Raw genomic sequence first — 72,089 nt, 5'->3', positions numbered from 1 at the left:
TTAGTGAAATTACAATCATGAGGGAAGTGGTACTAAGCAAACTGATGGAATTCCAGGCTTCCTGGTCCAGTTAGACATCACCCTAGGGTATTAGAAGAGATGGTTCCTGAGCTTGTAGTTGCATCAGTATGAATTGTCTGAAACCTCTTGATTCAGGAAATGTTCCGTTTATTTAACCAATTTATTGTAGATCTTTGAATGAGTGCCATTCACTGTGGATAAAGGGGAGCCTGTAGACTTATTGTATTTGAATTTCCAAAAAAACACTTGATAATGTGCCAAATCAAAGTTTATTGTGGTAAATAAAAGTCATGACGTTAGGGAGAACATATTGGCATGGATGGAAGATTGACAGGCTGGCAGAAAACAAAGTAGGAATATGTGGATCTTTGTCTGATTAGCACGATGTTGCAAGTGGCGTACTACTGGTGTCTGTTGGGGCCTCTGAGTTTTACAATTTACATCAATGGCGTAGCTAAACTGAGTGAATGCATGGCAGCTAAATTTGTAGATGACAAGATAGATAAGAAAGAATGGCATGAAGGGTACATAAGGAAGATGAAGATGGATAGACAGATTGGCTGAGTGAACAATAATCTGGCAGATGGAGTATAATGTGGGAAAAATGTAAAGTTATTCATTTTGGCAGGAAGAATACAAAATCAGAGTATCACTTAAATGACGAATGGTTGGAAAATTCCGATGTGCAAAGTTTTAAGTTTTCAATTGCAAGAGTCACAAAAAAGTGAATATACAGGTACAGCACATAATTAGGAAGGCTAATGGGATGTTATTCTTTATTACAAATGGACTCAGTAAGGACTGAACACTATGCAACAAACAAGGACAGGAACCGTGGTCACTTTGTGAGCCTGCCTATATTATACTGTCACTACCATCATGCTGAGATCAGTTACCTCAGGACAGTTGGGGAAACAGAGCTGGCTTGTATAGCTCAGTATATCCCCAGGGTCTGGCTTTGTCAATTTGGCCCAGACCATCCCAAACTTTCAATCTTCTCAAGGTGTGAATGTTGTGGAGTCTTGTTGAGTAGGCAGGATGGGGCTTCTTGCTTGCCTGTTAATCCTCAGGCCTCCCAAGCTGCTTGTGAGCACAGATACTGATGTTGTCAGCTGTGACTTACAGCACAGCATCTTGTGGATTTAATTCCCACTCCAGAGACCTGACCTCAAAATCCAGGAACAATACTGACTGAAGTACTGGCAGAGTACTGCACACTTGGAAGGTGCTGTGGTTTGGATAAGCCCTTACACTGAGGCTCTGACTATCCTCTCAAATTGATGCAAAAGATCCTAATTTCACCAAAAAATATGAAGGCGCTTTCCATAGTTTCATCCTGAGATCATAAGGTAGAGGGGCTAGAGAACACCATTTGTGCCTGATCATGTTTAACTTGATTTTGGCCTTAACCCCATCTCCTTCCCTGCCTCACTCCCCACATTTCTTGACATACAAGGGATCAATTGTCTTCATCCTGACCCTTTTAGTGGTACACTGTCTCAGTGACAGTCAGTCAGTCTGTGTAGAGTTTGCGTGTTCTCCCTATTTCCTCCAGATGGTCTGGTTTCCTCCCACAGTCCAAAGATGTGCAGGTTAGTTGGATTGGCCATGCTAAATTGCTCCATAGTGCAAAGGGATATGTAGGCTAGGTGGGTTAGGCACAGTTAATGTGGAGTTTCGGGAATAGAGGGGGGCTTGGGTCTGTTTGGGATGCTCTTCAGAGGGTCAGTGGAAACTCAATGGCTGAATGGTCTCTATCTGCACTGTAGGGATTGTATGATTAGAAACCTGGGTAACTGATATTCAATGCTCCAGTGCGCATTGCTGACTTGGGCTAGAAAATCCCAAAGGCCCTGTGAGAGAATAAATTTCACAATAGTGTCCAAACATGATATTGTCATTATCAAATTGCTCTTTGTGAGAGGCTACTGTGTACACACTTGTGTCAGATGGAAATATATTTGCTAAAGGTGGTAGGAAAAAGGGAAAGTGGTAATCTTCGCTCAGTGCCACTCACCGCAGAGCTCCCAGTGCCAGAGACAGACTCCACAATGTGTTACTGAGCATCCACCACTTCTCTGTGTTGATGCTCAGGATTTTGTAGTCAGCAGCCCAGGCTAAGTGTTCGCAGGGGTAGTAGAGCTGATCCACCAGATTTCCCGTTATAGAGAGCAACCGCACAATCATGTCTTCCTCCTTTGGAGGCAAATTAGGAAACCTCAAATCAACATCACACCTTTTACAGCTTATACAAAGTATTTTACACCCTAATAATGTGCCTTCATAATTCAGCCAATGGGTGGTTTTGGTGGGGGTCTTACTGCTGTAGTTCTGATAGAGTTGCGTTCCTTTGGATGTCAGATAGTATCAGCTGTCACACTTCAGCGAGAGTCAGAAGGGCTCAAATCCCAAGACATTTGAGGACAGACATAACCATTGCTATACTTAGGGAATACTGCAGTTTTCAGGAACACCCTCACTGATGGATAAGAATGATCCCATGGGATTATTTTGAAGGGTAGCAGGTGAGTCTTCCATGATGCCTTGGCCAATATTTGTCCATCAATGAACATGACAAAAAGATTACCTGATGGCCATCTGTGAGATCTCACTGTGTGAACTTTGCCATCACAGTTCCTATAATGGTAACTACACTTCAACAATGTTTCTTTAGATGTAAAGCTCTTTGGGACAACTCAAGAATGTGATCTACCATACAGCAGTCTCCAGATTATGGACTGGACCTGTTCTGAAGTTGGTTCGCAAGTTGAATTGTATACAAATCAGAAATCAACACAGGACAACATAAAGGAGCCATTTGTAAGTACAGAAAATGTTCTCCTGTCAGGTCGTTAAAATTACAACCCTGTATGGGATTGTGATCATAAATGAGTGCGCCTAAGTCGGACGTTTGTAAATCTGGGACCCCCTGTATACCTGTATCTCTTAACAGGGTGTAAATGATCCCAAGGCACAGCGTCGGAGGAGTGTAGGGGAGCTCTCCCTTGATTCTGAGCAAATATTCAATCACTCAATCAACATCACTAACAGTGGAGCAGGCTGGATGCCTGGAGCAGCTGAGAGCCGAGGTGGAGCTGTGGGAGCTGAGGTCTGGCGCGGGCATTCAGCGGCTCGTGAGGCCGATCAGAACACATGTGGAAGCCCCTGCACCGATCCACTGCAATGTAATATTTATCTGTAATCTGTTTATCTGACTGTAATGTTTATCCTTTTAACTATGTCTTATTTCTAACTTATTCTATGAATCACTGTAAGGTAATGTAAATAATTTTCTTTTTTATTCCTTTTTTTGTATCTCAGATTTAAGTACTTTGTACCTGAGATGGCACCATAAGAGGCGACATTGTGAACTTTTCGCTGTCCTCCTATCCTTCTGCACTTGTGTACACTTGACAATAAAACCTAATTCTACTTATCTGGTCATTGTCATGACAAGGACTGTGTGAGCTTGCTGTGTACAAAATGGTTGCTGCATTTCCTACAACAATGTTGGCATTGTAAAAGTCCTACACAGGCAGCAATATTGGATGTTCTGAGGTGGAAAAGACACAATATAAATAAGAACATAAATATATTCTTCCCATGGATGGAAATTAGGGCACTGTAAGATCCCACAAATGGAAATGGCCAGATAAATTCAAAAACTCACAGCATTGGCAGTGCAACATTCCTGTGGTAAATCAATAATATGTCAGGCTGGGATTTAGTTCTTTGTTTCATGTTGCCCTCCGCTCATTCGAAGGCAGGGATAGTTAGCAACTGAGACAAGCAATCATTTAAAAGGAAACTTCATTGGCTTTTGTGTGGGTGAGAACAGAAGGGAAAAACAGCCTCAACAGTGGAAGATAATAAAATGTGAGGCTGGATGAACACAGCAGGCCCAGCAGCATCTCAGGAGCACAAAAGCTGACGTTTCAGGCCTAGACCCTTCATCAGAGAGGGGGATGGGGAGAGGGAACTGGAATAAATAGGGAGAGAGGGGGAGGCGGACTGAAGATGGAGAGAAAAGAAGATAGGTGGAGAGAGTATAGGTGGGGAGGGGATAGGTCATTCCAGGGAAGACGGACAGGTCAAGGAGGTGGGACGAGGTTAGTAGGTAGGAGATGGGGGTGCGGCTTGGGGTGGGAGGAAGGGATGGGTGAGAGGAAGAACAGGTTAGGGAGGCAGAGACAGGTTGGACTGGTTTTGGGATGCAGTGGGTGGAGGGAAGAGCTGGGCTGGTTGTGTGGTGCAGTAGCGGGACGGGATGAGCTGGGCTGGTTTTGGGATGCGGTGGGGGAAGGGGAGATTTTGAAGCTGGTGAAGTCCACATTGATACCATTGGGCTGCAGGGTTCCCAAGCGGAATATGAGTTGCTATTCCTGCAACCTTCGGGTGGCCTCATTGTGGCACTGCAGGAGGCCCATGATGGACATGTCATCTAAAGAATGGGAGGGGGAGTGGAAATGGTTTGCGACTCGGAGGTGCAGTTGTTTATTGCGAACCAAGCGGAGGTGTTCTGCAAAGCGGTCACCAAGCCTCCGCTTGGTTTCCCCAATGTAGAGGAAGCCACACCGGGTACAGTGGATGCAGTATACCACATTGGCAGATGTGCAGGTGAAACTCTGCTTAATGTGGAAAGTCATCTTGGGGCCTGGGACGGGGTGAGGGAGGAAGTGTGGGGGCAGGTGTAGCATTTCCTGCAGTTGCAGGGGAAGGTGCTGGGTGTGGTGGGGTTGGAGGGCAGTGTGGAGCGAACAAGGGAGTCACGGAGAGAGTGGTCTCTCTGGAAAGCAGACAAGGGTGGGGATGGAAAAATGTCTTGGGTGGTAGGGTCGGATTGTAGATGGCGGAAGTGTCGGAGGATGATGCGTTGTATCCGGAGGTTGGTGGGGTGGTGTGTGAGAACGAGGGGGATCCTCTTTGGGCGGTTGTGGCGGGGGCCGGGTGTGAGGGATGTGTTGCGGGAAATGCGGGAGACGCGGTCAAGGGTGTTCTCGACCACTGTGGGGGGAAAGTTGCGGTCCTTGAAGAACTTGGACATCTGGGATGTGTGAGAGTGGAATGCCTTATCGTGGGAGCAGATGTGGCAGAGGCGGATGAATTGGGAATAGGGGATGGAATTTTGGCAGGAGGGTGGGTGGGAGGAGGTGTATTCTAGGTAGCTGTGGGAGTCGGTGGGCTTGAAATGGACATCAGTTACAAGCTGGTTGCCTGAGATGGAGACTGAGAGATCCAGGAAGGTGAGGGATGTGCTGGAGATGGCCCAGGTGAACTGAAGGTTGGGGTGGAAGGTGTTGGTGAAGTGGATGAACTGTTCGAGCTCCTCTGGGAAGCAAGAGGCGGCGCTGATACAGTCATCAATGTAACGGAGGAAGAGGTGGGGTTTGGGGCCTGTGTAGGTGCGGAAGAGGGACTGTTCCACGTAACCTACAAAGAGGCAGGCATAGCTGGGGCTCATGCGGGTGGCCATGGCCACCCCATTAGTCTAGGAAGTGGGAGGAATCAAAAGAGAAGTTGTTGAGGGTGAGGACGAGTTCGGCTAGGTGGATGAGGGTTTCGGAGGAGGGGGACTGGTCGGGCCTGCGGGACAGGAAGAAGCGGAGGGCCTTGAGGCCATCTGCATGTGGAATGCAGATGTTTCGGGACTGGACGTCCATGGTGAAAATGAGGTGTTGGGGGCCAGGGAATTGGAAGTCCTGGAGGAGGTGGAGGGCGCGGGTGGTGTCACGGATGTAGGTAGGGAGTTCCTGGGCCAAAGGGGAGAAAATGGAGTCCAGATAGGTGGAGATGAGCTCGGTGGTGCAGGAACAGGCTGAGACGATGGGTCGACAGGGCACCTCCCAGTCGCAAACCATTTCCACTCCCCCTCCCATTCTTTAGATGACATGTCCATCATGGGCCTCCTGCAGTGCCACAATGAGGCCACCCGAAGGTTGCAGGAACAGCAACTCATATTCCGCTTGGGAACCCTGCAGCCCAATGGTATCAATGTGGACTTCACCAGCTTCAAAATCTCCCCTTCCCCCACCGCATCCCAAAACCAGCCCAGCTCGTCCCCTCCCCCCACTGCACCACACAACCAGCCCAGCTCTTCCCCTCCACCCACTGCATCCCAAAACCAGTTCAACCTGTCTCTGCTTCCCTAACCTATTCTTCCTCTCACCCATCCCTTCCTCCCACCCCAAGCCGCACCTCCATCTCCTACCTACTAACCTTATCCCACCTCCTTGACCTGTCCGTCTTCTCTGGATTGACCTATCCCCTCCCTCCCTCCCCACCTATACTCTCCTCTCCACCTATCTTCTTTTCTCTCCATCTTCGGTCCGCCTCCCCCTCTCTCCCTATTTATTCCAGAACCCTCACCCCATTCCCCTCTCTGATGAAGGGTCTAGGCCCGAAACGTCAGCTTTTGTGCTCCTGCTGTGTTCATCCAGCCTCACATTTTATTATCTTGGATTCTCCAGCATCTGCAGTTCCCATTATCACTCAACAGTGGAAGGATCTCCATTCTGACATATTCATGTTCAGATTGGCAGGTTATCAGCAAGTTGCTTTCAGGTTGCGAAAGGCAAGATGCAAGTCACATGGATGAGCATTTAGAGAGTACTTTTCACAGTCTGAGCCCGTACCAAAATGCTTTACAGCTAAGCAGTTACTCTTCAAGTACATTCACTGTTGAAATTTAGGAAGCTTAGGGGCGAGTTTTTGCAGGCAATATCCCACAACCAGCATTGAGATAAATGAACAGATAATTTACTTTTGTAACTCTGGCTGAAGATTATTGTCCAACATCCCAGGGAGAATTCCTGCATTCTTCTCTTTACCGTAGTACCACGGGGAAAGAGTTTAGTCAGTATGCTTCATTTGAACCAAAAATAAAGGATTTTTGGCTCATTTCATTTCTAGCATTTTTTTTTCACCAAAACAATATCTCACATATTTGAGTGGGATCAGACAGGGATGTGAAGAGAACAAGGACTAAGAGATGCTGATAGGTGTACAATGCAGCAGAATGGCAGGAAGCTCATGGGGATAGACCAGTTGAGTCAAATTGCCTCTTTCTGCACGGTGAATTCTATATGAGCCCATTGATCTGTCAGGGTTCTGGATTTGACTTGTCTTTTAAAGAGGTCATATTCAACTCAAAAAAATGCTAACTCGGTTTGTCACTCTACAAGGGCTGCCATCTGTGATTCTCACTGTCTGAAATTTGCCATCTCTGTTTTTGTTTTGGAACAGCTCAGTTCTAGGTGAAGCTGTGGATTTGCCATCTTCCTGAGCCTGCAGAAGGACAATGCAAAAAATGGAAGATTTGAGTTATAAGGAGAGGCTGGATTGACTGGGGCTTTTTCCACTGGAGTTTAGGAGTTTGAGGGGTGACCCTATAGAGGACTGACCTATCCCCTCCCTACCTCCCCACCCACACTCTCCTCTCCACCTATCTTCTCCTCTATCCATCTTCAGTCCGCCTCCCCATTTATTTCAGACCCTCTCCCCATCCCCCTTTTCTGATGAAGAGTCTAGGCCCGAAACGTCAGCTTTTGTGCTCCTGAGATGCTGCTTGGCCTGCTGTGTTCATCCAGCTCCACACTTTGTTATCTCAGATTCTCCAGCATCTGCAGCTCCCATTATCTCTGCAGGCAAATACCACTAGTTTAGTTTGGAATTATGGTCAGCATAGACTGATTGGAACGAAGGGACTGTTTCTGTGCTGCATGACTATAGCTTCATATCAGAGGCTGTTTATGGTTCACTTTCCAGCACCTTTGCCTGAGAGTCTATTGCTTATAGCTTCTTCCACAATACTGACAAAAGCCACACCCATAAATAGTAGTCCCAACCCCCACAGATAATGGCCACACCCATGGAATTCTGGGGCTCCACCTCCTTCTACAAACCCCACCTACTGTTCAATTCCCATTGGTCTAGTAGTAATGCCTATCTTCTCTTGACTGTGTCCATTGGTTTGCATATCTCACCCCAAACCAACTTCCACTTGGCCCCACCCATTGGTTCACCCCTCCAGCTCCACCCAATCCTGTCATACAGCCCCACCTCCCTCCACCAAGGCCACACCCACCAAAGTGAGCCAATGACCATAGGCTCTGCCCACCGCGTCTCAGTCCCGCCCCTTCGCTGTAGCCACGCCCTGGACGCCCAGGTCCTGGCCTTGGCCACACCCACGGGTCTTGCCCAAATCTCAGAGGCTCCCGTAGTCTTGGATACGCTCCCAACAGCTTGAGCTCACCCCTGTACACAAGACTCCGCCCACATCACACTGGTCACGCCCACCAAGTCTCCTGCCGCGCCCACCATTAGCCCCGCCCCTCAAGGCCCAGGCCCCAGGTCATTATTCTTGTCCGTTGGCCCTCACCGTGCCACCCAGTCCATACCCCCGCGAGTACAAGAACATGGACAGGTCATCGAAGAGCCGCAGCGTCGCCCGGCAGTTGCTGAGCTCTTGTGCGATCAGGAGCAGTCGGCGGCCCAGCTCAGGGCAGCCTCCCTCCTGAGCCAGCAGCAGGCCGCCCAACAGCCGCGAGCTGTAGCACACGGTCCGCACTAGCCGGTCACGGCCCCGGTAAGACTCGAGAGCATTGGCCACCGCGTCCATTCCTTACATGAAAAGGACTTTAAACCGGCGCCGGATCCGGCAACACTGGAAGGGAGCCCTGATTGACATCTATGACAGCCAATGGAAAGGCGCGATGGGGCGGGCTGAGGTCCTTCTGGCTGAAGAAACCAATCGGTTGTTCTGTTGGAATGTCAATCATTTCACTGGGCGGGAGGGTCGCGCTTTAACGGTGTGCGGGCTGATCCTCGTTCAGTGGCGGGTTGCCTAGCAACATGAGGGGTGGGGCTTCATTAAAGGAACTTTATGACCTCCCAAAATAAAACCTCTTAAAGGGGAAGTGAGGATCAAGGATATGTCATTTACAAAAATTGCTGAACAGATTATAGAGAGCAGGGAGGACTTTCAGTTTAAAACAGTAAAGGAGAGCTTTAATCTGTGTCTAACAGTGTGCTGTCCCCGCCGAAAGAATGTTTGATGGGGACACTGCAGAGAAAGCTATATTTCTGTATCTAACCCTATACTGTCCCTGCCCTGAAAGTGTTTGGTAGGGACCGTGTAGAGTGAGTTTTACTCTCACTTTAAAAGAGTAGAAGCAGCTTTTCTCTGTATCTAACCCTGCACCGTTATGGGTCTCTTTGATGGGGACAGCACAGAGGCTGCTTTACTTCCTGGTTGACAGAGTAGAGGTAGCTGTACTCCCAGTTTTAAGTAGAAAGAGCTTTCAGTTTAAAAAAGAGAGAGCTTTACTCCATCTCTAACCTGTGCCCTACCATCTTCGATGGGGGACAGGGTGGAGATAGCCTTACTTTCAGTTTAAAAAAGTGGAGGCAGGTTGTCCACGTCCTGCAAGTGTGTGGGAGGCTCGAGGCAGCTTTACTCTGTATCCAACCCTGTGTTGCACCTAGCAGGGGGCATTTGATGGTGACAATGTGGAGAACCTTGACTTTCACTTTAATAAATAAGTAGAGAGAGCTTTAGTCTGTCTTTTACCCTGATTGTTGTACGTGTCCTGGGATTGTTTAATGCGGACACTGTACAGGAGGCTTTACTTTCAGCTTAAAAGTGCAGAAAAGGGCACAGTGACAGCCAAGTGCGAATAACACTACAGGATTAAATCAGACACAATGTTCTGTCAACACTCAGCAGGTCTGGCAGCATCTATGCAGAGAGAAACAGAGGTAACATTGACTCCAGGGATTAGATTAGATTAGATTCCCTACAGTGTGGAAACAGGCCCTTCGGCCCAACAAGTCCACACCGCCCCTCAAAGCATCCCACCCAGACCCATCCCCCTATAACCCACACACCCCTGAACACCTCAGGGAAATTTAGCATGGCTGATCCACCTAGCCTGCACATCTTTGGACTGTGGGAGGAAATCGGAGCGCCCGGGAGAAACCCACGCAGACATGGGGAGAACATGCAAACTCCACACAGACCAAGGTGGAAATTGAACCCAGGTCCCTGGTGCTGTGAGGCTGCAGTGCTAACCATCTGCTGAGTTTTCTCAGCAATTTCTTTTTTTTCTTCAGTTTTTTAACATTCACAGTTCTTTGTTTTAGATTAGTCCAGCGATTCAGGTAAGGTTTTGTGAATCTGGGTTCAAATCCTGCTATGGCAGATGGTGGAATTTGAATTTAATAAAAAAAATCTAGAATTGAAGTCTGATGATGACCGTGAAACTGTCGTCCATTGTCAGACAACCCCCTCTGGTTCACTAATGTCCTTCTGGGAAGGAAACATGCAGTTCTTATCTGCTGTGGCTTACATATGACTCCAAACTCGCAATATTCTGGGAAATTAGAATGGGTCTAGCCGGTGATGCTGACATCCCATTTATGAAGGAAGGAAACAACCTTTTAAAAACATTTCCTGTTTGCCCAAGCCAAACAGACATGCGCAGGAATTCGTAGAGGCATGGTTCTCCACCCATAATGCATTCAACAAACATATAGAATTGGACCCCATTTACAAACCCATGCAGATCAAAACCGGAAATGACGGTGCTCACTAGAACCGACCAGACAGTATAAATTCCAAGCAGAGTAGAATAACATTGCTTCATCAGAGGCTCCACTGATAATGTCACTTTGCACTGTGACGAAACGTCTGAATGAAAACAAGCCAGCTTAGCGAGCAAGTCAACATGAGCTACGGATCTTTGCTAAAATCCTATCCACCTTCTTACTGTATGGACAGTATTCTTAAGATAGAAATTTTATAGTATAGATGGAATCCATTCAGCCAGTTGGCTCTGTAATGGCACGATCCTAATTGCAGCAGTTGGCCCATAGCACTGCAAGATATAGGCACAGAACTCGGCCAATCAGGCTGTACCACTGCGAGATATAGGAACAGAACTCGGCCAATCAGGCTGTATCACTGTGAGATATAGGAACAGAACTTGGCCAATCAGGCTGTATCACTGTGAGATATAGGAACAGAACTCGGCCAATCAGGCTTTATCACTGTGAGATATAGGAACAGAACTCGGCCAATCAGGCTTTATCACTGTGAGATATAGGAACAGAACTCGGCCAATCAGGCTAAGTGCCTTTTGAATGGGATGTCGGCTCTGCCTTTTCCTGTTTTCCGGGAATAGATTCCAAGACTTCACCACCCTCTGTATCGAAAATCTATCTACTCAATCTATGCATGCCCTTCATAATTTAATTCACGTAATTACAGTTTCTCTCAGTCCGTGTTTCAAAAGAAATAACTGCCTTTTCCCCCCCAATATTTCCTCTTGACTCAGATTCTGTATTGTTCAGAATGTTGCCCCTACCCTGTTGTAGTACCGTCTCATCTTCCTGTAAACCACCAACCAAAACTCTATTCAAACCTCTAGCCCAACGTTCTACTTGGCTGTCAGTTGCTGTTTCACCTTTAAGCCAGAAGGTTGTAGGTTTGAGTCCCTCTCTTTAGTGACTCGAGGCTGAAGATCTGGCCAGCCCTCCCACTGAGGGAGGTGCCGCTGCCTTTTCATAATGGATTAAGTTGAGGCCCTGTCACACTATTTGGGAAGTGGAAATACCAGGATACTGTTTAAAGAAGAGATCCCCATTGGATTAGCTGAAATATACCCCTCAACTCACACCACAGAAAAACAATTCATACATGCATGAGCAACAGCTTAAATGTTTCTTCCATGGGATGTGGTTGTTGTTGGCAAGCACAGCATTTGTTGCCCATCTGTATTTGTCCTCGAGCTGAGTGGGTTGCTCGGTCATGTCAGAGTGTAGTAAAGTAAAACGCAAAAACAGAAATTGCTGGAAAATCTCAACAGATCTATGAAGAGAAATCAGAGTTAATATTTTGGGTCCAGTGATCCTTGCTCAGAACAGGTCGTTAAGAAAGCTGTGGGACTGGAATCATGTGTGGTCCAGACTGGGTATTCATAGAACATAGAACATAGAACAGTACAGCACAGAACAGGCCCTTCAGCCCACAAATGTTATGCCGACCATTGATCCTCATGTATGCACCCTCAAATTTCTGTGACCGTATGCATGTCCAGCAGTCTCTTAAATGACCCCAATGACCTTGCATCCACAACTGCTGCTGGCAATGCATTCCATGCTCTCACAACTCTCTGTGTAAAGAACCCGCCTCTGACATCCCCTCTATACTTTCCTCCAACCAGCTTAAAACTATGACCCCTCGTGCTAGCCATTTCTGCCCTGGGAAATAGTCTCTGGCTATCAACCCTATCTATGCCTCTCATTATCTTGTATACCTCAATTAGGTCCCCTCTCCTCCTCCTTTTCTCCAATGAAAAGAGACCGAGCTCAGTCAACCTCTCTTCATAAGATAAGCCCTCCAGTCCAGGCAGCATCCTGGTAAACCTCCTCTGAACCCTCTCCAAAGCATCCACATCTTTCCTATAATACGGCGACCAGAACTGGACGCAGTATTCCAAGTGCGGTCTAACCAAAGCTCTATAGAGCTGCAACAAGATCTCATGACTCTTAAACTCAATCCCTCTGTTAATGAAAGCCAAAACACCATATGCTTTCTTAACAACCCTGTCCACTTGGGTGGCCATTTTAAGGGATCTATGTATCTGCACACCAAGATCCCTCTGTTCCTCCACACTGCCAAGAATCCTATCCTTAATCCTGTACTCAGCTTTCAAATTTGACTTTCCAAAATGCATCACCTCGCATTTATCCAGGTTGAACTCCATCTGCCACCTCTCAGCCCATCTCTGCATCCTGTCAATGTCCCGCTGCAGCCTACAACAGCCCTCTATACTGTCAACAACACCTCCGACCTTTGTGTCGTCTGCAAACTTGCTGACCCATCCTTCAATCCCCTCATCCAAGTCATTAATAAAAATTACAAACAGTAGAGGCCCAAGGACAGACCCCTGTGGAACCCCACTCACCACTGACTTCCAGGCAGAATATTTTCCTTCTACTACCACTCGCTGTCTTCTGTTGGCCAGCCAATTCTGTATCCAAGCAGCTAAGTTCCCCTGTATCCCATTCCTCCTGACCTTCTGAATGAGCCTACCATGGGGAACCTTATCAAATGCCTTACTAAAGTCCATATACACCACATCCACAGCTCGACCCTCATCAACTTTCTAGTCACATCCTCAAAAAACTCGATAAGGTTTGTGAGGCATGACCTACCCCTCACAAAGCCGTGTTGACTGTATTCGATCAAGCCATGCTCTTCCATATGGCCATAAATCCTAACCCTCAGAATCCTTTCTAACACCTTGCAGACGACAGATGTGAGACTTACTGGTCTGTAATTGCCGGGGATTTCCCTATTTCCTTTCTTGAAGAGAGGAATTACATTTGCCTCTCTCCAGTCCTCAGGTACGACTCCAGTGGAGAGCGAGGATGCAAAGATCTTCGCAAGTGGCGAAGCAATTTCATTTCTCGTTTCCCAAAGCAGCCGAGGACAAATCTGGTCTGGGCCTGGCGACTTGTCAATCTTAATGTTTGACAAAATTTTCAGCACATCAGCTTCCTCTATCTCTATCCATTCCAGCATACACACCTGCTCTTCAAAGGTTTCATTCACTACAAAGTTCGTTTCTTTTGTAAAGACAGAAGTAAAAAACTCATTTAGGGCTTCCCCTACCTCCTCAGACTCCACCCACAAGTTCCCTATGCTATCCCTGATCGGCCCTACTCTTTCTTTGACCATTCTCTTATTCCTCACGTAAGTGTAAAATGCCTTTGTGTTTTCCCAGATTCCTTCTGCCAAGCCTTTCTCGTGCCCCCTCCTGGCTCTCCTCAGACCATTTTTCAGCTCCTTCCTTGCCTGCGTGTAATCCTCTCTAGCTGAACTTGACCCTAGCTTCCTCCACCTTATGTAAGCTACCTTCTTCCTTTTCACAAGAAGCTCCACCGCTCTCATCATCCAAGGTTCCTTTATCTTACCCCTTCTTGCCTGTCTCAGAGGGACATATTTACTCATCACTCACAACAACTGTTCCTTAAACAGTCTCCACATGTCTATAGTGCCCTTACCATGGAACAATTGCTCCCAGTCCATGCTTCCTAACTCATGTCTAATCATGTCATAGTTTCCTCTTCCTCAATTAAATATCCTCCCATTTTGCCTAATCCTCTCCTTCTCCATAGCTATGTAGAACGTGAGGCAGTTATGGTCACTATCACCAAAATGCTCTCCCACCACAAGATCTGATACCTGCCCCGGCTCGTTTCCGAGCACCAAGTCTAGAATGGCCTCTCCCCTCGTCGGCCTGTCAACGTACTGCGTTAGGAAACCCTCCTGAACACACCTTACAAAAACAGCTCCATTCAAATCTTCTGCTCGAAGGAGGTTCCAATCAATATTAGGAAAGTTAAAGTCACCCATTACAACAACCCTACTACGTCCACACTTTTCCAAAATCTGTCGACCTATGCTTTCTGCAATCTCCCTGCTGCTATTGGGGGGCCTGTAGTAAACCCCTAACTAGGTGACTGCTCCCTTGCTGTTCCTAATTTCCACCCATACTGACTCAGTAGGCAGATCTTCCTCGACAATGGACGCTTCTGGAGCTGTGATACCCTCTCTGATTAGTAGTGCTACACCCCCTCCTCTTTTTCCCCCCTCCCTATTCTTTTTAAATGTTCTAGACCCTGGAACATCCAGCAACCATTCCTGCCCATGAGAAACCCATGTCTCTGTTATGGCCACAACATCATAGCACCAGGTACTGATCCATGCTCTAAGTTCATCACTTTTATTCCTGATACTCCTTGCATTAAAGCAAACACACTTTAACCGATCCCTTGGTTCCTTCCCACTAGCTGGTCTACCTCTTGCTACTGCCTCACCTGCATCTACTCTCACCTCCAGTATACAGCTCAGGTTCCCACCCCCTCTGCCATACTAGTTTGAACCCTCTCGAACTACACGAGCAAACCTTCCACCCAGGACATTGGTCCCCTTCCAGTTCAGATGCAACCCATCCTTCTTGTACAGGTCCCACCTTCCCCAGAAGGCATCCCAATTATCTACATATCTGAAGCCCTCCCTCCTACACCAGCTGCGTAGCCACGTGTTCAGCTGCGCCCGGTCCCTGTTCCTCGCCTCACTATCTCGTGGCACTGGTAGTAAACCAGAGAACACTACTCTGTTCGTCCTGCTCTGCAGCTTCCATCCTAACTCCCTGAAATCACTTTTTATATCCTCAATCCTATTTCTGGCTATATCATTTGTGCCAATATGTAACACGATTTCTGGCTGTTCGCCCTCCCCTTTTAGAACCTTATACACCCGATCGGAGACGTCCCGGACCCTGGCACCAGGGAGGCAACATACCTTCTGGGAATCCAGATCCTGACCACAAAATCTCCTGTCAATTCCCCTAACTATCGAGTCCCCTACCACGAGTACTTTTCTATTCTGCCCCCTTCCCTTCCTTATCTAAAAATTAATAGTAAACTAGATAGGTTTTCACAGCAATTCACATTCACCATTACTGTGGCTAGTTTATGATTTCAGAATATATTATTTGAATTCAAATTCCATTAGTTGCTGTGCTGGGATTTGAACTCAGACCCCAAAACATTAGACATGGTAGGAACTGCAGATGCTGGAGAATCTGAGATAAGGTGTAGAGCTGGATGAACATGGCAGCCAAGCAGCAGAGGAGCAGAAAGGCCGACGTTTTGAGCTTAGACCGTTCTTCTGAAGAAGGGTTTAGGCCTGAAACATCAGTTTTCCTGCTCCTCTGATGCTGCTTGGCCTGCCGTGTTCATCCAGCTCTACACCATATTACCCCAAAACATTAGCTTGGGTTTCTGGATTCAAGCCCAATAACAGTAATTATGCCACTATCTACCTTACTTTGTGAAAAATTGAGATGTCCCATGAACATGGAGTCATACAAATGTACAACATGGAAACAGACCCTTCGGCCCAACTTGTCCATGCCAACTAGATAACCCAAATTAATCTAGTCCATTTGCCAGTATTTGGCCCATATCCTAAACCCTTCCTATTCATATACCCATCCAGATTCCTTTTAAATGTTGGCATTGTACCAGCCTCCACCACTTCCTCTGGCAGCTCATTGCATACACACACCACCCTGTGTGAAAAAGTCGCCCCCTAGGTCCCTTTTATACATTTTGCCCTCACCTTAAACCTTTGCCTCTAGTTTTGGATTCCCCTACCCTGGGGAAAAGATGTTCGCTCTTCACCCTATCTATACTTCTCACAATTTCATAAACTTCAATAAGGTTGCCCCTCAGCCTCTGACTCTCTGGGGAAAGTAGGCCCAGCCTAATCAGCCTCTCCCTGTAGTTTAAACTCTCCAGCCCTGGCGACATCCTTCTAATTTTTTTTTTCAACATTAAAGGAATAGCTATAAGAGACAGTAGGAACTGCTGATGCTGGAGAATCTGAAATAACGAGGTGTAGAGCTGGATGAAGACAGCAGGCCAAGCAGCATCGGAGGAGCAGGAAGGCTGACGTTTTGGGTCTGGACCCTTCAAAAATTTTATGCCATTTTTGCAGCTCCTCATTAAAAATAGGACGGGAAATCTGGACAGCCAATCAACTTTTTCATATATTTTTCCCAACGGGGCAATGATTTTCCGACATGAGGTTCTCTGCAGGTCAAGTTTAACATAAGGAAGCAGTGTTTGCAGTTTTCAAACTGTTTGGACCAGCTGCAAACATCAGCTAACACCCCCACAGACCTGACCCCTTCCCACACAGGTCTTCTCTGTAAAATCATTGAACTGTAATCTCTCTTCCAACCCCCAACCTACATATTTGCAGTTTCACATAGAAAGGGCACAACTCAACAAATTTTAATTAAACACGCTGTGCATAAAAATGTTTCCTCAACAAACAATAACTTTTCTGCCATCAGCGAGAAATGAGATTGTGTGTTTCAGAATATGTGACTGTCACCCATTTCAATCTGCTGCCTCCTCCTTCCCCCCCACAACTGGAAATTTTTCAGGGGTGTGCAGAATGTTCATCAAGCAACAGTCAAACTGGGACTCGACATGAAAGTTACACACTTCAAGTTTAATTCCAAAAAGGAAACAGGTGCACCGAAGAACATTTTGTTCATAACATCACCACCACTCCCCATTCTCCAATTCCCTCCCTCCTCCAGCAGTGGGTGTTCTCCAATGGGTCACTCACATGCAATGCATTCTGCAAAGGATGAGAGATAATTTAATAAAAACCAAAAGAACTGTGGATGCTGTAAATCAGGAACAGAAACAAAGTTGCTGGAAAAGCTCAGCAGGTGAGATAATTTAACGGTGATCAAAAAGAAAAGGTGACTCCCTGAAAGTTTTGGAGGGAGGAGTGCAGATGGTACACCAAGACATGTATCTAGCTAGGCCACACGGTGATGAGATATTTGCAGCTGTATCTGTGTTGCATGGGCTGAGAGAGACTGGCTGCAGGGTCCCAGATTCAGTGCTGATTGAAGATGTGACCCTGTTCACAGGGGCTCATATGTTACATTTATTTGGATGCATTCAATTTCAATTCCAAGTAGGCCTGAATTTGATTGTTAATTAATCTATCCACCTGGGGGCAGGGTTACACCATATAGCATGGGATATAGTGGTAGGCTATTCTGCTGAGGATGGATTAGAGTGGTTAAGGAAGGGTTTACTCTGTGTCTAACTAATAAAACTAATCATCTGATGCTCAGGGTCAAAACTAATCTTGTTGTTTCTCAGCACTGATACCCTTTCCTTCAAGAGCACAGGACGTCTATGAAAAGAAAATCTGCCCAATTTCTTTTCCTTTGATGTTGCAGATTTGTGCAACAATTGTCATCCATAGACATTCTTTGGTGCCAAAGTTGTCAGCCTTCACATAATGGCAGTCCAGATCCTGTCATTGTCTACAGACACACACACACACACACACACACACTCTCTCTCTCTCTGTCTTCCCTGACACACACTCCCTTCACTCTCTCTCTCACACACACACTCCCTTCTCTCTCTCTCTCTTTCTGTCCTCCGACACACTCCCTTCTCTCTCTCTCTCACACACTCACTCAACCCCCCCGACACACATTCCCTTCTCTCTCTCTCTCTCTCACACACACACACACACACACACACACTCCTCCCTTTCGCACGCACATACGCACACACTCACTCTCTCTCTCAATCTCCCCCCTCTCTCACAAACAGACACCTCTCTCTCTCTCTCTCTCTCACACGCACACTCACTCACTCTCTCCCCGCTTTCTCATTCAATCATGTGCACACACACACTCAACCTCCCCGTCTCTCAATGACACTCATGCACACACACACACACTCTCCCCCCACTTTCTCTCTCTCATTCTCTGTATCTCTTGCTCTCTCTCAGTCTCTCTCTCACACACACACACACACATACACACAGTTATCAGTCACTAAACAGTGATCAAGTGATGGAACTTTGGTTTATCACTCCTGTCCCCAGCCCAGAGATCCACCCATCCCACCTACTACAATGCCCCTGCTACTGCTACTTCTGGCTTGTATCAAGCTCAGCGTCGTCTGACGCAGTGGGATCTGGGATTTAGAATCTTTTTGGTTCATGAGGCTCAGCTATTTGCTGTTTAACTAGCTGAGGCTACATGGGACTGGAACAGAAAGAGGAAAGGGTCAAACAGATGTGGTTTCAGGAGTCAATGACTACTCTGGTAGGGGCAATGAGTGAGCCTTTTAAGGCAGAATCAAAAATGTCCCGTCCCACAAAGTTGAATTCCAATAAATAACAGGTCCAAAGTTATAAAGTAAATCCCTATACAAGCCCATTTAAAAATAAAACCATCCCCATGTCATTTATTACATTATCATAAAACCGCACAGTTTCAGCTCCATAGACACGCTGTACAATTGAACTAATCTTCTGTTTTACGAGTAATGTTATTTTGAACATTTCTGCAGAGAGATCTTTGGTTCATTTACAATTTTTTTGTATATAAAAAGCAGGTTACAAATCGAGATTTACAATCCAAAATTAACAGAGGAAAGAGAGGGAATGGAATTTTCCTGTTAATCATGCAGAATGCAGTTATAAGATGCTTTAAGGAAATTGGTTGAAGATTTAATTGAATTTAAAAGGATTTTGATTTCTGTTTGCCCTACTGTATCCCAATTAGAGGGATTTGGTTACCATGATGGTTAAAGTTGAGTGGGTTGAAATGAAGTTAGAACAAAGGTTGTGTTAGTAACAGGATTGTACGCATAATGCCATTTACAGAATGTTGTAAACAAATGGAATAAAAAGTCAGGCAACATAGTTTATAAAAACAGTGCTTGGTTGAAAAGGCGCTCAACTGAACGTTCAGTTGGTAACATAGCACTGCCCAGCGAGAGTCCGTAAGCAGATCGCAGGTTCAATCTCAGATCCACATCAAGTTAGCTCAACTCAGCCAACTGTATTACGTATTTCCGTACAATTTGGGAAAAACCAACCACGGTTTCCCACTCCTGATTCCCCGTTTGAAAGCCCATGTGCCTGGAGACTTGAAGTAAATGAACAAGGGCCAGATCAGCATCAACCATGAAGACCTGCGGTTGGAACAACACTGTTTTGAGTCTCTCACACTGCGAATGGGCACTTGAGTGAAAGTACTGAAGGATACCAAGTGCCTCTGGAACTGTATTCCAGTGCAAGTCCTAGTAATTGCTGTGTTGTATAGCCAGAAGTGCCAGAGACAACAACCAAGCCCATGTTGGGCAGTCTTAATGTGGTTGTGGCCTTGATAAGTGACAAAGTTCAAACTGCAGGAGAACATCTGCTCCCTGCTATCTATGGGAAGTTATTAGTTTGGAAGCCAAAACAGAACCTTTGAAAAAAAAGGCATTAATTAAAAACAAAATTGAAACAGCATACCTGAGAGTTTCTATGGACTCTGAAGGGGATAAAGAATTCTCTTCCTTTCCAGGTAGAACTCAAGTTGGTACTACCCCTGATACAGAATGAAGTTTTAAAGAGCAAATATGGGTGTCTCGCTTCAACGAGAAATCTGCCAAACAATTTGTAAACAGCCAAATGGTTCATTGTTTCTTTCACGCCCAAAAAATTAGTGAGAAGTTCAAAAGGGAAGGTGGGCAGAATCAATGCAAGACGTCATTTTGAATCTAAGGAGCACGTGTGCGAGTGAAACACATCATTCCTTTGTACTGACACCCAGGTGAGTCTTCTGTTGTTCAAGTCGGGTTCAAAACTTTTTCTCTACCAGAGAGAAGCAAACCAGCGACAATACCCCACTTCCCTTGGATTTACAGAAGGAAGAGACAGATTAGAAGACCATCTCTTCAAGGTGCGGAGACTTCAGTCACAGGGCTCCATTTTGTTTTCTTGTTTCAATGTGTGAGCAGTAGTCCCAAGCAGCAGCTACACACATATCTTTGGTTAGTTCCACTCCAGTAGGAGATAGAAAGGCACATTTCCAATTCTTTACGATGGAGGCTTTCCAATATCAACTGTTATTTTGGTGAAAAGTTGATGTTTTTCTATCTTGATGAGTGAATACTTCAGAGATATATATCCATCCTGGTTCCTTGTAAACTTCATCCGATTATAAATAACGTAGCTGTGACAAGAAAGAGAATTGGAATTATATGCTAATTTTAGCGTTATTCATTTCTGGATTGTTTAACCCCATTGACTATACACGTGAATCTACTAGGTGCCCTGAATCTCAAGTTTTATTTTACTTTAACAGGATTTTTTTCAGTCCATTCACTTGTATGTGGCAGAAGGCGAACCTTTATTTGTCTTATTTATTTATGAGGGAAAAAAATTACAAGCATATACCTCCTCAGTCAGCCAGCTGTAATTTTGATCAAGGTCTTTATTTTTCAATCAACCACTTGGATATTGTGGCATCACACTTCGAGATAGAACTTGAACCTGGATCTTCCAGACCAGAGATAGGGACATAGCCAATACACAAGACAACCCTTAATTTAAGCATCTTTTCATGTGCTCAAGTAAAACCCCAGCCGATTCTCTCCCATCTGCATGTAATTAACCACAAATTTATGTACAGTGAACAGCGCCCTGAAAGGATGTTGAAGTAAATTAATCAGTTAGGTAACACAGGTGATGCACTGGTGGTGGTTACTAGGTGGAAAAAATTTCGAGGATGATTTGGTGATGGGTTCAATATTATTTTGCGGAATTTAACACACTGTCCTGCCCTGTTCGAATTCGGTGCCAGGGTATTTAACTGTGGAAGGAAGAGGCCCATCTGTGTGGAGTTTGCACGTTCTCCCCGTGTCTGCGTGTGTTTCCTCCCACAGTCCAAAAACGAGCAGGTTAGGTGGATTGGCCTTGCTAAATTGCCTGTAGTATTCAGGGATGTGAGGGTTATAGGGGGATGGGTCTGGGTGGGATATATCAAGGGGCGGTGTGGACTTGTTGGGCTGAAGGGCCTGTTTCCACACTGTAGGGAATCTAATCTAATCTAATCTAATCAATGTTCTGCTTCATCACTAAGCCACTAGCAGGAAGGTTCAAGGACCACCTTCTTCCCCTGCCAATTCAGGCCCTAAAGTGGGCCTATTGAGCCTGCAGAGAACACCTACAGCATACACGTTCAATTCTCTTGAAATAAACCAGAAGAACTGCAGATGCTGTAAATTAGGAACAAAAAGAGAAGTTGCTGGAAAAGCTCAGCATGTGTGAAGAAAAAATATCAGAGTTAACGTTCTGGGTCCAGTGACCCTTCTTCAGAACTCGGTCCTGAAACGTTAACTCTGATTTTTCTTCACAGATGCTGCTAGACCTGTGGAGCTTCTCCAACAACTTCCATTTTTGTTCAATTCTCTGGGCTGTGTTTCTAAAGCTCTTTTTCATCTTTTCCTAAGTTCCTTCAGCAAACCCCTTCAGATCACGGACATGTTTGAACCATGTAGCCAGTTAGACTGGTCCTTCAGCACCCAGTGACCTTAACTTACCCCTCACTGCATGACCATCTTGCCTGCCTGGTCTTCCCACCCCATCCCTCCACCCCAACTCCTGGGGAAGCACCTTTCGATGTTTGGTTACATTAAACCATTAGTTAAGGGCATCAGGTGTGGCTGAGACAGCATACGGCTTTACCTTGTCATGTTAATGATAATGGCTTAATAATTGCTCATCAGGGATTGTTTATTTAAAACAGTAAAACACAGATGCTACAAAGAACAGTAACTAATTTGTGTGGGCGCAGCCTGCACACTGACACCTAAACTAACAGTCACGCAGAGTCACAATCTTACAGACACACAGCACGTGGAGTTCTTAACACTGAATTCTCTTAAAAGGAAAGGTAGAGAAGCAACAATCTCAAGCTTCGCCCAGTTCGCTGAGTATCAGCACCCAGGAGACAGGCTCTCCAAAGAAGTGGCATGAGAGCCTAGATTGTCAGAGGTTTGAGGAAGACCATGAGACACAGCTTCTATCCACCAGCATGTAATGAGCTCTCTGCCAGAACATCCACCATGTATGGATATTTTTGGTTTCTGCCATGTCACCTTGATAATACTTCGACAAAGCCAAGAGGCTGGAGCAAGAACCGGAGAGCTGCAGGCGCCCATGATATAAGGTCTGAAAGGAAAAGCAGGTACTTTCTGGGGCATTGTCGGTGAATGGTGCAAAGGGGCAAATAATGAATCAGAAGGAAAGTAAAATGAGGTGGTGACAAAATATAACTGCAGGAACCAGAGTTCTGAAGAAGGGTCACCGGACCTGAAATGTTAACTCTGTTTCTCCTTCACAGATGCTGCCAGACCTGCTGGGCTTCTCCAGCAACTTTGTTTTTGTTCCTGATTTACAGCATCCGCGGCTTTGTCGGTTTTTATAAAACTTGAAGAAAGTGGTGGCAAAGATAACGTCATCTTTCCTTGGGGTCAACAGTTGTCATAAGAAATGATTTTTTTTGTAATTGGGGGTGGGTACAGAGATACTGGGGAGAAACAACCATTATCCTTGCTTATGAGTGATAACGGGAGCTGCAGATGCTGGAGAATCCAAGATAACCAAGTGTGAAGCTGGATGAACACAGCAGGCCAAGCAGCATCTCAGGAGCACAAAAGCTGACGTTTCAGGCCTAGACCCATCAGCTTTTGTGCTCCTGAGATGCTGCTTGGCCTGCTGTGTTCATCCAGCCTCACACTTTACTATCCTTGCTTATACCCACCTCCTGACCTTTTGTACGTACGTAACAAAGAGGCCCCCTACCCCTGGCTGCCGCTGCTGCTGAGGACAGTTCTGCCATCCGAAGGATCAGTCTGGTGAACCTTCATTGTACTCAGTATATGACAAGTATATCCTTCCTTGGGTGAGGAGGCAAAAACTGTACACAATGCACAGGGTGTGGTCTCAAAGTCCTGTACAATTCCAGCAAGACATTTCTGCTTCTGTACTCAATTCCTCTTGCAATAAAAACCAACATAGCTTTCACCTTCCTAATTGCTTGCTGCACAGTACATTAGCTTTCAGTGACTCACGAACAAAGATATTGGATAAGGGCCTATTAGTTGTGAAGTCTAGCTTTCTCTGCAACAATAGCACATTTTGAGCAGCCGGCACTGACACAGTTATCTCTAAATGCACTGACAACTGAAACAACTTGGTGCAGACAGATGTCCAAAGAAGCTTTATGCAAGCACGTTCAGCCAAAACAACACTGCATATCAAAAGAGGTGGTACTTGGAGGGCTGAACTAATGCCTGATCAAAGACAAAAAGTAGGTTTTAAAGGACAGTATAACAAAGGAGGGAAAGAGCTGAAGAGGTTCAAGGAGGGACTAACAGGTTCACAGAGGGAGGTTGTGGCCAATGGTGGAGTGAAGGAAGTAGAAAAGATGCACGTGAAACCAATATTTTTGGACTAGCGGTGGTAGCGACCATAATGGGATGAGGAAAAAGGACAAGACAAGACTTTTGAATATGAAGCATATAAACGTACAAATTAAAAATGGGAGCAGAACATTCAACCTCTCAAGCCTCCTCACCATTCAGCAAAATTATGTCTGATCTAATTTGTTGACACTTATGTCACCACCCTGATAACCTTTCACTTCCTTGCTTATCAAGAATCTATCTACCTGTGCCTCAAAATATTCAAAGCCCCCGTCTCTACTGCCTTTCGAGAAAGATTTCCAAAGACTTGTATCAAGCCCCTCAGGATCCTCTTGGGTAACTGCAATCAACACAGGGTGATGTTGTTGACTTGCTCGCCGAACTGGCTTGTTTTTGCTCAGATGTTTCTCACCATGCTGGGTAACATCATCAGTGGAGCCTCTGATGAAGCAACGTTAATCTACTCTGCTTGGAATTTATACTGTCTGGTCCGTTCCGGTGAGTAGTGTCATTTCTGGTTTTGATCTGTATGGGTTTGTATATGGGGTCCAATTCTACACGTTTATTGATTGCATTACGGGTGGAGAACCATGCCTCTAGGAATTCCCATGTTTGTCTGTGTTTGGCTTGAACTGCTAATGGTTACGCTGGCCCAGTTAAACTGATGGCTTACATTGTCTGAGAGTACCGATATTAAGGAGAGTTTGTTATGCTGCTTTGCTGCTAGCTGATGTTTGTGCATTCTGATGGCTAGTTTCCTTCCTGTCCGTCTGATGTAATATTTGTGGCAGTCATTGCATGGTATTTGTAAACCACGTTCGTTCTGCTTTTTGTGGGAATGGGGTCTTTAATTGTTGCGAGTGTTTGTTGTAGAGTCGCTATGGTTTCATGGGCCATGATTCCTAGTGGTCTTATGAGTCTTGCTTTAATGTTTGTGGCAGTCTGACATCAGACAGACAGGAAGGAAACTAGTCAGCAGAGGACATGAACATCAGCTAGCAGCAAAACAACACAACAAACTCTCCTTAACATCGGTACAATGAAGGCCATAATTTTAACTGGGACAAAGTAACCATCGCAGCCCAAGCCAAACATAGACACACACGGGAATTCCTAGGGGCATGGTTCTCCACCCATACGTCAATCAACAAACATATAGAATTGGACCCCATATAGAAACCCATACAGCTCAAAACCAGAAATGACACTACTCACTATAACGGACCGGAGTAGAATAACGTTGCTTCATCAGAGGCTCCACTGATAATGTCACCTAGGATGGTGACGAAACGTCTGAATGGAAACAAGCCAGCTTAGTGAGCAAGTCAACAGCATCACCCACAGCCTGAGCTACAGACCTTCGCTAAAACTTTAATCAATGAAAGGATTTTGAAAATCGGATAAGGCTGCCATTGGCTAGCCCAGCATTTATTGCTCTTCCCTAATAACCAAGAGGGCAGTTAAGAATCAGTCACATTTACTATGGGTCTTGAGTCACACGTATGCCAGACCTGGCAAGGTCAGCTGATTTCCTTCCCTGAAGGAATTAGCGGTCAAGATGGGTATTTTTGACAGTCAACAATGGGTTTGTGGTCATCGTTAGACACTCAATTCCAGATATTTATTGAATTTAAATTCCACCATCTGCCATGGCAGGATTCGAATCGAGATGCACAGAACGCTCGCTGGGTCTCGGATTAACAGTCTATCTTTAATACCACTAGCCGGTGAGGAAAGAATATGGTGGATGTCATTCACTGCAGAAATTTAGACAATTGAAGCTTTAGAGGAGATGAGAGGCCCACCAGGAGATTACTGGAATGATTGAGTCTGAAGATGACAATGGCACAGACAAAGACTTCAGCAAATGCAATGAAGCAGTTAGGGTGATATTAAGGGGACGAAAATAGATGCCATTGTTAATTCTACACAAATATTGGGTGGCACGGTGGCTCAGTGTTTAGCACTGCACCCTCACAGCCCCAGGGACCCGGGTTCGATTCCAGCCTTGGGTGACTGACTGTGTGGAGTTTGCACATTCTCCCTGTGTCTGTGTGGGTTTCCTCTGGGTGCTCTGGTTTCCTCCCACAGTCCAAAAGATGTGCAGACTAGGTGGATTGGCCATGGAAAATTGCTCGTAGTGTTCAGGGGTATGTGGGTTATATGGGGATGGGTCTGGGTGGGATGCTTCAAGAGGCGGTGTGGACTTGTTGGGCCGAAGGGCCTGTTTCCACACTGTAGGTAATCTAATCTAAAAGGTAATCTAGTCTAATCTAATCTGCACCCTTGTAACATTTGCCGCTGTGTAATGATGAATATCTTCATCCTTCATATCAAAGTAATGATGAAAACCAATTTCTGACCTGCAGGATTGCTGCCCTTTCACCCTGTGTGCAAAGTAACAATTTTGACTCACTTTTTCTCATTGACCTCATTTCCTTTGTCTCTTTGATGTCGTATCATTTTGGTTCTTCCAACATTGCGGTCAGGTCGATCAACTGACATCCCACTCAGTGTCACCCTAAGAGATATAGAACAACAACAATTTCTCAATACTAGGATCTGATAAGTAGTATTTAATCCTCATTTCAATAACAGCACCAACAAATTCTATTTCTGTCGCATCCTGTCATGTAGTTTGGATTCAAGACAAGCAGGTCGAGGACTGGTGCTCAGTAACTGAGTACAGCCAAGACTGAGATCCATAGATTACTGAAGATTAAAAGCGTTGTGGAATTTGGGAGTAGTGTAAGAAGGCGTGCAGTTTACATATAATCTATGATCAGTCATCATCTAAATGAATGCAGAGCAGGCTCACTGGGTCATCTGATCTATTCCAGCTTGACTGATGTAAAATCTAACAAGTCGGAGCAACTGGAATGTTTCCCATTTAATAAGGTAGCAAATAGGGTGTCCAAGAAGTAAAACAAAGAACTGTGGATGTTGGAGATCTGGAAAAAAAAACAGTAATTGCAGAAACTCAGCAGATCTGGCAGCATCCATAGAGATAAAATAGAATTAATAGTCCGAGTCCAGTGACTCAGTTGAAAGAGTTGCATCTTCTATATGCCACAGATGATGTTGTGATTTCACACTTTCTTACTCACTGGTTACTTTTACTGTTTTGGCCTGGAGCCTTGGAAAAGAGTCAATAACAGGTCATTGGAATGCTTCAGGGAGGGAAGAGGAGATGCATTTACACTAAATTAGAGAGGTTAATGTGTGTATGAGGAGGGACTTCCACAGCTACAAAGCATAAAGATATGGTGACACTGCAGGATAACTTGTCAGATAATGACATCCAGAGATCGACAGGAAGAGAGAGTGTACAAGCATTAAAGAAAGCAGTAAATAGGATCGGGGTTGGGGGGAGCATGGTGAAGTGGCAAAAATAATGGCTGAAATGTGCATTGTATTCCAAAGAATATAAATTGAGTAATGGGTATGATCTTTCAGCTATTACAGTGAAACAGTTTCAAGGAAATCAAATCTGGGAACTAAAAATGCAGGGGTGCTTCAGAAACACAGGCTGAAAGAGAATAATGGTGGGGTGGCTTTGTTAGTACAAGATAGAATGAGTATATTAACAAGAAATGATCCACATCAGATGATGTAGATCCAATATTGGTGATATAGAGAAATAACAAGGGAAGAATTTATTGGTCAGTGCAGTCTACAAGCCCCATAATAGTAGCTATTCTGTAGGATACAGAATAAATCAGGAGATAACAAGGACACGTAAAGAAGCAGTACATTAGTCGTGAGTGTTTTAATCTTCATGTAAATTAGAGAAATCAAACTGGCGAAGGTAGCCACGAGGAGTTTATGTGGATCCAACCAGAAATCAATCTATTTTGAATCTAGCAATGTGTATTGAGGCTGGTTGAATAAGTGATCTCAGATAAAAGATTCCCTGGGAAAAAGTGCCCATAATAAAGTAGAATATAGCATTCAGTTTGACAGTGCGAATCTTAGTTCGGGAACAACTGTGCTAAATTTAAATAAGGCTAAACAGACAGCAACAGGGGAAAAGTTGGCTGATATGGACTAAGAACTGAGATTATCATTAAAGATGTTAAAGCAACAATGACAGGGTGTTTGCATGTATCACAAAAAGCCAGCGTCCAAGTTCTGCAGGTAATAGGACAGGCAAATGGACTGTTGGTCTTTGTGGAATGGAAAATAAAAATAGAGAGGGTCATACTAAAACTATACAAGGTAGTAGTTGGACCACACCTAGAATATTATGAACGATTTTGAACCCCTTATCTAAGGAAAGATGTATAGGCAATGTTGGCAGTGCAGAGTATGTTCGCTAGGCTAATGCCAGTTTCGGAAGGTTTTTTTCATGAGAAGTTGAGTAGGTTGAGCCTGTACTTATTAATGTTTAAAAGAATGACAGAACACCTTATTTAAACATGTAAGATTCTTGCAGGGCTTAACAGGGTTGATGTAGAGAGGTTGCTTCCCCTGTGAGAGTGTCTAAAACCACAGGGCATAATCTCAGTAAAAGGGATCACCAATTTGTGACCGAGACAAGGATGATATTTTTTCCTCTGACGGAATGTCTTCTGGCCTGCCAAGGGTTGTCGAGGCTGAGTCATTAAGTATATTCAAGGCAGAGAGAGACAGATTTTACCATCAATAAAGGAATCAAGGGTAATGGAGAAATGTCTTGAAAGTGGAGTTGGGGACTATCAGATCAAATGCAATCTTACTGAATGGTGGAGCAGACCTCGTGGGCTGATGGCTTACACAGTGATAACATCATGAGGATGTCCCTGAAAAGGAACAGAAACAGAAAATGCTGGTGAAACTCAGCAGGTCTGGCATCACCTGAGGAAAGAAACCATAGTGAATGCTTCGGGTCTGAGGATACTTCAACAAATCTGAAATCACCAGCAATTTCAGGTTATGTTTCAGATCTCCAGCGTCCACAGTTCTTTGTTTTAGGCACATCAGCTGTGAGCTGTAACACAACACACTAAACTTTGAGCTCCTCAAGTTAATACATGTTGCAATTGAGTTTCATCTATCCAAAGTCTACATTAATAAAAGCAGGTGAAAATGAGATGGTTGTACTCAAATTTGAAGAGTAAGCAAACCTGGATGATCAGCTAAAATGATTGTGCAAGTTTTAAAATAAAACTGCTTTATTTTACCTTTTGTATGTGTCGTCATCTTCAGTCCCCCAACCCCAGTAATTGTTGGAGAAACCATTTATTTTCAAGTACTGCTCTTTTGTGAATGCCACAACTCCTCCAAAATACCCTGTGTATGGCAACCTGGATTAAAACAGAGACACAGAGAATGAGGCAAAGATATTTCTTAGAGGTACAAAGCTCAAATCAGGACAGCAAGTTTTTGGCTACTGAAACAGTCTTGATTAATAATTAGACTAACAGTAGTGAATAATTTAAAAACAATTAATTATATGCCACCAAAACCCAAATAAGTCCCACTCAGAAAAATGCATCAATGACTTGAAAGAAAGATCTCCCATTTCCTTTATTCCACCATTATTAATGGCCGTGCCTTTGGCTTCCACAAGTCTCAAAGTTCCGGAATTCACATTCAAGGAGCACCAGGACGAATACATGAGTAGGAAGGGAATAGAGTGATATGGATCCTGTACGTGAAGACAGGTTTGGTATGGAAGGGCAAAATGTGTTAGTGCAGGCTTGGAGGGCCGAAGGGCCTGTTCCTGTGTTATTTTTATATTATTCATTGTTCTACGGCTACTTTTCTCCTCTAAGATGCTCCTTGACATCTGCTTTTTTGACCAAAATTTTGGTCACTGGTCACAATATCTTATTAACTTGTCTCAGTGTCAATTTTTTTTAATGATATCAGTCACTGCTGTGAAATGCCATAGAGCAGTAATGGTGGGATGCAAACATGACTTTCATGGAACAGCCTGTAAAAGGTATCTGGAGGGTTTGTTCAAATAACTGAAAGGAAATTTCCATTTTGAGACACCCCGTCTCTCTCTCTCTCTCTTTCTCCCTGATCCGCAATCTGTTGTTTTCTCAATGTTGGGTAGTGATGGCCTAGTGGTATTAATCACTATTAACCCAGAGACCCAGGTGTTGTTCTGAGTTCCTGGTTTCGAATCCCACTATTGCAGATGATGGAATCTGAATCCAGTAATAATCTGGAATTATAAATCTACCATGAAACCATTGCTAATTGTCAGTAAAAACACATCTGGTTCACTAATGTCCTATCGGAGAGGAAATCCGCCATCCTTACCTGGTCTAGCCGACATGTGATTCCAGACCCACAGCAATGTGGTTGATTCTTAAACTGCCATCTGAGCAATTAGGAATGGGCAATAAGGATGCTCCAGCTTTTCCTCCCACAGTCCACAGTGTAAAGATGTGCAGGTTAGGCAGATTGGCCACGCTAAATTGTCCATTATGATCAGGGATGTGTAGGTTAGGTGGATTAGCCACGAGAAATACAGAGTTACAGGGATAGGGTAGGGGGAGGAGTCTGGGTGGGATGCTCTTTGAAGAGACTGAACAAACAGCCACGAGATACCTGTTGTCAGGGATCACTGGTGCAGAGGAAAACAGAGTTTGGTAGTTTTACACCTAGTGTGCGGTTGTGAGCCAGAGAGGGATTGAGAACTAACTAGACATTTTTATTCATTCTTTCATGGGTTATGGATATTGATGGCAGGACCTGTATCAACCCTCAGGGTGAGTGCCTCGTGATGATGTATCAAAGACAATCAAGAGTCAACCATGTTGCTATGGGGCTGGAGTCACATGTAGTCCAGACCAGGTAAGGATGGCAGATTTCCTTGCTTGAAGGACATTAGTGAACCAGATGGGTTTTTGCAAGCAAGAAAGGGTGGGGAGGGGGTGAAGAGAGAGAGACAGACAAAAAGTTGGAGGCAGGGAGAGAGGTAGATAGCATCACTGAGCTCTGCCAGACAGTTAATTGCATAAACTGGCATCATGGAATGAGGGAGGGGACTGGGAGTGGCACAGGTGGGAGCAGGAAAGATGACAAATGACTCAGATTTTCATATTACCTCAGGATATTGCAAACTACAGCCAACAAGACAAATTTCAAAACACAATGCTGACTGACTGCACTGTCAGAAAGTGCAGTAGCTCATCAGTGCACAGCAAGATTCCACAGTCACCAAGGTAAATGTTGCTTGAGGGATCAACATCAGAGAGTTCTCCAACGAGTGAAATGGAATGTGTTAGTGTGTACTCTGGGAGGTCAATGCAGCCTTACCCGAAGACAGGGCTCCTCTGACAGTGTAGCATTCTCTCCGTGTTGCACTGGGATATCAAAAAGCTGCACAGGGAAACAACCTCGTTTTTGCCCGAGATTCAACCCTGCTTTTAGTTCCCTCTCACCAATGCCAATGTTTGGTTCAAACTCAAGAGAATGCTGGAGACCCTCAGCAGGTCTGGCAGCATCTGTTGAGTGAAGAACAAAGTTAATGTTTTCAGTCCAATATGACTCTTCTTCAGAGATAACAAAGTGTTGATCTGGATGATCACAGCAGGCCAAGCAGCATCTCAGGAGCACAAAAGCTGACGTTTCGGGCCTAGGCTCTTCATCAGTTCCTAAGATGCTGCTCGGCCTGCTGTGTTCATCCAGCTTCACACTTTGTCATGTCGGATTCTCCAGCATCTGCAGTTCCCATCATCTCTGACTCTTCTTCAGAGTTCTTCTGAAGAACAGACAAACCAGACTTGAGATGTTAACTCTGTTTCTCTGCCCACACATCCTGCCGTCCTGCTATCTTTCTATAGTATCTTCTGCATGTGTTTCAGACTTTAAGCATCTGCAGTATTTTGCCAATATTTAGTCAGTTGAAATACCTCGTTTTTCAAAATTCAGGCCTTCCTAGAGGCTTCCTTTAATTTGCAAAAGCAGTGTGTGTCTAAGACCGGAAGTCGTAATCTCAGAATAAAAGGGTTGTATATTTAAGACAGAGATGAGGAGGAATTTCTTCTCCCACAGGGTAGTGAATCTATGGAATTCTTTTTCACAGAGAGCTGTTGAAGCTGGGTCATTAAGTACAGTTGAGACTGAGCGAAGTTTATAAAATCATGAGGGGCATGGATAGGGTGAATAGCCATGCTAGGGGAATCCAAAACTAGAGGGCGTAGGTTTAAGGTGAGAGGGAAAGATTTGAAAGGGACCTATAGGGCAACTTTTTCCATTCAGGAAGGTGGAGGCTGGTACAATTACAACACTTAAAAATCTTCAGGATGGGTATATGAATAGGAAGGATTTAGAGGGATATGAGCTAAATGCTGGCAAATGGGACTAGATTAATTTAGGATATCTGGTCAGCATGGACGAGTTGAACCGAAGGGTCTGTTTCTGTGCTGTAGGTCTCCATCACTTTGTGACAGAGCTGATATTAGCAAAGGCAATCGAGGGTTATGAGTTAAAGGCAGGAAAGTGGAGTTGAGGATTGGCAGATTAACTATGATCTCATTGAATGGTGGAACAGACATAGTGGGCTGAATGGCCTATCTGTGGTCCCATGTCTTCTGGTTTTATAGATACTGGCCCTTGTTTTTACCGTGAGGTTTGCATCAGTCGTCCCAGTTTAGTTGGAACGATATTGCGCCAACATCACCTGGGTCTTGTCAACATTTATTTTCTCTCTTTCTTGCCATCTCCACTCCTCTTGTAAACACTACTCCTCATCTATTTTAATTATATACAAACCAGTTCTCCCATTACACCTCCTTTAATTACACACCAGGAATATTAGAGGTGCTGTGGCAACATACTGCAGTTAATACCCACTCAGAAACCTCACTAATTATTTGAGAGCTCGGGCAGTGTCACATCAGTGTTTCAAAGTAAAGTGTTTCCACTGCATCTGCTTTCTTGTCTTTCCACCCCCTCAATTTATCAGCTGCCCGACGAGGCAACTAGCTTGAACAATGCGGGCACACTATTCGACCACAGGATGCTTCAAGGCTGAGCCAGCCTCTGTGCACGTACATATCAGTACATGTCCCATCCTGAGACAGGGCTCCCTGCTCCCACAAAGCACAGACCAGGGCATCTCAGCCTCCTGCTCAGTAAGACACAGCCAGTCACCAAACTTGGCCAAGAGACCCATAGGCGCACACAAGCAATTCAGTCGCATTGTTGGTGTGAGAATCCCAAAACCTGAGCAATAAGACAGGGAGGTGCTGGAAGGCTTGAGGCTGGTGTTGTCTCAGTGATTTCACTGAAAAATGCTGCCAAGAAAGAGGGAATGTGTGCAGTGGGAAGAAGAAATACAAAAGGCGAGAGAATGAGGGAGTGAGTGAGTGAGGGAGGGACCATGAGAAAGAGAGAGAAAGGAAGGTGAAAAAGGAAAAGGGGAAGCAGAAAGCAAGGAAAGAAAGAGAAAGTAAAAGAGCAACACGTGAGGGAAATGGAAAATGGAGAGAGGAGCAAGCAGGAGAGCGATGAAGAGAGAATGAAAGAGAAAGAAAGGAGAGAGATAAGAAAGCCAGAAAGAGAGACGGGGTAAAAAAAGACAGAGAAAGAAGGGAAGAGAGAAGGAGGAAGGGAAAAGCTGCAAAGGAAAAGAGGGAGACAAGAGAAAGGAGGAGGAATGGGGAGAGAGAGAGATGAAAGAGAGGGGGAGGATGGGAGGAAAGAGAGGAGAGTCAAGGAGATAAAGTGAAACAAAATCAAAGAGTAAGGGAAAATGAGAAGAGAGAATGGGTGGACCTTTAAATGAGCAGCAACAGCCCAGGTACGTACTTATATCCAAATTTGTCCATGGCACATGCCAGGTGTCGTGGATTCTGAGAGCAGCGATACAGATTCCGGTCATTCTCGGGTACAATATCGACATCACTGAATATGAAACAATCGTAATCCTTCTCTTTCGATGCTTCCACAAATCCGACATTGAGAAGCTTTGCTCGGTTGAAGGTGTTCTCACCAGCCTAGTGGAAAGGTACCAACAGATTAACCACAGGCCCTCAAGCTCTCAATAGCCGGCTATTCCCCACCCTCAGAAACATACATACAAACATTCCAGTGTGACCTAGCCTGTCCTTTTAACAGACATCAAAGAAGCAGAGCTGAACTCCTCTCCAGCATGCTGGCCAATGGATCCCCCAAACAGTGTCACTAAAACAGGTGACCACTATGAGATCCTGCTGTGTAAAAATTCACTGCTATATTTTCCATATTAGTTGCCACACCTCAAGCATAATGCACATTATAGCCAGTGTGAAATAAGAGGAGAGCTCCTCACTGGTAGGAGTCATACCTAAAACGTCAGAAAATATTTGTGATTGCTTCAGGCCAATCCACTCAGTCCTGTCTTAATCAATGACCTGGCTTCAGGACTCAAAGTCCAATGTTCAGTTGCATGGTGGCTCAGCGATTAGCACTGCTGCCCCATTGTGCCAGGGACCCGGGTTCAATTCCACCCTCGGGCAACTGCATGTGGAGTTTGCACACTCTCCCTTTGTCTGTGTGGGTTTCTTCTGGGAGGTCTTGTTTCCTTCCACAGGCCAAAGATGTGCAGGCTTAGGTGGAATGGCCATGATAAATTACCCATAGTGTCCAGGGATGCATGGGCTTAGGTGGGTTAGCCATGAGAAATGCAGTGTTACAGGGATTGGGTGGGATGGTCTTCAGAAGGTTGGTGTGGACTCAACGGGCCAAATGGTCTGCTTCCATGCTTTGGAGATTCTATGATTCATTATCAATGACCTTTCTTCTATCATAATGTGAAAGTTGGGAATGTTCATTGACAATGTTCAGATACCGAAGCAGCTTGGGTCCATAGGCCACAAGACCTGAACAATATCCAGGTTTGGGCTGTTAAGTGGCAAATCACAGTGATGCTGATCAAATGCCAGTTATTTAACATCTCTAAAAAGAGAAACTCTAACTAACTTCCCTTGCATTGAAAGGCAACCATCAACATGTGGAGGTTACTATTGAGCCTAAATAGAACTGGGTGAAATACATAACAGTGTGGCTAGAATAGCAGGTCAGAGGCCAGGAATTCTCTGGGCAGTAATTCAGTGCAGGGCTCCCCTGAGTCTGTCTACAATCTGCAAGGCACACATCAGGACTGTAATGGAAAAGAATATTGCAATGTATAACATTTACACATGATCCTCAAGATCCACCTGCATTATACCTACTCTTAAGTACAGAGGGATCTGGGTGTCTTGGTTCATGAATCACAAATTAATTAGGATGCAGGTATAACAAGTGATTAGGAACCCAACAGGAATGTTGTCAGTTAATACAAAGGAATGGAACAGAACGGAAAAGTCGGGAGTTCTTTTTTGTAATAATTGTACAGGGCACTGTTGAGAATATGCACCATGAAGCCTTTTGTCATTTCATCTCTGCTGTTAACCATTTGACTAAACACCTTCCCTTTCTTTCCCCTCTCCCTTTTCACTGTTTAATCCTATCACATTCTACTGTCTAGAAGGACAGGGGCAGCAGATGCATGGGAACACCACTATCTGCAAGTTCTCCTTCAAGCCACTCACCATCCTGACTTTGAAATGGATCATCATTCCTTCAGTGTTGCTGAGTCAGAATCCTGGAACTCTCTCCTAACAAAGCCTTTAAGCCTGTTCTGCCATTCAATAAGATCAAGGATGATCTTTGTTGGCCTCAGCTCCCCATTTCCATCTATCCCCCAAAATCATCCCACAATAACCTTTGACTCTCTCATCAATCGAGAATGTATCTAACTCAGCCTTAAAGATATTTCATGATCCTGTCTCTACCACTCTCTGGGGAATACAGTTCCAAAGACACATCACCCATTGGGGTCTATCTATAGCACATGGTCTGCAACGGTTCAAGATGGCAGCTCACCACCGCCTTCCTCTAGGGGCAATTCAGGATGGGAAATAAGCACTGAAACATTTCTATCTTTCCCGAGAGCTGATGAATGGTCAGGGTCTGGAATATTAATCCCGTAAATACAAGATAGTGGATTATAAATACAATTGCGAATTCAGGATAAACTCTATACCCCTTTGAGAATGTGGGGCATGTTCTACAGGGAGCGGTTGATGTCAATAGTGGAGGGCAAGTGAGATAAGCACTTGAGGCAGAAAGACACGTGAATTGCGGTGAACCTCTGCACTTGTACCATCCTGTTGCTGAGGAAGCTGATAAAGTTGCTTTCTCGAGAGTCTGGGGTCATACCAGCTTCATGTAACTGCACTTGGCTGATTGGTCAAGGTTAGTCACATGCCCAGTAGCAGCTTGCAATGATCCCAAGACACATTACACAGGGATAGTAAGAACTACTGTTGCTGGAGTCAAGAGATAGCACAGTGTGGAGCTGGAGGAAACACAGCAGGCCAGGCAGCATCAGAGGAGCAGTAAAGTTGACGTTTCAGGTTAGGACGCTTTCTTTTCCTGAAGAAGGGTCCTGACCAAAAAACGTAACTTTCTTGCTCCTCTGATGCCGCCTGGCCTGATGTGTTCATCTAACTCGACAGTACACAGGGAAATGTGGCTACAATAGTCACTGGGTGCAGGCGGGCTATAGGTTTCATTACTAACATTTGACACAACACGATGGCATCATCTTCCATAGTACATGTTTCCATCTTTGATATTAAATACAAAAGGTATGGAGAGAAAGCAGGAATATGGCATAGAGATAAAAGATCAGCAATGATCATACTGGACAGTAGAGAAGGCTCAAATAAACTATTCCTCTTGGTCTCTATGTTCTATAATGTCCACTGACTGCATTATTGCCCCGCCCCTTTGCTCTGTCTGAATTGGACAGGAAAAAGGAAGCGATGTCATTTTTGCTTCATTTGGAAGAAATATTTCTCAACCAATGGTCTTGCTAGTGGCACCGGAAGCGCGACCAGGAAACGAGGCAATATAAACAGGTACGGGACCAGTGTTTCTGCTGCCCGCCTGATTTACTGACTGGGCCGTTCTAATAAACAGCGTGCACTCGAGTGATTGCCTTCAAAAATCAGACCTAGTTTTGTTGAATGAATCATTAAACACATATTGCTGAGCTCTGTTGAATATTGCGTGGCCGTCTGAATCATCAAAAACTTCAGTCAGTGCCTGAATCAAATACAACCAATCACTTCCTTCCTTTCAGTGCCATTCTAACAGGCGCTATACCAGACAAATGTAATGGCCTCCTCAGCGGTGTGTTTGTTGATAGGGGGGAATATGGGCGCGCGGGAGAGTGGGAGCGCGCAGGAGAACGTGTGTGTGTGTGTGTGGGGGGAGTGTGAGAATGTGAGGGAGAGTGTGTGCATGCATGAGAGGGTGAGGGAGAATATGGGGACAGGGGACGGGGGCGGGGGGGGGGAAGAGAGCGCGCGAGGGGGAGGGGAGAGCATGAGAGCACCATTTGACCTCGTCTCCTGTGATTAAACTGGAGGTAGGAAGCTGGTGGATGCCCTTCCCTGCCTTCCGCCAACAGAAGCTGGTACATGGACAATTAAGGACCTCAGTTTGCCACCCTAGTTCTCAACCAGCGATGGGTTTGCCAGTTTTCTCGAGGGCTTCAGGGGCACTAGGCACTTGTTCAAAGGCCCAAGTCATTACAATACAAGGCCCAAGTCAGGAGTGTGATGGAATACTCCACGCTTACCCTAGTTGAGTGTAGCCCCAATAACAGTCAAGAAACTTGACACCATCCAGGACAAAGCAGCTGCTTGACTGGCACCACATCCACAAGCGTCCACTCCCTCCACCACTGATGCTCAGTAGCAGCAGTGTGTACCATCTGCAAGATGCACTGCAGAAATTCGCCAGATTTGTGTTGAATATGAATTTCATTATCTGTTGTGGTGGGATTTGAACCTGGGCCCTGGATTAATAGACCAGCAATAATGCCACTATGTCACTGCTTCCACCTAGGTTTCACGCTTTTATTTCACTTAGCCACTCTTGATGCTCACTGCCCATTATTTTAATTAAAATCAAACTGCTGAGAGATTCTAAGACACGCTCTGGAGCAGGTTGGATTTGAACCCAGGCCTCCTAGCTCAGAGGTAGGGACATTACGACTGCACCACAAGATTGTCTCCAGCATCTGTGTCATGCTTGCTATCGTGCTCCAGTGAAGCTCAGCACAAGGTGGAAAAATGGCATTTCATTTTCCACCTGGTGACGAAGCCTTCTCGGCTTGGTATCGAGTTCAATCATTTACAGCCTCACGACCTTTTCCCATGCCCTTACCCTAAGTGGTTCATTTCGGAAGGTCGAATTTCAATGCAGAATACAGGGTTAATGGCAGGATTCTCGGCAATATGGAGGAACAGAGGGGTCTTGGAGTCCCTCAAAGTTGCTACCCAAGTTGATAGGGTTGCTAAGAAGGCGTTCAAAGCCATATGTTGGCTTTCATTGGCAGGGGAATTGAGTTTAAGAGCCGTGAGTTTATGCTGCAGCTCTATAAAACTCTGGTTAGACCATACTTGGAATATTGCGTTCAGTTCTGGTCACCTCATTAAAGGAAAGATATGAAAGCTTTAGAGAGAGTGCAGAGGAGATTTACCAGGATGCTGTCTGGACTGGAGGGCAGGTCTAATGAGGAAAGCTTGAGGGAGCTAGGGCTTTTCTCATTGGAGCGAAGAGGATGAGAGGTGGCTTGATACAGGTGTACAAGGTGATGAGAGGCACAGATAGAGTGGATACCCAGAGACTTTTTCCCAGGGCAGAAATGACTATTACGAGAGGGCTTAATTTTAAGGTGATTGGAGGAAGGTACAGGGGAGATGTCAGAGGTAGGTTCTTCACGCAGACAGTGGTGGGCATGTGGAATGCGCTGCCGGCAGTGGTAGTGGAGTCAGATACTTTAGAGATTTTGAGGTGACTCTTGGATAGGCACATGGGAGATAGTAAAACGTTGGGTATGCAGGGCAGATTGATCTAGTAGGATAATAGGTTGGCACAACATGGTGGGCCGAAGGGCCTGTACTGTGCTGTACTGTTCTATGTTCTAACTCCTCCACACCAGGCCTTGTTATCACATGGGCTACTACCACTGCCAACCCCTCATTCTCCCAGGCTGGCTCTACCCACTCCTTTGCCCATCTGTTTCTCTCTCTGTGGGGGCTCCATCTCCACCTATTGTTTAGTCCCACTCCCACCCCCCACTCCACCCCTCACCCAATACACCAACATTTTCCTCAGCTACCATTCTTTCTGAAGGAGCTGAAATGTTAACTCTGTTTTTGCTCCACAGCTGCTGCCAGACCTGCTGTGTTTTCTGTTTTTAAGATCCCCCCTTCTCTCAGATCAATAGCCTGCCCCCCACCCCACCCTCGCCAATATTTATACAACTAATTTACACCCAATTATTCTTTTCATTAATCTATCCATCACTTGGCTCCTCTTTGCATTCAGTCACAGACATTCCTTCAGTCCATAGTAGATGATAAATGCCCCTTCCTGTGGTGCCCATTCACCTGGCATTCTAGAGTGTCCCTAGAAGCAGCTACCACTTTGGTGGGACTGCCAGCAATGGACGGCTGCTAGTTTCAGGGGGTGGGGTCAGGATTTCTGCCCTCTGATCCCAAAGGGGGCCTACCACAAGTCACAGACACTTAATATGGTTGCCAACAGCCCCCCACCGCCCCTCCTCGAGCTGGTGGGTGTGATCCTGCATTAAATACCACCTATCCAGATGCAGGCTATTCAACCCAGCAGGCCCATACTGGTTTGTCTGTTCTATACGAGCCTCCTTCCATCTTTCTCCATCTAACTTTGAGCAGAATTCATCTCTTCCTCCCTCCTTTGTATTCAATTAACCCTCTCCTCAATGCAATTGGCACGTTTCACAGGGTTGCAACATTTATTTAAATGATTCCATGCTGAAAGACACCAATCAGTTTGGAACAAAGACCTAAAGATGTTGAAACTAGTGTAGAGTTCGCCCACACAATGTTGCAAATTCTATGTGAAACATGTCCGCTATCTGATGTGCACCCTAGAAAAGGGCATCTTAGTTGAACAAAGTTTGCTGAATCACGAGACGACGTAGCACAGGAAGAGGCTATTCAGCCCATCAAGTCCATGCTGGCTCTTTAGCAGAGCCGTGTAACTAAGCCCATTACTCTGCTGATATCCGACAGTCCTCTCATTTTCTTTCTTTTCCTGTATTGATCTAATTCTGTTGAGAGTTATTACACAATAACATTGGGCTTAGCAGCAGAAGACCATTCAGCTCATCGAGTTTGCTCCATCATTCCAATAAGATCACAGCTGGTCTGGTCTCAACTTCACTTTCTCACCTATACTCCCATTACCCTCGTCTATCAAAAATCTATCCAACTCGATCTTGACAAATCAGTAACACCCACATCCTGTGAACAAAAGACTCCACTTTTGAACAGAATTCTACTTGCTAAGGATTCTCTGGGAAAGAAACACTCATCTCTAATAAAGTGAACCCTCATATTCTTAAAATGTGACCCTTGTCTCTCCCACAAGAGGAAACACCCTGTCAATGTCAGGTCTATTCAAGTTCCCTTGGGATGGCTTGTGCGTGGAACCACAGGAGATGGGAAAGAAACTAAACATACATTTAGCTTCAGTATTTACTGTAGAGGAAGACGTGGAAGGTGTGGAACTCTGAAATAAATTGCAATGTCTTGAAAACAGCCCACATTCCAGAAGAAGTGGTGCCAGAGGTCTTAAAAAGCACAAAGGTAGATAAAATCTCTGGACCCTGATCCAATGTATCCCAGGACACTGTGGGAAGAAATTGTGGGCCTCCTAGCACAGATATTTGTTTCATCAACAGCCACAGGTGAGGTGCCAGAAAAACTGGAGGGTGGCTCATGCTGTGCCTTTATTTAAGAAAGGCTGTAAGGAGAAGCCTGGGAGCTATGGTCCAGTGAGTCTGACATTAGTGGTGGGCAAATTGTTGCAGGGGATTCTGAGACGCAGGATTGATATGCATTCAGAAAGGTAAGGACTAATTAGGGATAGTTAGCATGGCTTTGTGCGTCGGAAGTCAGTTCTCACAAAACTGATTGAGTCTTTTTTGAGGATGTGACGAAGACAATAGATGAGGGCAGAGCAGTGGACTTTGTCTATGAGGACTTTGACATGGTTCAGCATGGTACAAAGATTAGCAAAGCTAGATCACATGGGATTCAGGAAAAGCTTGCCAAATGAATACAAAATCTGCTTGACAGTAGTAAGCAGAGGCTGGTGATGGAGGGTTGTTTTTCAGACTAGAGGCCTGTGACTAGTAGACCCTGCAGAACACTACTGCTGTTTGTCATTTATACAAACGATCTGGACAAGAATGTTTGCAGACGACACCAACATTCGTGGTATAGTGGATAGTGAGGAAGCAATGGGCCAAGGAGTGGCAGATGGAGTTTAACTTATATTAATGGGGGGGTTTTGCATTGATGAACATGAGCAGGAGTTACAGTTATTGGTAGGGTCCTGGGGAGTGTTGTTGAACAGAAGGGTTCAGGTTCATAGCTCCTTGAAAGTTGTGTCACAGATGGACAGTGACCAAAAAAAATGGAATTTGGCAAGCTCAAGATCATTGCGGAAAAGAGTTGGAATGCTATGTTGAGGTTGTACAGGCTGTTGGTGAGGCCACCTGTGAAGTCTTCTGTATCATTGTGATCACCATGCTGTAGGAAGGATATTATTAAATTGGAGAGGGTGCAGAAAACTTCATCAGGATGTTACCAGGACCGGAGGACGTCAGTTACAGGAAGAGGCTGGATAAGCTGGGACTTCTTTCCACTGGAGTGGAAGTGGTTGAGGGGTGACCATATTGTAGTTTATAAAATAATGCAGGGTATAGATAAGGTGAATAGCAAAGATCCTTTTCCCTATGATGGGGGAGTTCAAAACTAGGGGGCATATTTTTAAGGGGAGAGGAGAAAGATTTACAAAGGGACCTGAGGGGCAACTTTTTTTCACACAGAATGTGGTTCATGCGATGAATGAACTGCTAGAGGAAGGGGTAGATGCAGGTATAGTTACAACATTTCAAAGACATTTAGATGGAATGAATAGGAAAGGTTTGGAGGGATATGGGTCAAACACAGGCAAATGGGACTAGTTTAGTTTGCGAAACTTGGTCAGCTTGGATGAGTTGGACTGAAGGGCCAGTTTCCATGCTGGCGGCTCGATGTTTGAATAAGGTTACCTCAGGATTTGTCTGAACAGCAAAGGATATAGGTTAGGTCTGTTGGATCTTCCAATATTGTTTTCGGCAGCACATGCCAGATCATGATAAATCCCCACTTAAAGTAATACTTGCTGTCTCTGGTTCTTACACCTTTCATCTCGAGCCTGAGTGTTGTCTGGTTACTGACTCACCTACCACTGGAAGCAGCATTTATTCCAGTGGAACTCTTCACAATTCTGAATGCCTCTGTCAAATCCCGCCCTCCCACCTTTCACCTCTCTACTCGGAGGACAGCAGTCCGGTAACGGAGGTACGTACAGGGATCATGCCTACCTGCTCGATAACATAAATCCCATACTCGCCCTGCTGCCGACGCAGGATTGGGTGGAGGTAGTACAGCCAGTGCCGGAGGTGGTGGTCCCGGTTTCGGAAGGGGATGATGATGGCGATGCGTTGCAAGGGGATGCAGTCCGGTGGCTTGTAGTGACCTCCAAACTCCACGTAGGGGTTTAATTCAGCCAGCTCTTCCATTGACTGCTCCTGGTCAAACACAATCCTCAAGGGCCCAACTGAGAACCGGAAAAGTACAAAAACAGAGAGGTTTGTTAAGTCCATTGGTTCCCATAAGGAAATGCCAGAAAGCTTTGGAAAGCATTGAATTCGTTACACTGGAGCTCCACTCTGAAGTGTACCAGATGGGTTGGAACACAGGACCTGGAAGGAGGGTTTAGCTATTTGGCCCATTGAGCCTGGTCCAGTGCTCAAGAGCTCATTGTCTCATGGGTCATGGTCTCAAAATTCACTTTTCTGTCTACTGCACCCCATCTGTCCCCAGTAGCCCTTGGCTCTGACAAAGGACAACTGGGGATGGACAAAGAACGTCAGCAACGCACTTATGTAACATATGGTTTGCCTGGACAGCATGCAAAACAGTACTTTTCACTGTAGTGCAGAACATGTGACAATAATAAATCAAATCAATGCCCACACCCCAAGAGACACAAGATAAAACAAATGCTACCATAACCCTTGAAGTACAGGTTTTACCGCCTTTGAAAAATTCAAAATAAAATGACAGAAAAAAAAATGTGGAAATAACTCAAAGATAACAAGGTGTAGAGCTGGATGAACACAGCAGGACAAGCAGCATCAGAGCAGGAAAGCTGACGTTTCGGGTCCATACTCTTCTTCAGAAATGGGCTTTGCAGTGGGGTTAAAGTTGTTACAGAGATAGTAGGAACTGCCGATGCTGGAGAATCTGAGATAATAAGGTGTAGAGCTGGAGGAACACAGCCGGACAAGCAGCATCAGAGGAGCAGGAAAGCTGATGTTCTGGGTCGAGACCCTTCTTCAGAATTTGAGATACAGACATGAAAGTTGCAAGTAACAATGAGTGAACTGATCATCTGGTTAAGGTGGAAGAGGAAAGTACTAGCATTCACATAACGCCCTATGCAATCTCAGGCCATTCCAAAGAGCTTTTCTATCAATAAGGTGCGTCCAAATCATTGCAGATTTGCAACCAATTTGCACACAGCCCCACAAACAGCACTTAAATAGGGCCATAAAGTCGTACACAGCCTGGAAACAGACTGTGGTCCAAGACTAAACCAGTCCAAACTGCCTGCACATGACCTGTATCCCTCCAAACTTTCTCAATTCATTAGCTTATCCAAAAGCCTTTTGAAACTGATGTTTTAACTGCACCTGCATCCGTCACTTCCTCTTGCAGTTTGTTCTACACATGAATTATTTTGTGCGAAAACACTGCCCCTCATGTCCTTTTTAAACTCTCTCTCCGCTCACTTTAAAAAATACACCCCTTAGTTTTGAGCTCCTCACCCTGAGGCAAAAGGCCAGTGCCATTCACCTTATCTATGCCCCTCATCATTTTATAAATTTCAGTAAAGTCACCCCTCAAACTCCTAAGCTGCAGAGGAAAAAAAATCTGAGTCTTTCAAGTCTATTTTTCATTACGTTGAACCCTCTATTCCCTACAACGTCCTAGTTAAATAAGACCATAAGACATAGGAGTAGCAATTAGGCCATTCAGCCCATCGAGTCTGCTCTGCTATTCAATCATGGCTGATAAGTTCCTCAACCCCATTCTCCTGCTTTCTCCCTGTAACCCTTGATCCCCTTGATAATCAAAAACCTACCTATCTCAGTTATAAATATACTCAATGACCTGGCCTCCACAGCCTTCTGTGCCAGTGAATTCCATAGATTCAGCACTCTCTGGCTGAAGAACTTTCTCCTTATCTCTATTCTAAAAGGTCTTCCTTTATTCTAAGGCCATGTCCTCAGGTCCTAGTCTCTCCTACCAATGGAAACATCTTCCCAACATCCACTGTGTCCAGGCCGTTCAGTGCTGTGAATGTTTCAATTAGATTTCCCCCTCATCCTTCTAAACTCCAATGAGTTAGTCCTAGAATTCTCAAATGCTCCTCAGATGTTAAGCTTTCCATTCCTGGGGCCATTCTCGTGAACCTCCTCTGAACCCGCTCCAGGGCCAGTACATCCTTCCTGAGATATGGGACCCAAAACTGCATGCAATACTCCAAATGTGGCCTGACCAGAGCCTTATAAAGGCTCAGTAGTACATCCCTGCTTTTATATTCAAGTCCACTCAAAATAAATCTCTTTTGAACCCTCTCCAGTCTAATAATATCCTTCCTATAACAGGGCAACTGGAACTGCACAGAGTAACTCCAGAAGATGTTTCACCAACATTCTGTCCAATCTTAACATGATGTTCCAACTCCTGAATGACTCTGCCTCATCTGAAAGGCTCATTCTACATAAGCCAATACAACGTTAGGAATTACAACATTTAAAAGGCATTTGGGTGGGTATATGGATAGGAAGTGTTTAGAGGGATATGGGCCAAATGGGACATTAATTTAGAATATCTGGCTGCTATGGACGAATTGGACCGAAGGGTCTGTTTCTGTGCTGCACAATTCTATGAATGGCTGGTGAGGCTGGGTCTGGTTTTCTTGGAGAGAAGGTTAAGGGGAGATTTGATAGAAATTTTCAAAATCATGAAGAGTCTACACCGAGTGGATAGGGAGAGGCCGTTTCTGTTCATAAAAACGTGACTGCTCATGCTCAAAGCATTCTGCAAAAGAAACAAATGAGAGGCGAGAAAAACATTTTTCACACAGCGAGTGGTTAGGTTCTGGAATGCGGCTCAATGAGTCAAGAAGATATGAGATGGTTATTTAAATAGAAACAACACACAAGGCTTTGGGGAACGGACAGGAGATCAACATGAAGTTAAAATGCTCAGACAGCAGGTACGATGGGCTGAATGGCCTCTTGCATTCCAACAATTCTGTGAATATAATTGTGGATCTTTCAGCTAACTATTAGAGGAGGAGTTTGTGACGCTGTATCTCCAGGCCAGAGCATCTGGGTTCAAGCCCCACCTGTCCTGGATGTACTGTGTCTGAATGAATTGATTTAAAATAATCTTATTGCAGAATGACAGACTGAACTGTTTACAAACCAAAGTCCCCTTCATGACCTTGCGACATCCAATTTATTTATAACATTCACAGCATGCTATAAAAGTAAATTTTTAGAATAACATTTTACATATGTTATTACCTAAACTAGCATAATTACCAGATGCTAATTTGTGACAAATTAAATAGTATGGAGGTGTGGTCACTTTCATAATGTAGAAAATATGCCTGTGTATTGCACACAGCAAGAGACTGGTTAGTCAGCTTTTAGAGCTCATTTAGAGATAAATACTAGACCAGGACGTTTGTGACTCTCAAAATAATGTCATGCTTCTTTTTTAACATCTTTTGCATCTATACAGAGGGAGATAGGTCTCATGGTTTAAACAATGTCTAAAGAACAACGCTGTTCTGGAGTATCACTCTAGAGTTTGGTGTGGAAGGATTTGAACCCTAATCTTTCTATTCTGAGATGGGCGGGTTGTCTGGTGAACCACAGCGAGGACTGACAAACTAGAAAGGGCCAGAGTCAGCTTTTTGGCTCTGTTGGTAATATTCCCATGTCTGTCAGAGGAGATATCAAACCCCTCATTCTTGAGGAATAGTGACAGCTGCTCCGGCTTGAAATTCCGGAGCTAACTCCAGTGGGATACTCACATTCAGTGAATCTGACCAGGCCCCTCATTGAAAAAGCTGCAAAAATCTTGTCATTGTACCGAACTGAGCCGGTACCACTGGGCTGCTACAAATAGGATTGTAGTATCTGTGACAAGTTGCATTTCTATAGTGCCTTTAACAGGAACACGTCCCGTGGTACTTCACAGCAGCATTATTGAATCAAAATGTCTAATGTGAATGCTCCTGTGAGAAGGGGAACACACACACACATATTGGAACACAACATTGGAACAGAACTAAGGACTTCTTTTTAAAAAAAAAATCACTTACAGGAGCAATGGCTGGGTCAGCATTTATTGCCCATCCCTAATTTCCCAGAGGGTGGCTGAGAGTCAACTACATCACTGCAGGTCTGGAGTTACATGTAAGCCAGTCATATGAGGTCGTCAGGGCTACAGATAAGGTGACTAGCAGGTGCTTCTCCCTGATGCTGGAGGATATTAAAACTAGAAGGCATATATTTAAGGTGAGAGGAGAAAGATTTAAAAAGAACATGATTTGCAACTTTTTTTTTTAAACACAGAATGGTTTGTGTTTGGAATGAACTTCCAGATGGAGTGGTGCTTGCAGGTACAGCGTTTAGAAGGCTTTTGGATAAGTTGATAAATAGGAAAGGTTTGGAGGGATGTGGACCAAGCACAGGCAGGTGGGACTAGTTTCGTTTTGGGTTAAGGTCGGTATGGACTGGTTGGACCGAAGGGTCTGTTTCTGTGCTGTATGACTATTGCCTGGCTAAAGATGGCAGATTTCCTTCCCTAAAGAACATTAGTGACCCAGACTGGGCTTTCCGACAATCAGCAATGGTTTCTTGATTAGGCCCTTATTTCCTGATTTTTACTGTATTCGAATCCCACCATCTGCTGTGGCAGGATTTGAATACAGGCCCCCAGAACCTTACCTGGGTCTCTGTATTAATAGCGTACCAATGACACCGCTAGGCCATTGGTTCCACTTGCCTGTGACAGGATGACAGTGAAAGAGCGCAGGGCAGCAAAGGGGATTCTTTTGGAGACTGATTACCATTAAATAGAAGTGGGGCAGTCTGCACATGTACTGACATCACAGTGCAGGGAATGTGGGGTAGCTGTCTGATGTGACTGGTCCCATCAGTGTGTGAATGAAACACACTTATACTTTGAAGGGAAATTACTGATTGGTTGGCAAGTGGACTTTCATTGGTAGAGCGCTGCCACTAAAGAAATGCCTCTACCAATGAAGTTCCATTTGCCAACCAATCAGCAATGTGCTCACTGGGTATAACATTGTTCTCCCCTTGAATTGGTATTTCTTGTGAACTGTCCTGATGAGTGCAAGATGAAAAACATCGACAAAATGCCCCTTTCTCCAGGCAATGCTCAAATTTTGAAACTGTGCTTTCTGCCAGATTGAGAGGCAATGAAGTTTAACAAACAGAGGGATGATGGTGAACAGGGCCTGGTGAGAATTACAACAGAGGCAGAAGATAATTGGATCAGCTTTGCCTCACAGTGGTTGGGAAGAGGAAGGCGAGCCAGGCGAGCGTTAGAGGGGTCAACACCAGGGATAAGAAAAGATACACAGATGTGGCTGTCAGCAGTAGACAAGCTGAAGCAGGGGTGGAATCAAATGGTGTTTCAGAGATGGGAATAAAACACAATCTCAGCAAACAGGGAAGAGGTTGGAAGTTCAACTTGACTTAAATACAGCATGGGGGATGTGAGCAGCTGAGGTCCAGCCTCCGAAAGAGAAGGATGGAGTTGTCACCCAGGGAGAAAGGTTTGTCAGAGTCTGTATGCTGAATAGTTTGGGACCTTTTTTCACTGGAGCATAGCAAGTTGAGGGGTAACCTTACAGAGATTTATAAAATCACGACGGGCCTTGATAAGGTAAGTAGCAAAGGTCTTTTCCCTAGAGTTGGGGAGTTCAAAAGCAGGGGGCGTAATTTTAAGGTGAAAGGAGATTTAAAATCCACCCCTTTGTAACTCAAATGCTTCAGTCCCAGCAAAATTCATGTAAATCTTTTCTGAACCCCCTCCAATTTAATAATGCCCTTCTTATAGCAGGGAGAAGAGAATTGTACAGGGTCGTTGGGTCTTGAAAATTCCTCCAGTTAAATTATTGAGACTAAAATTGACTTCATTTTCTGAAGAAGGGTCCCGAAACAAAACGTCAGCTTTCCTGCTCCTCTGATGCTGACTGGCCTGCTGTGTTCTTCCAGCTCCACACCTTGTTATCCCTGACTCCGGCATCGGCAGTTCTTACTATCTGTGCGTCAAAAATGAGGTTTTGACAATTTCCTCTCTTCACTTACCAAGTTCTGGTGGATCGTCAGGGCATTTCTCCAAGTGTTTAGCTTCAGGAGAGTTAGTGACTGATGTTGCATTGCTTAAGGCTGGAGCACCATCTGTGATGAAGGACAATTAAAAGTAAGTTGAAACACCTAAGAAGGCGGAAGCTGACTGAGGGCTGCGATAAACGGAGTTGTACATGCCTTAACAACAACATAATTCAAGACTAGGATTTGCTCCTGACAGAGGGAGGCCTCAAGATTAATAGCCTTCCAAATATAGAGTTCTATGTCCAGTGAAGGGGTGAGGTCCATCTCAGTGGTAGCATTCCCAATCATGGAGTGAGCATGGTTTGAATTCCCATTCTGGAACTCTGTCAAAAAGCATCTTTTGAAAACTGGGTCTTCTGTTCAGTTGGGTAAACCCAAAAGGAAACCAGACCAGACCTGTTTGTCTTCACACCCAGACAGACCCAGCCAGGATTAAACATTGATTTGCGTTTATATAGCACCTCTAATCACGTCAGAATGTCGTGGAGCACAGCACATTCAATATAGTAGTTTCAAAGTGCAGTCACTGTTGTAGGGTAGTAAAATCTGACAGCCAACTTTCACACAGCAAGCTTCCCAAAAGCAGTGAGGAGATAAAAACCAAATAATCTGTTTAATTAAGGCTAAATATTGGCGAGCTCCCAGGGGTAACTCCCCTGCTCTTCTTCACAATTATGCCATGAGCTCTTTTACATCCACATGAAAAGATAAATGGGACCTTAGTTTAATGTTTCACTGAGAACAAGCTAGCATGGACACCACAGGCCAAATGGCCACCAACATTGCCCCTGCATCGTCACAGCACACACCCCTAATGGTTCATCTATCTGGTTACAGCTCAGCCTAATAAAGCAGATCTTTCTAATGTTTGAGCCCTAATGTTTTTCCTGAGTTAGCTGATCACACCCAGTTGAATGAATTCACTTTAGCATCACGCTAGCAGCGGTGCACATCATTCACAAGGTGCACTGCAGAAATCCATCAAAGCTCCTTCAAAGCCCATGGCCACTTCCATCCAGAAAGACGAGGGCAGCAGATACGCGGAAACACCACCACCTACAGGTGCCCCTCCGAGCCAGTCAATATCCTGCTATGGAAATACATCACTGTTTCCTCACTGCCGCTGGGTCAAACTCCTGGAACTTGCTGCCAGACAGCATTGTGGGTCTATCTTCAGCACAGCGACTGTAGCAGTTCAATAACTTAACTACATAACATCAGAAAAGAAGCAGGCCATTCAGCCCATTGAGTCTGGTCTGCCATTCAACGATATCGTGGATGATGTGATGATCCTTAACTCCACTCTCCTGCCTTTTCCCCACAACTCCTGATTCCCTTGAGGATTAAAAACATGTTTATCACAACCTTGATAACAAAGTGTGGAGCTGGATGAACACAGCAGGCCAAGCAGCATCTCAGGAGCACAAAAGCTGACGTTTTGGGCCTAGACCCTTCATCGGAGATGAAGGGTCTAGGCCTGAAATGTCAGCTTTTGTGCTCCTGAGATGCTGCTTGGCCTGCTGTGTTCATCCAGCTCCACACTTTGTTATCTTGGATTCTCCAGCATCTGCAGTTCCCATTATCACTTTATCACAACCTTGGATTATACTTAGTGACCCATCCTCAACAGCCCTCTGTGGTAAAGAATTCCACTGATTCACTACCCTCAGGGGAAAAAAATTCCTCCTCTTTTCTGTGTTAAATACGCAGCCCCTGATTCTGGGATTATACCCTCTGGTCCTAGACTCTCGCACAAGGGGAAACAACCTCTCCACATCCACCCTGTCAAGGTCCCGAGGAATCTTGTCTGTCAAGGCAGTCACCACATTCTGAAGGGCAACTCAGGATGGGCAATAAATGCCGCACAGCTAGCAAGACCCACAGCTCATGAACGAACTTGAAAAAAAATCCTCCCCTTCCCAATAAAACAAAACCGACCCTGTGAGAGGACAATCAGTTATCGCTTCCTGTGTGGAATAGCGCTCATGGTTTAGGGTCAACAGATAGACCACACATACACCAAAGGCCAAGTGGGTCCCAAAGCCAACACACCATGACAGTCTAGCCCAACCAATAGAGACAAGCGACTGGAAGAGGGAACCCCACCCTGCTGCATTTCTATATTTGTACAGGGAGGCCAAGCCCAATGGTGTTATCGCCAGATGAGTAACCTGGAGACCAGGTATTATTCCGGGGACCGGAGAATCCCACAGCAGCAGACGGTGGGATTTGGATTAAATAAAAATCTGGAATTGAGCTCAACGGTGACCACAAAACTATTGTCAATTGTCGGGGAAAATCCCATCTGGTTCCATCCAGTGAAGGGCACTGCCACCCATAGCTGGTTCGGCCTACACATGACTCCAGACCAACAGCAATGTGGTCAACTACCCTTTGGGAAATTAGGGAACGGCAGTAAATACTGGTCTAGCCAAATGATGCCCACGGCACATTGAAAACACAAGTATAGTGTTATTGAACATCCAAGCGACAACTTTAATTTATTCATTGGATTAATACCATTGACAAGTTGAGCGAGCAGTTCCTGAACTGAGGGGAAAAAAAACAGAATTCCAGTGGCTTCAACAGCAGCCTTTTAAAATTTTTGAAGTTGAAAAACAAGAATGGAGATCACAAATTTCTGGAATCCGTTGCCATCACCAAGGAGCTGTGGAGGGTGGTTAAAAACCTGTCTGATTTGTTGACAACTCTCTAGGAAGAACACCAACTCCCTCCCTCATTCTCTGCTGTGATTTCTAGCTGCTCCTCTGAAGCAGGAGTCTTCTCTGCACACAATCCGTGCTCCTGGATCTACAAGCAACTGCATATTTTAAAAGGAGGCTGCACACAGCTTACTTGCCAAATTCCCAAATGTGGTTAGAGGCAGCTCGAGGGTCTGTGCCAGAACACATCAAAACAGGCCGAATGGCCTCTTTCTGCGAATTTGAATTCATTAAAAAAATTGAAGGAGTTCAACTTCTCGGGATTGGCAATTGCTGCTGGCTTGGTCACTTAAATCCCACATCCTGAGAGAGTGCGACAGGAATAAACAAATTCCCTGGGCTCTGACACAGAGCTGCCTTTGTATGAATGGTGCAGTCAGCCCAATGCTAAATACTGCTTTGAACTTTCACCCTTCAGTAAAAGCACACGGTGACAGAAGTGGTGAACAATTAATAATCTCCCACACTGCCTGCACTTTCCAATTAAAATACAGGCAACACTACATGGCTTCATAATCTGCCTGTGTATTAACAGTAAGGATTACAGTACAATTTCCTCATCCTCCTAAAGAATGTGACCTTAAATATGTTTAAGAGCAGGCGGGGCGAGTCTATCTGGATTGTGATAACGATTTAATTCATGTGACAGGAAGAAGGTGGATGCTCAGTGTAGCTCCGCAAGCTTTTAGACTGGAACTGACTCATGTGCGGCGTGAGTTGGGAATGAAGGGGGAGGGGAAGGGAAGGTGCTTGACTGCTTCACAAAAGCTGCCTGCCACAGTCAAATATTTAGATTAGGTTAGATTCCCTACAGTATGGAAACAGGCCCTTCGGCCCAACAAGTCCACACCACCCCTCGAAGCATCCCACCCAGACCTGTCCCCCTATAATCCACACACCCCTGAACACTGCGGGCATATATTTAGCATGGCCAATCCACTTAGCCTGCACATCTTTGGGCTGTGGGAGGAAACCGGAGCACCCGGACGAAACCCACGCACACACGGGGAGAATGTACAAACTCCACGCAGCCCGAAGCTGGAATTGAACCTGGATCCCTAGAGCTGTGGAGTATGTTTTGGGTTCTCCTTTCCCAGAGGCTTTGTCAAGTGCCGTGCAAATTGAGCAAGCTCACAGCACACAGCTCAGCTTGCCTGATTGCAGAAGGTCACAGGTTCAAGCCCCACTTCAGAACCTAGACCGACAGTCCACTGTCACGCTGAGGGAGTGCTGCACTGACAAGGGACACTGTCTTCCAGCTGGCACAGTAAAGTAGGGCCCGTTCTGTCATCTCTGACAGCCACAACTGCAAGGCATAGCAGCGAGTTTCAGGGACTTTTTTCTTTCTAAAGAAGTGCCACTGCACTCAAAAAGTTAACTCCGTTTCTCTCCGCAGATGCTGCCAGATCTGCTGAGTTTCTTCAGCAACTTCTGTTTTGGCTCCAAATCTCCAGCATCAGCAGTACGTCATTTTATCGTGCAGGAACGGAAAGTGCTGGAGAGAGACAGAGTTAACATTTCAAATCTTGTGACCTTCTTTGAAACAAGACTCGTACAGCATGAAGAGAGATAATGGGAACTGCAGATGCTGGAGAATCCAAGATAACAAAGTGTGAAGCTGGATGAACACAGCAGGCCAAGCAGCATCTCAGGAGCACAATGAAGGGTCTTGGCCCAAAATGTCAGCTTTTGTGCTCCTAAGATGCTGCTTGGCCTGCCGTGTTCATCCAGCCCCACACTTTGGTATCACACAGCATGAAACAGACTTATCGGTCCAAGCAGCCAATGCTGGCCATGTTCCCAAATTAAACTGGTTCCAACTGCTTGCACTTGGCCTATGTCCTTCCAAACATTTTGTACTCATGTACTCATCTAAATGTCTTTTAAACTATAACTGTACCTATGTCCAATGTTACCTTTCGAAGTTCATTCCACACATGAACCACTTCATAAAAAAATTACATTTCCCTCATGTCTGTCTTAAATCTTTCTCCTCTCACCTTAAAATATGCCCCCCGAAGTCTTTAAATCCACCATCCGAAAGAAAAAGCACCTGCCATTCAACTTATGTATACCCCTGATATATTTTATTTATGTATGTATCTCTATTGTTTTCATCTCCAAAGATCCTGCCTGACGGGCTGAGCCTCTCTGGCAATTTCTGTTTTTTTTGTTTGACACAAACATTATCTGATCATTACCACATTACGGGCAAGTTCCAAGCCACATACATGATACGTCTTCAAGTCATGATGGTATGTTGCAAGTCGACCTAAACAAAAGGGACTGTGGTGCTGCAAGAAGACAGCTGACCACCAATGTCTGCAGGGCAATTAAATGAGCAATAAGTGATCGTGGAAGAACATTGCTGTATGCAGGAGCTTGCTGCTTGCAAACTGGCTGTCATGTTTCCAACTTTGCAACAAGCCTGTGAAGTTAACAGCGTGGATTCAATTCTCATGCTGACAGAGTTTACCATGCTATTATATAAACACAATGTTCTTCCTTTAATTTTGTAACAGACTCATAGTTGGAGGTTTTGCTAACACCATACCATAGCTAGTGCTTTGTATAACTAGAATACTGCAAACAGTTTTGGGCCCCTTATTTGAAGAAATATACACTGGCATTGGAGGCAGTGCAGAGAAGGTTCACTAGGCTGATTCCAGGTAAGGAGGGACTGTCTTCTGAAGACAGGTTGAGTAGATTGGGCTTGTACTCATTGGAATTTAGAAAAATGAGCAGTGATGTTGTTGAAACATACTAGATTCTTACAGGAGTCGAAGGAGTCGATGCAGAGAAGTTATTTTCCCTTGTGGGAGAATCCAGGGCCAGAGGGTGTACTTAGAATAGTAGATATTTAAGACACAAAACAGGGGTAATTTCTTCTCTCAGAGAGTTGTGAAACTATAGAATTCTTTACTTCAGATATTAGGGTGGGTTATGAAGCGATTTAAGGCTGAGATAGACAGATTTTAGTCAGTGATGGAATCAAGGGTTCTGGGGAAAAGGTGGGAAAGTGGAGCTCAGAGTCAGCCACGGCTGAATGGCAGAGCAGACCTGATGGGCTGAATAGTCTGTTTCTCTCCTGTGTCTCTGGAAGGCTGGGATACACTAGGTCCTGTATTTCCAACTGGCAGCAGCCTTTCACAGCATCATGAAAACAAAACGCAACTTTTCAGGGATAGCCAGGTGTTTAGACAGTCATGATCTTTCAGAAACACACCTCTTGCACACTCAACGTCCAGTTGCATTAAACATTCCAGTTGGTGAGATAATGTAATGCTGCAAGTTAAACTACATGAAGGACCAATTTTGCATTTTGCCAATGCGTTCATTATCCATCTCTGTACATAACGCCATAGCTTCTGCAATTTCCTCTCCTGTTCTGTGACCGCTCCACACATGGCCCAGAGGTTAGTCCTCCGATGAAATCGAGTTCCAGTGGTCTGTTCATCCCTGGGAGGGAGCGCTGGAGGATCCAGTACAGTCCAAACCTATCGCACCTTCTGTCAATGTCCATGCTTACATATTCCCAGTGTTGGTAGCCCTTCTCTGCCTCACCTAAAGATCCTATGCCCCAGAATGTTAAGTTGCCAGTCCAGCCTTTCCCTCAATTATACTTGTGATAGCAACAATATCACACCTCCAAGTGTCAATCACGCTATTAACTCATCAATCTTTCCTGCTACACCCCTAGTATTAGTGTAAAGACCACTGAGCCTTACCTTACTTTTGTGACACTTGAAATAGCTCAACTCACTATGATTTGCTTCCTCTGCTGTAGCACGATATGTCTCTGTTTTATTGATATTCTGTGTTTCCCCAGGCCCTGCCAGGTTAGTTTCAACGCCTCTCAACAGCATGAGCAAACTACCTGCATGCATGTTGGTCCCAATGTGAGTGAGGGGTAGGCTGTCCTGTCTGTACATGTCCCACCTTCCCCAGAAACGGTCCCAGTGATCTGGGAATCTGAAATCTCAATCCCCTCTTCTCATTGGGAGTGGGTTTTTAAGAACTCATTTGAGGGACGTGGGTGTTGCTGGCTGGATCAGCATCTATTGCTTGTGCCTAGTTGCCCTTAAGGTGGTGGTGATGAGCTGCCTTCTTGAACTGGCCGTCCACTTGCTCTGGGTTGACCCACAATGCCATTAGATGATGGTGTGCCTTCTCCTTTTTTGGGAAAGATGTCACTGTCATGTCCCAGTCAGAAACTGTACTTTTCTTCACAACAGAGGCCCTGTATCTTTCATGCTCTCTACAAGACCAGATGTGCCCTCACCCTGAGGTGTAAAAGGTGCTATTTAAGTTTGCAGCATCACATTGTAAAGTTGTTCCTTTCTTGTATTGCATACCCGCTATTTGGTAACTAAAGCTGAGGTTTTAGAATGTTGAATGCAGATGATGGAGTAGGCCGGGAAGTATTAAACCATCAGGGGAATCTAGGACAAATCAACAGCCTGAAAATCTGAGGCAGGCCATTCAGGAGAAAAATTATAAAACATTTCTTCATAGATGAATTGGTAGAACTTTGGAACCCCTCTCCCGCAAAATACAGTCAATGCTAACTCAATTAATAGATTTAAATAGAGTTTAAAAGAATAAGAGGAGACTATGTTGAAACACACAAGATTCTTAAGGACCTGACAGGATGGATGCAAAAAGTTTATTTCCCCTGGGGGACTTAATCTCAGAATAAAGGGTCATCCATTTAAGTCAGAAATGAGGGCCAATTTCTTGTCTGAGAGGGTACTGAATCTGTGGAATTCTTTACCACCAAGGACTGTTGAGACTGGATCGTTCTATTTATTCAAGGCTGAGGTCGAGAAATTTTTATCAGAGAGGGAATCAAGACTTATGGGGAACAGAGAGGAAAGTGGAGTTGAGGATTATCAGATTTCGTGGAAAGTTGCATCAGATTTGATGGGCTGAATGGCCTCCTACATCTTGTGGTCTTATATTGGAGACCAAGGTTTTCACTAGTCCGAGGTATTTGAGAATATGGAGGAAAGTGGGAGGAATGGAGATAAGACACAGAACATCAGTCCGTCATTGACCACGATCTCACTGAATGGTAGAACAGGGTCAGGAACTGGGAGAATTCACTGAGAACCAGTTCTAAAGAAGAGTGAGACTAGACTCAAAATGTTAACTGTGTTTCCAACTCCACAGACGTTGCCAGGCCTGCAGAGTTTCTCCAGCAACCTCTGTTTGCCTGCGGGAAGGTTAGTGAACCGAACCACTACTGGTTTTCCACTCACTGTAATTGTTCCTCATGTGACTAGCAGGATTACATAGCTGAAACACAACAACAGTGTGTTGGAGAGTCCTAGCTGACAGGATTAAACGAGCCAGAATAAACACAACATACAGTCCCAGCCGAGAATCAAAAAAAACACGAAATAAAAACAGTTGGAATAAAAATAAGGAAACCCTCTGACCTCAAAGGACTTTCCAAATTGTCAGCAGAAATATATAAATGATCCCCTTGCTGCTGTAACATATTCTGACTTAGATTTGGGCTTCACAGGGTCAGGCACAAAGGGATAACACCAGGTGCTGTCTGTAGGAGACTGCATGATGTAGTGGCTCATGTCCTTTCCTGAACCAGAAGCTCTGGGTTCAGATGGGCAGCACGGTGGCCCAGTGGTTAGCACCGCTGCCTCACATCTCCGGGGACCCGGGTTCGATTCCACCCTCAGGTGACTGTCTGTGTGGACTCTGCACGATCTCCCTGCAGCTGCGTGGGTTTCCTCTGGGTGCTCCAGTTTGTTCCCAAAGTCCAAACATGTGCAGCATGGGTGTATTGGCCACGCTAAATTGTCCCAGAGCATCCAGGGATGTTGATGTTAGGTGTGTTAGACATGGGAAAAAGCAGGGGTAGGGGAATGGGTCTGGATTGGATGCTCTTCGGAGGGTCAGTGTGACATCTTGGGCTGAATGGCCTGTTCCCACACTGTAGGGATTCTCTGATCCCACCCCAGGCCTTGATGGTCAAGGGAAGGCACGTACATAATGCAGCATATGGACCAATTAGTAACCTTCCATCCTTCCTAAACGCATGCTAATGGCAGGCAGTGAGAGTGGGAGGGGTTTCCTGGTCAGCCACGTGGCAGAGAAAACTGGACCCTTGACCATCACTGTCCATTGCTCCTGTATACAACGTACATGGGAAGGGAAAAATACACATCGCTATAGCCATTCAGACTCTATGACACCCCACCACCCAGATTGGGTGCACAATCCCAGGTTTATGATGCAGAAGAAATTAAAAACAAAAGAACTGCGGGTGCTGTCAATCAGAAACAGAAGCAATAACTGAAGTTGCCTAGTAGGCCTGGCAGCATCTGTGGAGAGAATTCAGAGTTACTATTTCGGTTCTTGACCTGAAAAGTTAACTCTGCTTTCTCACCATAGATGCTACCAGATCTGCTGAGCTATTCCAGCAACTTCTGTTTCTGATTAAGCAGAAGTTTTCGCCACCAGCTCTGAGCCCGAGCTAAAACATTTGGGGTTTTTGTGGCCTGATGTTAAAAAGGAGAAGCATCTGTCTTGATGGGATCTTATTAAACCATTCCTTATTTGGAAGTGGGAGTAGAAGCAGAGGGATCTTGGAGCATGTGTGTTCTGTGAAAGTGACTGGTCAGGTGGGTGAGGTCAGAAAGGGGTAAGATAGTTTCCTGTATCAACTATGGCTTAGGGTAAAAGGGAACCATTAAACATAGGCATTCAGCCCACTGATTCTGCTCTGCTGTTCAATGTGTTCTTGTCTGATTTACTGTCTTGGCGCCACTCTCCTGCATTTTCCCTACAACTGGAAGTGTATAAAACATTAGGAATATCGCAACATAAAGAGCAGGTGTAGTCCATTCAGCCCCTCAAATCTATGCCAGCATTCCCATTATTCCGGAGTCAGAGTATTCCCTGCAATTCTGTGCACCACAACACAGGAGACAGGGGATTGCAATAGAGGGGGGATACAGAGAATTTAGGAGGATGTCATCTGGTTAACTAAGCTTGAGGACAGACTGGAGAGGCTAGAGTTGGGCCCTTTGACATACAGCAGGCTAAGGGGAAATGTAGTTGAAGTGTATAAAATAACATGTTCTCACAGACTGGATAAGAAGGACCCCTTTCTATTACATATCTCCCAGTGTTGGTAGCCCTTCACAGTCTCATCAAAGCAGTCAGTAACCCAGGCACATAGATTTACAGTTTTCAGAAGGATTAGACTGGAGGTAGTAATTATTTTCAGTTGGAGATAGGAGTATGAAACTTGTTGTTGGAAACAGTGGTAGAGGTAGACACCCTCTTCATTGTGAAAAACAGGTGGATAAGCAGCTAACCCTAACCCTATCATGGTAGGCTATTCAGCCCCTTGGAACTGCTCCAACATTTAATACAATGCTGGTTGACCTCAGCTAGGCCTCAACTGCGATTTCCCGCTCATTCTCCATAACCTTTCAATTAGAAAAACTAGCAGAGTAACATATTAAACCTGGGAATAGAATTCTATTCAGTTAGATCATGATTGATCACTTTGAGGGTTTCTTTGTTATTTATTCAATCACAGGATGAGGGTGTCACTGGCCAGGCAGCATTTATCGCCCATCCCTAATTGCCCAGAGGGTGGTTATAAGTCAACCATATTGCTGTGGGTCTGGAGTCACATGTAGGCCAGACCAGGTAATGATGGTAGTTTCCTTTCCTAAAGGGCATTAGTGAACCAGATGGGTTTTTCCAACAATCAGCACCGGATTCATGGTCATCATTAGATTCCCAATTCCAGATATTTATTGAATTCAAATTCCACCACCTGCCATCGCGGGAATTTGAACCTGGGTCCCCAGAACAGTATCTGGGTCTCTAGATTAACAGTCCAGTGATAATACCGTAGGCCATCGCTTCCCCTCGTAGTATGAGTTAGGATGTCACGTTGACATTGTACAGTGCATCGGTGAGGGCTCTTCTGGAGTTCTGTGTGCAGTTCTGGTCGCCCTGCAGTAGAAGGCATATTATCAAATTGTAGAGGGTTCAGAAATGATTTACCAGGACATGGCCAGGATTGGGGGCTTTGAGTTATAAGGACAGGCGGAATTAGCTGGGACCTTTTCACTGGAGCGTAGGAGGTTGAGGAATGACCATAGAGAGCTTTATAAAATCATGGGGGCCTTGTTAGGGTGAATGGCAGGTGTATTTTACCCAGAATGGGGGAATTTCAAGATTGAGCGGCATATTTTTAAACTGAGAGGAGAAAGATTTAAAAAAGTTTGTTATTTTTCCACAGAGTGTGGTTCACGTGTGGAATGAACTCTCTCAGGAAGTGGTGGATGTGAGTACAACCACAACATTTAAAAGGCATTTAGAAAAGTACATGAATAGGTAAGGTTTGGGCCAGGAGCAGGGAGGTGGGACTAGGTTAGTTTGGGATTATGGTTGGCATGGACAGGTTGGACCGAAGGGTCCGTTTCTGTGCTGTATGACTTTATCTACGTCAATACCACTTCTCGCACTCTTCCCATATCCCCCAATGTTGTTAGTCTCCAGAAACGTCTGTTAGTTGTTATCTTTAACCTGTTCATTGACTGAGCTGCCACCCTCTGTGGTCATAAATTCAAATGGATTCAGCATGCTCCAAGTGAAATAATTCCTCCTTATCTCAGACTTAAGTGGTGTACCCTCTTACGATTTGGTTCCCTAATTTTAAACTCCATCTGCCAGAGTAAATGTCCTTCCTACACCCAGTCGGTCACACCCTCAGCTTCAACATGGTCACCCCTCCTCCTCCTTCAAAACTCTGGAGCACTCTCCTCAAAACGATCCCACCATCCCAGGGAGCATGATGGTGAATTTCCATCGCACTCCCACCAGGGCAGATTCATCTTGCTTTAGATAAAGACAGCAAAACTCCACACCACCACCCACCGAGGCTCTAAACAAATTGCAGGAAAGAGATCTTTACTCCTGAATTCAGATTTGTTTGTGATGAAAGCAAATGGCACACCGGCCTTCCTAATTGCTTGCAGCACCTACAGAGACGGATACAGAAGGACAAACAGGTCCCTTTGCATACAGAACCTCCCCAGTCCCTCATCCTTTAAGATCCTGTTTGTCATTTTTCCTGGGTTTTGAACCGAGGTGAGGGCTTCTGCCGAATGAATGGGGGAACCATTTGAGCCATTGCGTCTGTGCTTGGGTCTTTTCCAGCATAAGGCAAATCTAATCCCATGGCCCAGCCATCCCTGCAGAGCTCAGAGCTTCCGATCCAAAATATCGAATTTCTCACATTGTAAAAACTGCAAAGATCGCAGCTTCAAGCATACCTTAGCACACACGGACTGAGGTGGCTCAGAAATGCAGCTGACAACACTCACGGGCAACTAGGGATGAGCAATAAATGCTGACTCGACCAACAACTCCCACATATGGTGAGTGGTTTTATTGTTAAATAAAGCATTCCCTGAATAATGATAATAAAATGTGAGGCTGGATGAACACAGCAGGCCAAGCAGCATCTCAGGAGCACAAAAGCTGACGTTTTGGGCCTAGACCCTTCATCAGAGAGCTGAATAATATTGACTGGAGTTGCTATCATCACTCTCCTCAGAGCAAAAATAATCATGGGAGATTTTGTAAAGAGGTTTCAACATCTTGTACGGGTCTCGACTGCAATAGACAGAGCGAATCCATTTGTGGTCGGTTGGAAACCGGAGGACGAACTTAAGAGAAGTGACAAACAAACCAGATGGAAAGACGAAGTTTTTGTAGTGACTTGGAAGGCACTGCCTGAAAGGGGAATGGAAGCAAATTCAACAGGAACTTTCCAAAAGGAAACTGGGTAATTATTTGGAAAAGGGAAATATCGCTGAGCTAAGGGGAAGAATATGGGAGTGGAATTACTGAGGTGGCTCTGTCAAAGTGTTGGCAGAATTAAAGAATTGTTACAGTGCAGAGGAGGCCTTTCAGCCTTTCACCGGTTCTACTATCCAGTGCCAATCTCCTGCATTTTCTCTATATCCTGCACGTTCTGTCTGTCCAAATAGCCATCCAATGCCCCTTTCGAATGTCCCAATTGAATCTGCCTCCATCACATTTCCAGGCATTGATTTCAATACCCGAACTATTTGCTGTATGTAAAAGATTTCTGCTCACATCACTTTAAATCTATGCCCTCCATTCTCTTTTCCTTTTACAAGCGGAAACCACTTCTCTCTATCAAGTCTAACCAACCATGCTGACATTTTGAAAACTCTATCAAATTCCCTTTCAAATCTTCCTTTCTCCCAGGAGAACACTTCCAACTTCTTCAAATTATCGCTGAAACACTGGTACAGTGAATCAAATGGCCCCTTTCTGCTCTACGATTCTACAAAGAAATGTTTTTGGATCTCCCCTCGGTCTTTTTGTGACATCTTTTCAAACAGATGTCTCTCCATCACTCATTATCCATTCAAGAAATTCTACCCTATTCTCATCAAACCCTTCCATTGTTTGCTGAACATCCGCTGAAATGCAATTCTCCAGTAGAAATTCACCCAGCCCCTCAAATCTCTGCTCATTGTACTCATTTTAAATCATTGGTGATACCTTGGTGAGTCTTTGCTCTGTACATTTCCTTGGTGTTAACATTTCCTTGGTGTTAACATCCCCTGTGGTTTGTCTCTCACTTGCTGCCGAACAGGAAGCTAAAATTTTGCATCAACATGACATTAGGCCCCTTCCAATTAGAGGTTTAAAAGAGAAGATTTCAAGTGATTTCCATGAGGGCTACTTTGCAGCCTGTTTTGGCCTAAACAGATCTCCAGAATAGTTTGAAAAAGACTTTGCGTTTCTACTAAACTTTCAACACCTGAGGATGTTCAAAATTTCTGACTAGTCAACAACATATTGTTTGCAGAGCAGTCACCGTTGTAATGTGGGAGACACAGCTGTCAAGTTCTGTAAAACAAGCTCCCACTGATAGCATTGTGACAACAAACAGGTAATGTACTTGAAGGCTTTGGTTCACAAATAACCCAACAACTTTGCACAAGGTGCAACCTTTGGACCAGGTTAGTCCACTTACGGCGCTCATGAATCTCGGTACTCAAAGCATTCCTGATATAACAGGATAAATGTACAACCGGGGATGTCAGAAACATGTTGGGTCAACACTCATCAGCTCTGCCAGGACTGGAATGAGATACCATAAAAGAGACCATTGAGGCCACTGTGCCCATAGTGGATTTTTGAATGGACAATTAGTTTCCATCACCCCCACCCCACACTTTTTCTTCAACAGAATTATTCTCCCTTACATTTCCCCTTTGAAAATCCCTCCTGAACCTCCTTCCACACCACAACTACAACCTATGGTACCTCAAGAACAAGCTAGTCACAGACATTGCCAATTAGCGAGAACCAAACCAAATCCTAACTCCTCATTGCATAAAATGGTGTTCGCTCATATCACCAGAACCCCAAAGCCAATCCCTCTAAACTCTGGATGCCCACACTTTATTCATGGCTCAGGAAGGCACAGGATATGGGTCCCGTGAGAGAGATGGGTGCGCACAGAGCTTCATCTCCCAGCTTATAATTAAGTGGGATTTGTGCGAAGTGGGTAGGGAGGCTGGGGAAGTTACCCATTTGGCGATATCTAGGAGGTAATTTGCAAATATTCAACGTTTGAATGGGATGCATCAGTGTGAAATTTAAACACCAACAGGCCTCAGTTTTACTGCTCAGATTGCCAGAATAGGGCTGGTAGCCAACACCCTACATTTCTGATGAAGGGTCGAGGCCCGAGGCCCGAAACGTCAGCTTTCCTGCTCCGCTGATGCTGCTTGGCCTGCTGGGTTCATCCAGCTCTACACCTTGTTATCTCTCTCCCTACATCCCTGCCCCGTAACGTAATCTGTCCTGTGTGGACTTGTTGCGAATGCTTTTTTACGTATGCAGCACATATTTCCCACTTAGATGCATTCTTTGTACAGTTTTTGTATAAAGGTGGTGTCATGCTGGATATAATCAGTGGGAATGGGGATTTCTCCTCAATTCAAACAAAATGCAAGGTGCCTGGGTAAAGCAACAATGGTCCAATATAAGCAAGAGAACATTTCAAAAGGAAATGTTTGTGCCAACAGTGGCATTTTGATTAGATTCTGAGTCAGCCTGTCATGAGTTCAAGTCTGACTCCAGAGGCCTGCACTCAAAATCCAGGCGCCACTCCTGAGACGGACAGAGTGCTGATCGCTGCCATCTTGTAGTCGAGGCACTAAACAGAGGGGCCCCCATTGCCCTCAAGAGTTTTGTTTGAGCAGACCTGCACACACCATCCAAAAAGAACAGATTAGTTCTCCCAGGTTTCTCCTTAAAGGAGAGAGCAGCACAAGGGGGTATAATCTCAGAGCAAGGGGTCACCCAGTTAGAACGACGATGAGGAAGAAATTTTTCTCCCAGGGTTGGGGGGGGGAGGAGCTGAATCTGTGGAATTCTTTGCCACATAGGGTCATCAAGGCTGAGTCATTAAGCATATTCAAGACAGAGACCGACTAATTTTTAATCTCTAAGGGATTCAAGGGTTGTGGGTGAAAAGGCAGGAAGGTGGAGTTGAAGGTGATCAGATCAGCCATGATCTCATTGAACTGTGGCATGAACTTGATGGGCTGAATGGCCTAATTCTGATATTCATGGCCTTATAATGGAGCTGACCGACAGGTACTAGACCCCAGAAATCACAACCAAGAACGGTGATGACACAAAAATAGGTACTGCCAGAATTTGTTACTGCTCCCCCATCGAGGCAAGTGATGACAAGTCCCAACATCAATTGCAGTCAAAAGCGATGACTCAAACACATTTCTGTCTCAGGAGTGAACACCAACAATCATTTTAAAAGCTTACAGGTCGGTTCATGAAGAGAAAGAGATCCAGTTTAGATTGTTCAGTATAATTGGATTCATTATGAAGCGGGCTGAGAGTAAAGACATTTTTCCATCCCAGAGGGTGGTGGGAATCTAGAGCACACTGCCTGTAAACCTGGTAGAAATAGTTAGATGTGCAATTGCAATGCTAAGGCATACAAAGCCATGTGCCAACAGGCTGGAAAATGGGACTAGAATAGTAAGGCGGTTGTTTTTGACTGGCACAGACTCTCTTACACGGGACCCATATGGGCTGAAGGGCCCTTTTCTGTGCTGTGGACTTCAATGACTGTCTGGAGTCCACAATGGCCTGGGCCACAGTATTGTTTAGTGTAGATTTCAGTTCACAATGAGCTCCAGTCACGTCAGTGCTGTACCCAATTGCCAACACAATCATGACTGGTAACGCATGAGTGATAAGAAGATTCCGTTCTCCTGTTAGTGTCCACATTGCCCTTGTCTCCGGCACCTGCAAGACACATCCAAGGGAGAAAAATTCTGGATTTGTGGACGTGCAATTCACAATCTCAAGTGTCGACTTGGTAGAGCTTTTTGCACTAAATTTCTCTTTAGCTCATTAGGTGCTTCCTCCAACTGAATGCTTTTTTTCTGGATTTTTTTTCCACCCCCATTTGCCAGTAACAGCCTAAAGGCTGAACTAGACCACTTTGCTATCTTGGACCTCTACCCATTCCCACAACCCTGGCCCTGCTACAACTTAGGCTGTTTTCAGCACAGCCAACCCATTTCCATCTATTTATGGTCCCCGCTATCATCTTGGCAATCTTGCTGGCATACCATTTTCTATCTCTATATCTGCCTAACTGTGTCTCTCTCCCTCTAGGCCCCTTCTCTGCCTATCTACTCACTTAGGCCCAAACGCACAAAACCCCATGTTTTCCATGCATTCACCTTTTCCTACACACAATCAGTTCCGAGAAAGGGTCACTGGACCGAAATGTTAACTCTGCTTTCTCTCCATAGATGCTGCCAGACCTGCTGAGTTTCTCTGGCAATTTCTACTTTTTGTTGCAGTCTTGGTGTTGTGCCTGACCGGAAGATGAACTTGCGGTCATGCACCAACTCGGTCACATTCCTGGCATGTTTCCTATTGTTACCCTCACCTGCAGACTATGCCAACACTTACGTGGATGGTGCATCTTCCACCTGCATGCAATGAAGCTTTAAAAACACCACTACTGATACACCATCTCAGATCATGTCCCATTCATCCACTGCCCTGAATCTGCTAATTTACATGAGCTACATTATAATGTGCATTCCCAATTTTAAGGACTCCACCATCTCTGGAATTCCCTCGTTCTCTTTCCTCCTTCAAGACACTGTTTTATTTCAGAGTTTTGAAAGAGAACTGCAGATGCTGCAAATCTGTAACAATTAAAAACAAAGTGCTGGAGAAACTCAGCAGGTCTGGCAGCATTTATGGAAGAGAATAACTGAGCTAATGTTTCAGCCCCACTCTTCAAGTACTTGCCCCCAAACACACGCTGCCAGAACTTTTAAAAACATTTGCTCAATATCTCTCCTGTTAAGTTCTTTGAGGTGTCTAATAATCTCAGAAGCAGCAATGTCACTCCATTTTGTTGTTTATTAACTATGAACAACCTTTTGAACAAGTAACACACTGCCTCTAAGTCAGCAACTGAAAGGGTGAGGTTGATAAGGATTAGAATGATTGGCACAATCACAAAATAAGTCCAATGCTGGAGGATCATGGCCAGGAAACTGATTGCAACACAGAGAGATAAAGTAGCCTTTCCTTTCTATTTACCCCTAGCTCTGTCATTCTGTCCCAGGTTTGCCTTTCAGCCAGTTCACTTCCAAAAGCTATCATTCATTCATGCAGCACCCACCCTTTCAGGCAGCTTGTTCCAGAACACAACTATTTGTGGTTTATTTAAATAAACAATTTCCTCACATTGCCCCTGGTTTTTTTTTGTTGATTATCTTTTATCTGAGTCTTTTGGTTAGCATTCCTTCAACGGCGAAAAAAACTGGGGCTATTAAACACCCACTAACCAAATCTATGCCTCTCTGTACCTGTACCTCCTAAAGACCATTCATTTGTGTTACCTTCCACCCAACCAAAATGTCTATGTTAAATTCCACCTGATGATGCTTTTGTCTAATTCCAGTGTTTCTCTCTACGTCTGATACCTGATCTCATCCTCACTACTTTACTACATTCTGACAACAGTCATAACATTCAAGACTACGGGCCAAGTGCTGGAAAGTGGGACCAGAGTAGATTTAAAGTGGTTTTTATTGGTACTGACTCAATTGGACAAAGGGCCTCTTCTGTCCTGTATGTTTCTATGGCTCCAGATACAAGTCCTATATCTCCCAGGTCCAGATCATCAGTGTGTACTCAAAGACTGCTACGGTCCTAATGCTAGCTTGCCAACAGCACTGTCCACTGCATCTAAGTAATACACCAGTTTAATCCTTCATAGTTGAATCATTCTGTTCTGCTACAAAACCTGCTATCAGTAGGCATTTTTAAACGCTTTTTGAAAATTCATACACGTAACACATGCAAATTAGTCAATCATTAATTGCTTTCTATGTTTGGTTGATAATGCATTAATTTACAAATAATGCTCCTTGACTTACATACTATGACTGTCTCAATCACACAGCTCTAGCCCTAAAGTTAATTGAGATTTGCATTTGCACTCATGAAAATAAACTATGAATCCCTAAAAGCCATGTTATAGAGTCCTTGTTTTAAGTATCCCCCTTTGAAGATTTTTCATTTTAAAGCTGTTTCAATTTTACACACCCTCCCATCTTCTGTTTTAACATCCATTACACCCTGGTTTCATCTCATGACATGACATCTCTTGCATCATCAGGGTAGCCCCCGATTATGCTTGCACTGTGCAGTCAAGGTTTTCTTAAAACAGATCCTGCAATAAATTTTATTTTCAACCTATGATTTTTCAACTTCTCTGCTGTTGGTACCAATATTTGTAAAGGAACTGCTGTGGCCTTAGCTTATATTAAATAAAATCTCCAATATACTGCAATCCACAGACCTCCCCTTGTAAGGTACAACAATAAAGAGTTAAGTTGAGATAACAAAGTATGGAGCTGGATGAACACAGCAGGCCAAGCAGCAACTTAGGAACACAAAATCTGTCGTTTTGGACCTAGGCCCTTCAGTTAAATTGAGTCTGGTATGACTCTTCTTCAGAAATGACTTAGAACCATAGAACGCCTACAACATGGAAGCAGGCCATTTGGCCCACTGAGTCACACTAACCCTCTGAAGACCATCCCACTCAGACCCACCCCGTACTCTATCCCTGTAACCCTGGCTAATTCACCACATCCCTGGACACTATGAACAATTTAGCATGGCCAATCCACCCCAACGTACACATCTTTGGAATGTGGGAGGGAACGCACACAAACACGGGGAGAATGTGCCAACTCCACACAGCCGGTTGTCTGAGGGTGGATTCGTGCCAGGCACTGAGAGGCAGAAGTGCCGCCTGACACAGTGAGACTATGTACAATCATTCCTGCTTCAGGATTGCTCTTATCAATTACAGGCTGCAGCTGACTGTCTCTTGAAAGGCACTTGCCAAGTCCTAAAAATTCTTAATGCATTATCATTCCCATTAAAGGAAGAACGTTCATTTACATTGCTCTTTACACAGCCATAGAATTTCCCAAAGCACTTCACAACCAATGAAGTACATTTAAGTGCTGACACTGCTATAACGCAGGAAACATGAGAACTAATTCACACACAGAAAGCTCCCACTGATAGAACATGATCTTAACCCAAATGATCCAAAATTCAGCGTCCTGGACAAATGGTAATTATGAGAATAGTAATGAGATTAATGTGCAAAAATGAAAACTAATTGTTTTACATTTCCACTCCCCCGCTCAGGGCGAAGTAGTAGTTTAATGTCTCTACAGAAAGATATGCCACTTTGAGGTTCTCAGTTGGGGTGGGCTGGTGGTGAGGAGCCAAAATGCAAAGGTTAAATTCTATTTCTTTCTGCAATTATTTCTCAGTAAATTGTGTTTTTTAAATGCAGTGAGCAATTGATATGAAACAGCTCTTAGCCTCCACAGCTGCGCCAGCTCTCAAACTATTTCAATAAATAATGCACGGTCATAACATCCATTTTCTGAGTGAACAGAGGAAATCCAACCCCATAAGGACAGTCTGTCCATTACACTCCCATCAAATCTTCCGCTCTCTCTCCCCCTTCCTCCTCTTTCATTCTCTCTTCCCATCTCTCCCAAACTTGCCCTCCCTGTATCCCAACATCTTTCTTGTTATCTCTCCTTCTCTTCTCACTGGATACTCTTGTATTCCAATGCAGTTCCCCCCCTATTGCTTTCCTTCTATTCTTCATAGTCCTCTCCCTATTTACTTCTTCCCTCAGTCCTTCGCTGCTCCCCTCTCCCCTCCTTTCCGCCTCTTTCCCGATGTCCTTCCTCTTCCTTCTCTACCTCTCACATCTCCCATTTATCCCTTCCCTCTCTCCTACTCTATTTCCCAATTTCCCCTACTTTTCATCATCCTCCCTCCATTCCTCATGGCCTCCTTCACTATCCCCATCCCCACCCAATTCCTCTCTGTAGCTCCTCTTGCCCTTGTCTCTCCAATTCCCCCCACACCCTTCCCCGGCACCCCCAGCATCACTACCCATCCCCTCCCTCTTACCTCAACCTTGACCGTCTCCCCAACTTCCTCTCCCCCGTCCCTCCCTCTTTCCTGCACCTTGCCCCTACCGTCTCCCCCTCCTCCCCAATGCCTGCCACTCCCAATGCCCCTGCCCTGCCCAAACCCCATCCTCTCTCTCCTCCCCACCCAGCACCTGCCCTCTCGGTGTTGAACCTCCCCTACACCGTACCTGTCCCCACCCCCAGTGTCCCTGCACCCCCGATCCCGGTCCCGGTGTCCCGTCCCTGTCCCCATTCCCGTTCCTGCCCCCCCCGTACCTGTCCTCTGGGTCCCGGTGTCCCCCCCCCCCCGTACCTGTCCTCTGGGTCCCGGTGTTCTCTCCCCCCCCCCACTCCCCCCCCCCCCCCCCGTACCTGTCCTCTGGGTCCCGGTCCCGGTGCCGGTGCCGCCCCACTGCCAGCGCTGGGAGATGCTCCACGGGTTGAGGTTGCGGCCGCTGTTGCTGAGGTTGGTGAACCACAGGGAGAGCAGGAGAGCGGAGACAAACAGCATCAGCATCACCTTCCACCGCATGTTCCCCCGGCTTCAGCTCCCGGTACCGACTCCCCAGACAACCGCAACCACCCGGGCAGCGGCCCCGGCCCCTGCCCCTGCCCCTGCCCCTGCCCCCGCTCCCGGCTCCGGCTCGCAGCAGATCGGCCGCTCCTTCCTTCAGTCTGACACACTCTCTCTCTCTCCTCTCCCAGTCTGACACACTCTCCCTTTCTCTCTCTCCTCCCCCAGACTGACACACACTCCCTCCCCCGTTCTCTCTCTCCTCCCCCAGGCTGACACACACACTCTCTCTCTCTCTCTCCTCCCCCACACTGACACATTCCCTCCCCCGTTCTCTCTCTCCTCCCCCACACTGACACACCTCTCTCTCCTCCTCCACACTGATATAGTCCCTCCCTCTTTGTCTCCTCCCACAGACTGACATTTCATCTCTCTCTCCTCCCACAGACTGATGCATTCTCTTTCGGTCTCTCTCCTCCCCCAGACTGACACATTCTGCCTCTCTCTCCTCCCCTCCACTGACACATTCCCTTCCCCCTTTCTTCTCACTCCTCCCCCACACTGACACATTCTCTTTCTCTCCTCCCCTCTTCCATTCTCTCTTTCCTCCCCCAGACTGACACATTCGCGCTCTCTCTCTCTCCTCCCCAACACTGACACACTGCGTCCCCTTTCCTTTCTTTCCTCCCCCAAACTGACACATTCACACCTCTTTCTCTCTCTGTCTCCTCCCCAGGCTGACACACTCCCTTCCTCTCCTAGACTGACACCCTCCCTTTCTCCCTCTCCCTCCTGCCTTAGGCTGACACACGTCCTCCCACTCTCAGTCTTCCCTCAGGATGACACAATCCCTCTGTGCTTGTTCACAGATCACTGATGGTGGTTAGATGAGTCGATAAGGTAGTTAAAAGGGTGTGGTGATTATGATGGAGATCAGTAAGATGTTAGTTAGTTGCTGAAGAACCATGTGAGAATGGCACAAACAGAAGAGTGTCACAGTACTGGCGTGGTGTAGAGGAGATTCACCAGGATGTTGCCGGGGTTGGGAGACGCAGGGACCCTGGTTGGGCTATGGGGTTTATTTCCTTAAAGCAGAGAAAGCCGAATGGGTTTCTGACTGAGGTGCACAAAACCTTATTAGAGAGGTCAATAACCAGGCAGCACAGTTCTAGGTAAGGAGCAGGAGTGGGTTTGAGGCAATTTTTTTCCATTGAGCAGCCAGGAGTATCTGGAACTCACTGTCTGTAAGGATGGTAGAGGCAGGAACCCTCAAGACGTTTAAGAACTAGTTAGATGAGCCCACTGAACACCATAGTATATAGCACAATGTTGAGAAATGGGATTAAAATGATCAATGTTTATGACCAGCACAGACACAATGGGCCAAAGGGTCTTTTTCCACGCTGTAAAATCTCTCACCAAGGATAGAGAGCTGAGTGATGCCCGCACCCCATGAATGAGTAAAATAAGATGTGCATCACCTTGTCCTACATTCTGACAAGTATTTCACTACACCAACTTGTCTCTTACCTTTATAGGCTGTAACTTTTGCTTCTTCAGCTAAGTGATCTGATGGGAGACTGACACCTGCTCCTGTAGCAAGCACACAATCAACAGGATGTCCATTGATTTTGACAAGTTCTGCCTCCTCTAGTTCATCAAGATTAGTCACTTTCCCTGGGGACCAAGGGGAACGCTGCAGAACTGCTGGCTTAAAGTCCGAGAATCCTGTAGAGGCTCACCTACTGACTCTCCAAAGCCTGTCCACCATCTACAAGGCACAAGACAGGAGTGTGACGGAATACTCCCCACTTGCCTGGATGGGTGCAGCCCCAACAACACTCAAGATGCTTGACACTATCCAGGACAAAGCAGACGCTTGGTTGGCACCACATCCACACACATATACTCCCTACACCACCGATGCTCAGTAGCAGTGTGTACTATTGGCAAGATACACTGACTGAATGAATGATCTTATTATCATGCGTATTTTACAGAGGGAAAAACTGTAAAATACAGTAATAAGCTTTTTCACTGTCGCCACAACCTGGCACCATTTTGAATAGTTTAGTGAAGTCGCAGGTACATAGGGTGGTGAAGAAGACATTTGCTATGCTTGCCTTTTTTGGGCAGTGCATTGAGTATAGGAGTGGGGAGGACATGTTGTGGCTGTACAGGACATTGGTTAGGTCACTTTTGGGATACTGCATGCGTTTCTGGCCTCTTTGCTGTCGGAAGGATGTTCTGAAAAGATTTACAAGGATGTTGCCAGGCTTGAGGGATTGAGCATATAGGGAGAAGCTGAATAGACTGGGGCTATTTTCTCTGGAGGATTGAAGGCTGGGGGGTGGAGTAACCTTATAAATGTTTATAAAATCATGAGGGGCATGGATAGGGTGAATAGAAAAGGTCTTTCCCCCAGGGTGGGGGAGTTCAAAACTAGGGGCATAGGTTTAAGGTGAGAGGGGAAAGATTTAAAAGGGACCTAAGGGGCAATGTTTTCACACAGAGGGTAATATGTTTATAGAATGAGCTGCTGGAGGAGAAGGTGGAAGCTGGTGCAATGATAGTATTCAAATGGGATCTGTATGGGTAGATGAATAGGCTTAGAGGGATATGGGCCAAATGGGACGAGATTTATTTAGAATATCTGGTCTGTATGGACAAGTTGGACTGAAGGGTCTGTATATGTGCTGAACATCTATATGATTCTGCATCTCTAATTAAAA

The 72,089-nt window shown here is 45.2% G+C and overlaps 2 protein-coding genes across 2 annotated transcripts in view; both read right to left on the bottom strand.

Moving 5' to 3' along the window:
• Positions 1-8,703, bottom strand: part of pex11g (peroxisomal biogenesis factor 11 gamma) — a 17,161-nt gene extending 8,458 nt beyond the window's left edge. Inside the window, exons 1-2 of the mRNA XM_048559808.2 lie at positions 8,399-8,703; positions 2,039-2,217 (exon numbers count right to left, since the gene is read on the bottom strand). Of these exons, the coding sequence (XP_048415765.1) occupies positions 2,039-2,217; positions 8,399-8,638 (419 nt within the window). The 5' untranslated portion in view covers positions 8,639-8,703. The remainder of the gene's footprint in view (positions 1-2,038; positions 2,218-8,398) is intronic.
• An 8,391-nt stretch (positions 8,704-17,094) lies between these two features.
• Positions 17,095-69,605, bottom strand: LOC125465855 (beta-1,4-galactosyltransferase 2-like). Its single transcript, XM_048559774.2, has 7 exons — positions 69,216-69,605; positions 48,476-48,568; positions 42,371-42,606; positions 33,658-33,845; positions 29,070-29,192; positions 26,324-26,428; positions 17,095-20,651 (listed from the first exon to the last, which is right to left on the bottom strand). Exons 1-7 carry the CDS (start codon positions 69,373-69,375, stop codon positions 20,516-20,518), a joined length of 1,041 nt encoding a protein of 346 aa, XP_048415731.1. The 5' UTR covers positions 69,376-69,605; the 3' UTR covers positions 17,095-20,515.
• Positions 69,606-72,089: the final 2,484 nt, after the last annotated feature.

Source organism: Stegostoma tigrinum, chromosome 30, assembly GCF_030684315.1.
Source record: "Stegostoma tigrinum isolate sSteTig4 chromosome 30, sSteTig4.hap1, whole genome shotgun sequence".
NCBI classification, from domain to species: domain Eukaryota; kingdom Metazoa; phylum Chordata; class Chondrichthyes; order Orectolobiformes; family Stegostomatidae; genus Stegostoma; species Stegostoma tigrinum.
Note: the sequence above shows the minus strand (reverse complement) of the source record. Positions and strands in the feature narration are given on the sequence as shown.

Bases quoted from the DNA above. Each gene is read 5' to 3' on its own strand.
- LOC125465855 (XM_048559774.2), bottom strand. From the start codon at position 69,375: ATGCGGTGGAAGGTGATGCTGATGCTGTTTGTCTCCGCTCTCCTGCTC. The intron at 42,607-48,475 runs GTAAGTGAAGAG...TCCGGTTCTCAG, and splicing joins TGACGATCCACCAGAACTTG to TTGGGCCCTTGAGGATTGTG. The intron at 33,846-42,370 runs GTAGGCATGATC...CCTTTCCACTAG, and splicing joins GGATTTATGTTATCGAGCAG to GCTGGTGAGAACACCTTCAA.